The sequence below is a fragment of the Coptis chinensis genome, chromosome 9, assembly GCF_015680905.1.
Source record: "Coptis chinensis isolate HL-2020 chromosome 9, ASM1568090v1, whole genome shotgun sequence".
NCBI lineage: Eukaryota > Viridiplantae > Streptophyta > Magnoliopsida > Ranunculales > Ranunculaceae > Coptis > Coptis chinensis.
In genome coordinates this window covers 30,829,622-30,901,710 of record NC_141464.1, presented here as the reverse complement: position 1 = coordinate 30,901,710, position 72,089 = coordinate 30,829,622, and the positions used below count along the sequence as shown (strand labels likewise).

The 72,089-nt window shown below is 37.1% G+C and overlaps 2 protein-coding genes and 2 long non-coding RNA genes across 5 annotated transcripts; 1 reads left to right on the top strand and 3 right to left on the bottom strand.

The window, feature by feature from the left end:
• Positions 1-32,824: 32,824 nt before the first annotated feature.
• On the bottom strand, positions 32,825-33,415 carry LOC147475536 (uncharacterized). Its single transcript, XM_086585440.1, has one exon. The coding sequence runs from the start codon at positions 33,413-33,415 to the stop codon at positions 32,825-32,827; it is 591 nt and encodes a 196-aa protein (XP_086441566.1).
• Positions 33,416-37,624: 4,209 nt separating this feature from the next.
• On the bottom strand, positions 37,625-38,419 carry LOC147475535 (uncharacterized). Its single transcript, XM_086585439.1, has one exon. It carries the CDS (start codon positions 38,417-38,419, stop codon positions 37,625-37,627), a length of 795 nt encoding a protein of 264 aa, XP_086441565.1.
• Positions 38,420-41,789: 3,370 nt separating this feature from the next.
• On the top strand, positions 41,790-44,845 carry LOC147475534 (uncharacterized). 2 transcript variants are annotated; one of them, XR_015209524.1, is made up of 6 exons: positions 41,790-41,913; positions 43,183-43,265; positions 43,612-43,712; positions 43,822-43,955; positions 44,468-44,556; positions 44,654-44,845. It is a non-coding gene; the product is annotated as an uncharacterized LOC147475534 (long non-coding RNA). The 2 variants fall into 2 exon arrangements; XR_015209523.1 differs by having other exon boundaries at positions 44,468-44,845.
• Positions 44,846-52,719: 7,874 nt separating this feature from the next.
• LOC147475533 (uncharacterized) lies at positions 52,720-55,010 on the bottom strand. The gene is made up of 2 exons (XR_015209403.1): positions 54,656-55,010; positions 52,720-52,986 (listed from the first exon to the last, which is right to left on the bottom strand). It is a non-coding gene; the product is annotated as an uncharacterized LOC147475533 (long non-coding RNA).
• Between the last annotated feature and the right edge of the window lie 17,079 nt (positions 55,011-72,089).

The following is a 72,089-nucleotide window of genomic DNA, read 5'->3' as shown; positions in this document are numbered from 1 at the left end:
AAGAATCCTTTACGGAAGCATGGAGCAGATTTACTGATTTGTTTCTTGAATGTCCCCATCATCAACTCGACACCACTGTATTAGTCTGGTCATTTTTTAATGGTCTCTCTAACCATCAAAAGGATACATTAGATATCATGAACGGTGGTTATTTCATGGACAAAGGTACTACTGAAGCATACACTTTTCTCGAGAAACATGCCTTACGAAACACCCATTGGGGTAACACTGATTCTTCCAGATCTTCTAAAGACATTCCTACCAAAGTGATATCTATGTGTGAGGTCAAACCCAATCCATAATTAAAAACTCTGATCGAGTCCCTAACCAAAAAGGTCGATGCTCTTTCTATTCAAGTGAATGATCAAAAACCGAAACAAGTCATGGCCGCCAACGCTGCACCATGTCTTCTTTGTTTAAGTCCTGAACACTCTGATATTTATTGTCCTTTGGCATATGAGTGCCCTCCCCAACCATCTGAAGAGGCTTGTGCGTTCAATATCCCTAATGCACCTTGGCGACAACATCCGAATTTGGCTTGGTGTACCCCTGCCTAACAGCCAGCTCCTCCAGGTTTCAACAACCCTCTTGTACGGCCACCCACGAACTACAATTCCTACCATCAAGGGAATCCTCCACAATTTCTGCAAGGGCAAAGTCAGTTTCCCAACACCACAAATATTGGGTACCAAAACAACCGCATCCTTCTCCCCGCTAATCCAGGTTATGGCTACCAAAATCAACCCGTAAATAATAACCGTGAATTTGTCCCTACTGCTCCACTGGTACAATCCACTGCCGATAAAATAGCTGAAACTTTCCTGAATTACATTAATCAACAGTCTCAAATCCTAGCATCTATCCAACAGTCTCTTCAGCTGTTAGCACAGGATAAAAGTCAAAAGGGCGTGTTTCCTGGCCAAGCAATTCCAAACCCTAAGTCCACAAACACTGCTTTTGAACTCACAAATGTAGAAGGATCTAGTAATCCCAGCTAGGGTGAGGTGAATGACATCACCACTCTTTATTCTGGCCGAACCATCGACAATCACATACGTATGCCAGACATTCAACCGACGGCAGCCGCGGCTGACATCCTTCCAACTCCTACCTCGCAACCTATAGCGGACGAAGTTGTTCCTTCCAAATCTACAAACACGTCCCTGGGGAAAGACACCATGGATCCAGATGCGAAATTCCGCCCAAAAGCTCTGTTCCTTCCCCGTTTGGCAAAGAACAAACCTGATGAACATTTTGGTGAGATCCGAGAAGCATTCAAAAATTTGACCATAAACCTACTTTTTCTCAATGCACATAAGCATTTGCCCAAGAATGCCAAATTTTTGAAGGACATGTGCACCAACAAACGACAAACGAATGTTCCTCAACAAGCGTTCCTCAATAAGCAGTTTCCCTATATTACTGCTACCAATGGTGTGGTTAAATACAAGGACCCAGGTCGACCAACTATACCATGCACGTTGGGCGACAAGTATACCGCTACCACACTTTTAGACCTAAGTGCAAGTGTTAACTTACTTCCTTACTACTTATTTAAGCAGTTATGTCATCATGAATTAAAACCTACCAGCATGACCCTGCAACTCGTGGATCGCTCCATCAAGTATCCAAAGGGCATTTGATAAAGCGTAAAATGATAGTTTTACCTACGAATAAGTTACGAGACTCAAACGCAAGTAAAACTAAAAATAAATTCGTGTCTAATTATTAAAGTTTTCTACTCTCGATGCTATCGCAATAGAGTTGGAGCAGAGAATTCTTTAGAAGTAACGTTTCCTAAGATTATCGGTCTATCATAGTCAATGAGAGTTTGGACGAAATTACACTACGATGGAAATTATACTAACAAGATATGATAATTCGACTACGGAATACTAAACTTGACTATATGATAAGGAATTAGGGGGGATTGATTCCACTTTAACTCGACTTAATTTATTAATGAAGAATCGTCGTAATCTGAATTGAATTACTTTCGCATAACAATTGGTTCTTCCTAATCCCTAGTTGTTCATAGTAACCTCTATCAACTAACATCTAGCATGTGAAACAATCAAACCTATTCTCATGGTGAACTAATTGTTTTCTAGAATAGAATGGAAAATCACAACTATTCTACGCTTAACAAAAATCAAGCTTTATCAAGGCTTCTTCAACCCCCTCTAATGGAGGTTTAGCCTAGAATCATTATGCTATCATTAATATATAAATTTGAGCAAGATATGATATAAAGATTATAACTTTGCTTATTTGAACTAAATGGAAATCTACTCAAGCAAGATTTAATTGAAACTAATAATGATAAATAGTTAAATCTATGAATTGCAACTACAATGATTTAATGAAATGAAACTATATTATGAAGAACTAACTAACTTTATTAATCTAATGAAGAAATAACAATTGATTCAAATACTAAATTAAAAACAAGGTAAATGAAAACTAATTAATTAAATGGAGACTAAATCTAGATCTAAACTATTATCTAATGGCTACTTGCTACCTAAAAACTAAGATGCTTCAAAGTTAAGTCTTGTGTGTTCCAATGGAGGAGACCAGATCCACATTTTTGTGCATGGGCTGGAAAATCGAGCCCAAAATCCAATTTTTTCAGTCCACATAGGCCTTTTCACCTAGATTTGATTTTCATAGACTTTTTGTCCATTTATGTTCCTCTGATTGGATCAAGGCTTCAACCATTGGAAAGCTGATTCCAAGCCGGTCGTTTTGACATAAGGTAGGTCTAATTCGAGGTCTGAGCCCAAAGATACGGTCTTCGGAAGTTCTACTGACTTTTATGTGCTGTTTCTGCCCGCGTTGACTTTGACTTCTCAGCTTTGACCTTGCTTTACAAAAGCTTTTTCTCATTGAATCTTGGCCTTTAATCACAGAACTTCTTATCAACCAACCCTTGCTCTTTTATCTTGCCGAAGTGGCACATTTCTGCACATAATTGACTTCAATGCCTGAAATACATAAAAGCACGTAATCAGCATTAACTCTTATTTATTACTCGCATAATTAGTCTAAAAGTATTATTGGTAAGGGGTAAAAACTACAGTTTTGGGCTCTTATCAAACCACCCCCAAACAACATTTTGCTTGTCCTCAAGCAAATATGAGAAATTAGAATAAGTGACCAAAAATGGAGTTCTAACTAGTCTCGTTTCGCCGAGTGCGATTGCATTGACCATATGCAACAAGGCTTTAAACCACTAGGAATTCCCTAGTGGACGAGTTATAGCCTCGTGAGACTTCTAGATTATTCAGAGCATAGAGAAAGAAAGCAATACCAATATTCATAAGTGTATAACATAACTTTTTATTTCTATTTTTGAAATTTTTGAATTTTTACTAGAAAACAAGTGCATACTGTACATATCTATATTCTAACAGATTCCTTAATTACACGTGTTTCTATGCCCCCCCCCCCCCAAAACAAGAAGCATGCTTTGTCCTCAAAGTATATAAATAAAAAGGGTAGAGAAATACCATAGAAACGCATGAAATTCTGGAACATCTGCAAAACAAGGTTAAAACATACTAATATAGAAAAAGAAAAACAGACGCAACTCTATATGAGTTCCACCCGTTATGGGGTTAACAATAATTAAATTGCATGGGACATAAGCAGACACTAACTGATATAAAAACTTACTTTAACTCCCGTGTTTAAGCATCATCCTCATCCTCTTCAATAAAGAAATGAGGTTCCTTCGCATCGTGACACGCCATGGTGATTTCCCAGGCTTCACGCCATTTATCATCTACAATCGCTAACTTGTTTAGTGCCACTTGGTCGGATGGGGTGTAGGGGGCAACCATATGAGGTTGTATCCTTCACCTTGGCCAAGTCATTGCACGGAAAGATCGAATAATACAATTGGTGGGTCTCACAATGTCGACCCCAACCCAATCCGTGAAGCGAGCACAAAAAATAGGGAAGAAACATAGCATAATATGGCAAACTAAAACAGGCATAAGAAGGTACTTATACTTCATGCTATGGGCTCGGGCTAAACTAGACATGAGGGTCTGGGGAATATCATAGAGTGTATGTCCCCCAGCTAAAGTAAGAAAAATATCACAAGTTTCGTCATTCGCAGAAGAATAACGCTATTCCCTCTAATGTTTAGCATGATCCAAAACATAACAGTGCCCACGTTCGTAGACAGGCTACCAAGGCCGACGTTATATTCCCCTTGGTCCTCTATCCTAAAGATTCCTACCTCGTAATGCTCATGCAAATCCTCATAGTTATACATGTACATATTATCTACCAAATAGGCCCATGAGTCTTGTATTTCAGCGGGCATAGCAAGTCCAAGAACAAAAGCTAGCAAGAACCTGGAAATTTCCATCGATTCATCCCCAATGGTGATGGAGAACACTTGTTCTCCATCTGGTCTATCAAAGAACTTACAATTATCATAAAAATAAGATGTAAGTGCGGGAGAATAAAGTTCATCAGCTCTTACCATTAGCGGTTCCCAGCCTACGTGTATGATCATTTCGCGAAACCACGCACCATATGTGTCACTTTGGAACAAGTCTTCAAAAGGCTGTTCTGGTATTATACGAGGGTATGTCATCACAAAACTACTCTTTAGAACAGCTGCAAATGATCCTGGAACAACCCACAAAAAATCATAATTTTTCGTGCCTACGGAGGATAGGGCGCGGGGTGCGCTCAACCTATATGCCTGGGTAGGGCGCGGGTCACGCTTAAGTGAATTTCGAGTTACAATGTTTTGGGTGCGGGGCACGCTCACTTTTAGTCTTGGTAGGGCGCGGGTCACGCTCAGGGGAAATTCTCTTTACAGTGTTTTGAAAGAAGGTCAAGTCGAAGCCTTGGTATCTAAAGCTGCTTGAGTCTTTGAAGTGAAGAAGAAAAAAAAGGAAAAATTGGGAGTGAAAGGTGAGAGATGAAAGTGAGATATGTGGGTTTTGTGTGGAGAATGAAGGAAGTTTATATATGGTTTGGGTTTCCAAAACGAATCGGCAAGTTGCCAAAAAGCTTTAAGGCAATTGCTGGAAACAAATATTTCCAAATCCGAAAACGGAAACAACCCATATTCTTTATTCCAAAACAAACCTAATATCTTTTAGGTTGAATTTAGGATAGTAATTGCCTAACTCATTGAGATTTCATCCTACCACAACATCTAATCATAGGCATGCCAATATCGGCAATATTCCCAACAATCACCGCAAAACTACTACTAATATTATGGATCATATAAAAATCATGCTAGAAGAAATAATACCACCCCCAAACAATTCGGGAAGGTGGGATTAACACAAAAATCAACGCATTATTTGAAAAGAACCACATTAAATTAAAATCGAAATTCAAATTAAGATTAACTACTGAATTCAAATTTAGATATTGAATTCAACCACTTAACATCCAAACTAATAAAAACAATAAAACAACTAAATAACATCGAACAACAAATTTTTCTAAACAACTAGCCACGTGATGAAGATGGACCCTGAGATGGAGAAGAAGAATGCGATGCGTTCTTGGGTTGTACTGTTGACTTGGGCCCAAGCCCAATTCGATTTTCATATTTTTCTAATTTTTCCGCGCAACTTCAAACTAAAATTCCCGATTCATTACCGGTCTGATTTTTGCGAATGAGATATGGAAATGAACAGGAGAGAATTTTCAATCTAATGATCCATACCACATTCTAATCTAACTGTGGATGACATATAGAAAGGTTCTAAATGCCTCGAAATGCATGAATGACGTAAGTTATGCGTACGAATGAAATCTAAATTCATAGATAATGTCACCCCGAATCAAAATACGATTAAACGACCTAAGTAACAAAAATGGAAAGTTCAGCAATCAAGGATGGAAAACCAACACCCCACCCCCCAAACAAATTTTTGGCAACGATGATTAGGAAATTTGTTTTAAACGTGGGTCTTTTAAAGTCAGATTCCCGAGACTTCCTAGATTACTATTTTATGGTTTTAATATTTATTTCTTTTTATGAATATGAATTAATATAAGCTAAAATGAAAAGCAATAAAGACATAATTCACACTATAGAGGAACATGACTCAAAAATTGAGAAAACATGCAAGAGTGGAAAACGTGAATTATATTAAACATGGACTTAGCATCCAGTACTTACAGCCACACACTCCATAGGAAGGGCCCGGTTACCTGAATGGTGCACTTATCAATATATGGAAGTGAAATGTAGCACACCGAAGAATAAAATGAGTATTTTATAGTCAGATACTCAAGACTTTATCTAACACATATGTATATAATGAACATGTAGTTTACCATATATCAATAACCGAAATAGTTGTGGATCGTTCCATAAATAATAATCACAGGAAACACACCCAAACACAATCAAACACCATGATTGCCTAAAGCGTGGGCTAGCAGGATGAGAGTGAATACTGATGAATCTAGAACCTAACCTAGCATGCAAAGTCTTCTTTTTCCTCCAACGAAACGGTGGCCAAGTGAATGAGTGTGAAAAAATAGATGGTTGTGGAAGATATGGTGGATATGGATGAATTTTAGAAGTAAGGAATTGAAAAAATGAGAATGTGGGTTTAGCATAAAACTCATTTGTGGCATGAGTTAGTATTATCACACAACTGAAAATGAAAGTGTCAGGTGGCTCTTTAAGTAGTATTTTCTTAACAAGAGAGTTTAGAAAAGCATGAAGCACAGGAGAAACAAGAGGATCAAGTGCGAATTCTAGGTTCCTTTGAAAGGGTGGAAGGAAGGGAATCGAGGCAGATGGTGCGCAAGGTAGTTCTTGATAGGGTGATTCATCACCTTCTCTAAGAAACTCGTTGAATTTCTCATCTAGCTTGGTCACATCCACATTACTATAGTATTCCTCTGTATCTTTGAGAAAGTCATCAATCTCATCCTCATCCATAAGATGGGTATCAACTAGTGTAGGGACGAAAACGTCGGAGTCTAAACTTCCAAAGGAAAGAAATTTGGGCATCTAATTATCAGGAAACGTGTTGTCAAAATAATCTCGAGCGAAGCTCTCGATCATGCTAACCTCTCCATCAACAGTCGTATCTGGGTACTATTGAATCATCTTAAAAACATTTACCTTAACAGAAAGATGGCCAAAGGATAAGGACATCGAACCATCGCGGCAGTTTATGAGCACGTTGGTAGTAGCCAAGAAGGGACGTCCTAAAATGATAGGAATAGAGTCGTTAGCGATTTCTGTGTCGAGGATAACGAAGTTGGCTGGGTAGTAAAAATTTTGAACTTTAATAGAACATTTTCAACCACACCCTTAGGATACTTAATAGAACGATCCGCTAATTGCAACATCATTTTCGTTGGTTGCATCTCTTGTAGACCGGTTTGTTTATATAAATAATAAGGGTGTAAGTTAACACTCGCCCCCAGGTCTAATAGAGCAGTTGTCATGTGATTATCCCCCAAGGTGCATTATCTTAGGGATCGACCGAGTGGTCCTTGTACTTAACGATTCCATTATTTTCAGATAGAGTTGGGAACTGTTCAGTTAAAAAGGTGTCTTTAGAAATATTTGTCTCGCGCCTAGTAGTGCACAACTCTTTAAGAAACTTAGCATGGTGAGGTAACTTTTTTATCGCTTTAAGAAAAGGAAGGTTTATCATTAGATTTTTGAAAACTTTCCTAATCTCATCGAAATTCGTATCCTTGGTTAACATTGCTAATCTCTGAGGAAACGGTGGTTTCTCTCTATATTTAGTATAAGGGTCAACAGGATGTTTAACCTTGGCCTTTTGTTTCTTAGGTTGTGGTTTAACTGGTACCTCTACAGGGGTAGGATCTTCAGTTTCCGGTTCGGTATCTAGTATAATATTAGGTGTAGGGACCACTGTTAAGGTAACCACAGGCATACTTACGGCGTTATCAACCACTCTGCCAAAACGGAGAGTGGTGATAACATTTAACTCACCTACGTTTCCATTTTCATTACTAGTATTATCGATTACTGCAAAGGCTGTGTTTGGTGTTTTTGGATTTGGTAACGCTTGACCTGGAAACACGCCTTATGGTTGGGCTTCTCTTGGGCTAACTATTGGGTTAAATGATTAATGGATTGTAAAACTTGTTGGTTAGATTAAGCCATGGATTGGAAAAGTTGTTGGATAAGCTGTATGAAGGCATCAAGACGATCCAGTTGTGTAGGTGTAGTGGTCACAGGTGGTCTGACTGGAACTATCTCACGTTGATTATTAACAAGTGGGTTGTGATAGTTATTATTAACCGGAGCGATACCTCTATTAGCATTATAATTATTATTGTTATAATTATTATAATTACCTTGTCCTTGTCCTTGTCTCTGGGGAGCTTGGTTGTAATTGGGTACTGGCCTAACATTTTGATTATTATACCCTGGAGGTGTAACTTGTTGATTATTTCGCCAACCAAAATTGGGGTTTTGTCGCCAAGGTGCGTTAGGTTCACTACTAATGGAATAAACATTGTCCAGATGTGCAGATGGATGTTCATAGACTAGAGGACAATAGGAGTCGGGATGCCCAGGACTCAAATAGAAATTATAGGGAATAGAGTTGACATTCATGACAGGGGTAGGCTTTTGATGAATAGAAATAGCTTCAACCTTTTTATTGAGGGATTAAATTAGAGCTTTAAGCTCAGGATCAGATTTAACCTCAAACATACTGGTAGTCTTAACTGTCGAAGAAGAACTAGCGGAACGGGGGATATCGGCACTACCCCCCCTGTTATTATTATGCTTTGTTTGATCTTCTAGAAACTTATAAGCCTCTGAGGCTCCTTTACTGAGGAAACTACCCCGTTCATTATGTCAAGCACCTCTTTGTGGTGGTGTAACAGTCTCTTGAAAAAGGCACGAACTAACGTGTCTTTCACGAGGTTATGGTGTGGACACTCTATAAGAAGATCGGTGAAACGATTCCAAGCCTCTAAAAATGATTCATAAGGATTCTGTCGAAAGAAATGAATCTTGAAAAGCATTTCATCTATCTTCAATGGTGGGTAAAAATGTTCCATAAATAGTTGAACAAGTTTGGCCCATGAGTCCACAGAATTAGGCACTTGGGCAGTTAACAAAGACGCCGCCTTATCGGCTACGGTGAAAGGAAACACCCTCAGTTTAATTTATTCAGCACCAACCGTAAGATGGTGGAATGTAGTAAGGACTTGGTCAATCCTACGCATGTGCTGATAAGGTTTTTCATGGTCTAACCCAAGAAAAATGGGTAACAAATTAAAATATACTTGGGGGGATTCGGAAATCCCCCACTGGGTCTGATAGAACGATGCAAGATTTTGGGCTATTGTTCAAGGCTTTGTAAAAGTCGGAGAGAGGAGACTCTTTTTCTTCAGCCATTATTTCAGGTGTTGTGTGTGGTATATTAGCTAGAGGTGTAGTGAGTGGTATAATAGAAAGGCATGTTTGTTGACGTTGCCGGTTGATTACGTTAGGCGTTTTTCTTCGACCTGACCTTAATCTCATGCAAGGCAAAGACTAATCTTAACTAAACACGACAACACTCAAAACAATCCTGACATGCTAGTATGAACCTCTAACAGGAGATGCGAGGTGTGGAAAGAAGAAGTACCTGAAAGCCTCCTTGCTTCGCTTATGAATAACGTCTTGTTTACGTGATCTCAGTGTATATAACAAGTTAGAAACACTGAATAACTTGAAGAAATGGAAGTTTGAACTAACCTGCGGAAATCGGGAGTTTTCAGAAGAGGGCGCAGGTCGCGCTCAAGTGAACTCGAGTTACAGTGATTTGGGTGCGGGTGACGCTCCACTGAGGCGCAGGCGCGCTCTGGTATTCACTTATGTCTAGTGATTTGGGCCCGGGTGGCGCTCAAATTTAGCCTACCAAGGGCGCGGTCGCGCTCCGTGTAATCCTGCGAGGAAAATTTCAGTTCTGAAATGGACAACCACAGTTAGAAGCAAACAAGGGTGGGTGGGTTTAATGGGACTTTGGAAAGACTAATTATGCGAACGAAAACAATTCTAAAGGGAACTAAGATGGCAGCGACGCCATTTGATAAAGCGTAAAATGATAGTTTTACCTACGAATAAGTTACGAGACTCAAACGCAAGTAAAACTAAAACTAAATTCGTGTCTAATTATCAAAGTTTTCTACTCTTTATGCTATCGTAATAGAGTTGGAGTAGAGATTTCGTTCCACTCCTAGTTCTTTAGAATTAACGTTTCATAAGATTATCGTGTAGGAACTATTATTTTCAGAACGAATATTTCTACAAACCGCGAGAACCATGCACAGCGGAATTAATGGGTTCTCACGATTTTGGATTAGAGATCATACCTTTTAGAATCGGCTAAAATATAATCTCTAAGAATCAAAGCTTTATCAAATCCGAAATCAACCCCTTGATCTTCTGTTGTATTCCTTTAGAACAGATTGGACGTTGTGTGGGCAACGATCTACCAATCCTTTTCTTTCTCACAAAGCTAGATCCAATTTTGGATCTATCTTTCCTTGCCTCTTTTTCTAATCCAGTGAATAGTGAAATAGGTTAATTTTGGCCAAGAGAAAGAGTATTCTATTTATAGGCTACAACAGGGACCATGAGGAGAAATTAGGGTTGGGCCTCCTGACGGGCTTGGGCTTCCCATGTTCGCCCAGAACACACGGCCCAAGTCTGTCAACAAATGGCTTATTCCACTAAAGGTCATTATTTCACTACCGTCCTAATCCCAAATTATGTGTCAGCGTTTATGGGCTCCATATTATATGCTCGTTGATCACCCCGTGTTTAAGATATCGAATGTCCGTTGATTAAGTCAAGTTACTGACAACTACATTAATCAACTTCTTATGTCCTTGAGTAGTACCACTCAACCTCATTATCATGTCGGAATAAATCCACCTGCAGGGTTTACATGACAATTTTTTTGAGCTCCTCATGGGGACATCATCAACCCGACTTCTTGCGGGACACGGATTCCTTCTATAATCAACAGCACACCTTACATACAATGTCATTACCCAATCCATCGAGTTTGTTGATTCACAAATGAATCTCACGCATTGATGATTTAAAGCAATGTACAATGCATGTAAGTGCCCGTTATTATATCCGGATTAGGAGGACAAACATCCATAATAACAGAGGCATTTGTTCTCTTATATAGTCAGTATAATGAGAAACAACCTCACTTGGTCCTGTTCAATACACACAAAGTGTACTAGTGTAATCCTATAGTCAAGATAGACTAATACCAGATTATAGTACAACCGTACTAATGGTTTGTCCAAATCCATCTAGGTTGTGAACGGTTACTTATACTCTATAAGGTACTGATGATATGATCTTCTGTGTGTTCACACCATATCATCTACAACATAAAGTATTAGACACATGCATATAACTAATAACATATATAATATGCATAACATTTGCCCATATGATTCTCATTAAAAAAAAAGAATTAGAGTTAATACAAAAGTAATGCTTTTAGTATATAACCCTATCATATTGGTCTATCAAAGTCAATGAGAGTATGTACGGAATTATACTACGATGGAAATTATACTAACAAGATATGATAATTCGACTACGGAATACTAAACTTGACTATATGGTAAGGAATTAGGGGGGATTGATTCCACCTTAACTCGACTTAATTTACTAACGAAGAATCGTCGTAATCCGAATTGAACTGCTTTCGCATAACAATTGGTTTTTCCTAATCCCTAATTGTTCATGGTAATCTCTACCAACTAACATCTAGCATGTGAAACAATCAAACCCATTCTCATGGTGAACTAATTGTTTTATAGAATGGAATGGAAAATCACGACTATTCTACGCTTAACAAAAATCAAACTTCATCAAGGCTTCTTCAACCCCCTATAATGGAGGTTTAGCCTAGAATCATTATGCAATCATTAATATATAAATTTAAGCAAGACATGATATAAAGATTATAACTTTGCTTATTTGAACTAAATGGAAATCTACTCATGCAAGATTTAATTGAAACTAATAATGATAAATAACTAAATCTATGAATTGAAACTACAATGATTTAATGAAATGAAACTATATTATGAAGAACTAACTAACTTTATTAATCTAATGAAGAAATAACAATTGATTAAAATACTAAATTAAAAACAAGATAAATTAAAACTAATTAATTAAATGGAGACTAAATCTAGATCTAAACTATTCTCTAATGGCTACTTGCTACCTAAAAACTAAAATGCTTCAGAGTTAAGTCTTGTGTGTTCCAATGGAGGAGGCCAGATGGACATTTTCGTGCATGGGCTGAGGAGCCATCTTTTGGGCCGGTAAAGCGAGCCCAAAACCCAATTTCTTCAGTCCATATAGGCCTTTTCAGTTGGATTTGATTTCTATAGACTTTTCATCCACTTATGCTCCTCTGATTGCATCAAGGTTTGTACTATTGGAAAGCTGATTCCAAGCTGGTCGTTTTAACATAAGGTAGGCCCAATTCCGAGGTCTGAGCCCAAAGATACGGTCTTCGGAAGTTCTACTGACTTTTGTGTGTTGTTTCTGCCCGCGCTGACTTTGACTTTTCAGCTTTGACCGGGATTTACAAAGGTTTTTTCTCCTTAAATCTTGGCCTTTAATCACAGAACTTCTTAGCAACCAACCCTTGCTCATTTATCTCGCCAAAGTGACACATTTCTGCACATAATTGACTTCAATACCTGAAATACATAAAATCACGTAATCAACATTAACTCTTATTTATTACTCGCATAATTAGTCTAAAAGTATTATTATTAAGGGGTTAAAACTACAGTTTTGGGCTCATATCAGCATCATAGAAAACGTCCTTGTCAAGGTCCAAATTTTTTACTACCCAGTCAATTTTGTCATTCTAGATATGGAAGTTGCCTGTGATTCCATTCCTATCATTTTAAGACGTCCATTTCTCGCAACTGCTAACACTCTCATAAATTGTCAAGATGGTTCAATGACAATGTCTTTCGGGAACCTTTCTGTTGAAGTAAATGTGTTCAACCTAATGAAACAACTTCCCGATCCTGACATTGAGGGTGAGATTAGCATGGTTGATAATCTGGCACAAGAATATTTCACAAACTCTTTTCCACCAGACGAGGTACACCAGTTTATTTCTTTTGATAATCTAAAATTTGACGATGACTCGTACGTTAATGTTGTTCATGCAATATTAGAGTCAGTACCACTATTTGATCCTACTGCTGCGTTACCAACCGATTCAGAAGAAACTGACTCGCTCTTTTCCATTGAAAAGGCGACCCCTCACGAATGCTTAATCCCCAATCCTCCAACTCCGGATTTAAAACCTCTACCCTTTGATTTGAAGTACGTGCATCTCGATCCCGATGGTAGTCACCCTATAATAATTTCTTCCCATTTGACTACTGACGAAGAAGCCCGTTTGATTCATGTCATTCGTGAACACCACTCTTCTATTGGTTGGTCCTTAGATGATATCAAAGGAATAGACCCTAGTGTATGCACACATCGCATACATCTAGATGACGGCATAAAGACACCACGGGAATCGCAACGTCGCCTTAACCCCGCCATGAAGGAGGTGGTGAGGGAGGAAGTTTTATGCTTACTTGATGTAGGTATCATATACCCTATCTCTGATAGTGTTTCAGTTAGTCCTGTCCACGTTGTTCCAAAGAAGTCCAGCATTACAGTTGTGTGCAATGAAAATAATGAATGCATCTCCACTCACGTCCCAGTGAAATAGAGAGTTTGCATTGACTATCGCAAACTTAATGTCATCACACGTAAATATCACTTCTCTCTTCCATTCGTTGACCAGATGCTTGAACGTTTAGTCGGATATGCTTACTACTATTTTCTTGACGGCTATTCCGGCTACTTCCAAATTTTCATCGATCCAGCTGATCAAGAGAAGACAACTTTCACATGTCTATTTGGCACCTTTGCATACAAACGAATGCCTTTTGGTCTTTGCAATGCCCCTGGTACTTTCTAACGCTGCATGCTTCACATTTTTAGTGATATGGTGGAACGTTATATGGAAGTCTTCATAGACGACTACCTATCCAAACTTTCTAAAGTGTTAACGCATTGTGAAGAGAAAAATCTGGTACTTAATTAAGAGAAGTGTCATTTCATGGTGACCAAAGGAATTGTTCTAGGTCATATTGTCTCGAAAGACGAGATAGAGGTTTATAAAGCTAAAATTGTTAAAATTGCTTCTCTACCTATCCCCCAACAGTTCATGATATCCGTGCCTTTTTAGGCCACACTGGATTTTACAGGCAATTCATTCAGGATTTTTCTAAAGTTGCTTGACCCTTAACCAATCTCCTGCTTAAGGATGCGGTCTTCGACTTCAATTTCAATTGCAAACAAGCTTTTGAAACTCTAAAAACCGCTCTGACTACCGCTCCTATCATTCAACCCCCTGATTGGTATCAACCATTCGAACTGATGTGTGACGCTAGAGACTTTGCTATTGGCATTGTACTAGGGCAACCACGTGATGACAAACCCGTTGTCATTTACTATGCTAGTAAAACTCTTAATGATGTTCAACGTAATTACACGACAACTAAGAAAGAGTTCCTAGTTGTTGTTTATGCTTTGGATAAGTTTCGTCCTTACCTGGTAGGATCTTCAACCATCGTATATACTGGCCATGCCGCACTTCGGTACCTACTCGCGAAAAAGGACGCAAAATAGTGATTGTTCCGCTAGATCCTTCTCTTGCAAGAATTCACCCTAGAAATCAAAGATAAGAAAGGAACCGAAAATGTCGTGGCCAACCATTTATCAAGGTTGGTTGGTGACAATGATAGTGATTCTGATGCCATCTATGATTCCTTCCTAGACGTACATTTGTACTCCATTTTCTCCTCTCCATGGTATGCGGATATCGTTAACTACCTAGTTACTGAGGAAGTTCCTTCCTCTTAGTCATGCCCTGATCGTAAAAAGTTCTTATCCACTGTAAAATATTATTTTTGGGATGACCCCTACCTCTTTAAGTATTGTTCCAACCAACTCATTCGCCGCTGCATTCTCGACTGGGAACACACCGACGTGTTATCCTTTTGCCATGAACAATTTTGTGGTGGTCATTTCAGTGGAAAGAAAACGGCAGCCAAAATTTTGCAATGTGATTTTTACTGGCCTACCCTTTTTCGCGATGCACACAAATATTACAAAGCTTGCATTCGTTGTCAGCACTTGGGTCACATTACCCAACGCAATATGATGCCCCTAAATCCTATTTTAATTGTGAAAATTGTTGATGTTTGGGGCATTGATTTTATGGGACCCTTCCCTATTTCTCAAGATTTTCTCTACATTCTAGTCACTGTGGACTATGTGTCCAAATGGATTGAGGCACTCGCATGTCGCTCCAATGACCATAGGACTGTCATGAAATTTGTGAAAGAAAATATTTTCTCTCGTTATGGTGTTCCCAAAGCTATCATCGGTGATGGGGGTACACATTTTTATAATAATTTTTTTGGGTTTTTAATGAAGAAATATGGAGTTACTCACAAAGTTGCTACTCCGTATCAGCCACTGACAAGCGGCCAAGTGGAAGTCTCCAACAGAGAGATAAAGTCCATTCTAGAAAAAACTGTTAATCCCTTAAGAAAAGGTTGGTCTCTCCTCTTATCGGATGCCTTGTGGGCATACTGAACGACCTTTAAGACACCTATAGGGATGTCTCCTTACCGTATCGTTTTTGAAAAACCTTGTCATCTGCCGGTTGAACTTGAGCATCGTGCCCTTTGGGCCATCAAAAGCCTCAATTACAATATCAACACGGTAGGCGAGAAGTAAAAACTGTAATTAAATGAGCTTGAGGAGATTCAGAGTGATGCTTATGATCTCTTGAAATCCTACAAAGCTAATATGAAAAGAGTGCACGACAAGCACATTTTGCGTAAAGATTTCAAAGTTGGCCAAAACATTTTACTGTACAACTCCAAATTACACATTTTTCTTGGTAAATTGAAAACACGATGGTCTGGTCCTTTTATTGTGTCAGTTGTGACCTATTATGGAGCAATCTCTTTGCTTAATCCACAAGATAACAACGAATTTCAAGTTAATGGACAACGCCTCAAACATTACCACGTGTTATGCTCCCCAACTGTTAAACAGACTCTTCTTTAGGATCCAGTCTACATAGACTAGATGTTTGACATACTCAATCTTGTTTCTCTATAGAGGGTACGTCCTTTTGGTAGCCAGGCCATCTTCTATTTTATGATCTCAAAAGTACTTTGAAGTGTGTGGTTGCAAGCGCCGGAGCCGTAGTCCATAAAAACTCTACTTCAGAACTGAGTATAAATGTCTTCTACAACGCGAGCAAACGTTCCTACTGGTAAACGATGGGTTCCAAAAATTTCTCCTCCTTCTTTCTCCACTCTTTTCTACTCTCTTCCTGCCCACATTCAAATTGTCATTTGGACAAAGTCTCACACATTTCGAAATGGACAAGGTCGCAGTACTTTTGCTCATCGACGATGTGCACGCAGAATGGGGTGGTGTATGCATTGTCAAACCCCTAATTGCCTTGGTCTTCAGCCACTTGGTGAAAATATTAATTATAACATATACAGTTGTTTGACACCAGTATCTCGAGATCAACTTTGCCAGGTTGTTTCTCCCACGGGTTGGGATTCGTCTTAAGGATCTGACGTTAAAAGACTCGATTCATCTTGAGGATTTGATGTTAAAAGACTCACCGTGTAGATATGTATATTATGTTGTCTTTTAAAATTCCCCTTGCATTAAGCTATGCACAAAAAGATTTGTGTTCAACTTCGGATGTTGCCTACTTAGGATGCTCACGGGCAATGGATTCCACCAGGCCAACCCCTAGAATTGGTTACTATGAGTTCCCTTTAGGGCAGTTTGAGGAGCCGTATGTAATAAGGGCAATATTAATAGACCGTAGTGCGCACGGTCCAAGATGGTACCGTCCTGCCCCTAACCCCATAATATATAAAGGTGAAGCCACAGTTTGACTGGATTTGGGTTCGCTCTAAGAGCCGACATGACAGTTGCCTAAGAATTCAGATAGTGAGTTTTCTGGACATCCATTGTTGCTCACATTAATCTCCCTTGTATAGAAATAAAACCTTATAAAAAAAACTATTGTTTATAAATAAAACATCCCTCCTTCTTTTCAAAATTTCTTTTGGTCTCTAAGAATGACTCATATAATTGGATGGCATTTTTTGTGCCGATCATTTCGGTAGCTCATTTATCCAATTCGGAGTCCGAACGAGTCATGTGTGCGCGTTTATATTTTTTTAGGCTCTATTTGGGCTTTAGTCTTGAATTGGGCTTGGAAAAAAAATTTGGGCCCAACCAAATCTCGTTATTCTTGGCCCATGTATAAAGCGAGACAACCCTCCCACGCGTCACCATTTCCTCTTTTCTTCTTCCCCAAAATCCGGATCTCATTCCCTCCCGTTTCAGTCTCGGATGAGACACCTCCAAGCTAAAATCAAGTCTCGCGCGCGACCACCACAGCTTAGAAAAGATTTCCTTTCCGTCAGCAACTTCCAATTCTTCCCCTCATCTCAAATCAATAACCATCCTCTTTCTGCGATCACCAATGGCCGGAAACAGGCGAATTTCAGTGGAAAAAGTTTTTGGATTACTATTTGAAAGTGGAATGTTTGCGCCATTTTTTGATACGGAAATACACTCTAGAGGATGGGAGTATTTGTTGTATGCCAATGGTGGGGTGTATTCAACAGATTTGGTGTTGAAGTTTTACAACAATGGTGACTTTAATGGCGACCATTTTTAGGTCACCATCGACAGAGTGCGCCACCAAGTCACACCCGCTTTGATCTCCGGGATCACGGGCATACCTGTTGTCGACCACGTGCTGACTCAGCAGTGTATCCACAGACTTATGACCTCATGCTTGACACGCTGATCGAGGGTGATTATAATATGGTGGGTAAATGTGCGTATCAACGCTCGGTGCGACGGAACCAGCTGGCCGTGACTCAATGGCTGGGACAGAATGTCATTGGTACCTTGAAGCCATCGGACATCAACAAGACATTTCTCCACCTACTCTGGGTTCTCCAGGAGTGCAAGGGTAACTTCTGCATTGTCACCTTTCTTTTCGATATCATTACGCATGCCACACTCAGGTCAGCCCCTCTTGCCGCTCTTTTAACACAAGTTATGATTAATTTGGGTTTCCTGTCTGTGACCCCGTTAGTCCCTATGCTACCATATGCGAATATGCATGTTTTCAAGAAGTGCATACTGTCCCCATAGGAACCCACCGCACGCATGGCAGCTGAACACAATCACGTGGTCCAAATCACCCGCCCCCTCCACCTTTCTTTGATGAGGCTACTATGAGCCAGATGAACCATCCTATGGATCATTACGCGCCATGAACAGTGGCATGAGAGACATGTATACTCGCCATATATCGATGGAACATACCATGGGCGAGTTCACGGAGGATATGACCACTCACCACGAGTTGCTGATAGACACCATGGGAGAATTTCAGCAAGAAATGCACACTTCTATGAATACATTTCAGGTTAATATGACTACTCGCCAGAATCAGTTCCAGCGAATGCTCATGGCAAACCAGCACCAGTTTCAGGACTAGGTGATGTAGACTTTAGGCGATATCCAGGAGCATTTTAATTTTCTCGCCTAGTATGTCTTATATTTCCTACCTTTTCCAAAAAATTTTGCCTTGTCATATATTATATTAGATCCTATATATTTCCACGTTTAAAAAAAAAAAACGATCAGAAAAAGGCTCCATTTCCTTTCTATAAATAGGAAGTTCACCACATCCTTCACATTCACTCATTTCATCTTCTTCTCTCTACATTTTTTTCTTTCATTCCAATTACATTTTTGTTACGTTCTTACCAAATTTGAGCTTCATGGATGCACTAAAAAAGTTTGAGCAGAGGCAAATTGAATATGTTACTCAAGTCTTCATGCTTGTTTGTTTTATTATCGTAATGTTGTTAATATGCCATTTTTTTTTGTAGGTAAGCCTATTTTAAATGAGATCAGTAACTCTTTGATGCTGGCGGGATTCGAGCCCCAGACCTCTGGTATCATCACCCAAAGGTTTTACCAACTTTGCTAGTTTGTTAATATGGCATATAGTCCTATCTAATATTTAGATTTGTATTTTTTTCCGTTATCATTATTGTTTATTTTCACATCCCTGTATGTTGTTACAAATTAATGTAAGATCTTATCTACGTGCTCTCTTGATTTATGAATATACATGTTAGTCAAACTACCCTGTGCAACCTTCTCTTATATATTCCATCTCTTCCCACATCTAATTCACAGCATCAGGGATTTGATTTTCAACTATCTTTTGGGCAAGCACCTCAGCAGAATTATTTTAGGAAATACACGTGGTCTAACTACCCTATGACACCTCGATCCAAATTTTCTAAGCTTTCAGATTGGTACCTATATATAGCAAGGCTAGACACCTCTCCAATCCAGTCTTCCCTTTTTCACTAACTTTTCTTTACCACTCCATTCCTTCCATCTTCAATGGCCCTCAATCGAATTTTTGTGCTAGAGCAAAATTTTATGGAAAATTTCCAAAATGGTCTTTTTCATCCATTTTTTGACACAGAAATTTTATGTCGAGGATGGTTCCCTCTATTACATCATAAGCAAGGATTTTATTCCAGAGAATTGGTCCTGCTATTCTATACACAGGGTTATTTCCAAAACGGGCAATTCTTTGTCCGTGCAAACGGATGCGAGTGCGAATTGACTCCGGAAATCATCTTCGTGGTCCTTCAAATTCCCATAACAAACCCTGGGGTACATCTTCAGGATTCACCGTTTGACAATTTAAGGCATCTAATGTTTGCAACTATCCTTCACGGTGAATATAACCGGAAAAACTGCATTGTGTATCAGTGATCCTTGCAAAGGAACCAATTATCTGTGATCCAATGGCTAGCTCATAATGTGCTTAGCACATCCAAGACTTCCGAAATAACAAAACCCCTCCTCCATCTACTGGGTCTTGCAGACTAAATGCAATGATTTTTTGCATAATTAAATTTCTCTGGAACACAATCGCACGTGCAAGGAAAAAGTCAGCTCCTTTGCCAACCATTGTGACACTTATCTTGATGCGTTGGGGTTTTCCTATTACTGCTCCTAATACACCTCTCAGAACATATAACATTCTCACCATTCACTCAGTTTGTATGAATGGGTTTTGGACTCCAGGCATTTCAAAGAACCATGCCGGTGCAGAAACTAGCGAAGCTTGTTCCCCTGTTGACATTTTCACTGAAAATGCAATACACAACGTATTTAATCCTATGGAAGGCCTTTGTTTAATTTACCAAGGACTAATGACATTATACATACTTCAGAACATCATCATCACCAGTCTTCTTGAGTTTCACAACCTTCGGGCAATACAAGATGAGGAACAAGCATAATTCTTGCACAACCACAACCAGTTCTTGGCAAATCACACTCTCATAATGGAGAACCACGCCGAGATTTACCAGACACAGAGCGCCCTGTTGCAACGGGCTGTTGCACGGATTGACTTCATCGAGAATCTTATTAATGGAATTCTCCCACCTACGGATCCTCGCCATTACTTGGGCCATACCCCAAATTAGATTTTGCAAATTTATGTTCTTTGTTATTTTCTTTTTAGTTTTTAGTATAATGCAATTTTCCTATTGTAATAAATGTCATTTGTTTTTACTTAGTCATTTCCATCGTATTCTAATTTTTGGGTTCATCTTTGTCTACAGGTGGTATCTTTCATCACACATCTTCTACAATGGCACCTCCAAAGATTATCGATGAACAATCATTTCATGCTTTGCTGAATTCTCCTGCATATGGACATCTTTTCCGAGACTTTACCACGCAAGTTGGTTGGACTTCCTTCATTCTGCACCCTGAGTAGACATATATACTCTCTAGGTTTGGCAACTTATTTTTATGATCATATGAGGGATCCACCTACTGCACATGGTTTCTTTTTGAACGGATTTGCAATCCGTATTGGTAACACCAGACATCTCTTTTACGAGCCAACAAATGCTATGGCTTTAAACCTTCTTTACAATCAACCAATTCCCCCCATTCACTACATCATACAAAACAACTTTAATAACTACTTTTGGGAAAATTTTGCCGGCCTCTATGGCGATGGCCTAACCCAAGTCATTGAACATCATGGGGGATTGGCATTTTTCCACTACCACCGAAGCAGCTTGCAGGACTTTCCATGCTCTGGCCCAGCAACATACCTCTTTCGACATCATGAACCTAGTAATTGAGAACCTGAAAAGGGCTCGGCTTTTTCGACAGCATTATATCACCTTCCCAGTTACTGCATGTCGGATAATGAGGACATTCTTTCCAGAGTTTTTGGCCACTTTTCAAGACTGGGTAAGAGTAGATTCTATGTGTCCAGCAAACAGGATAATTCATTCTTTGAGATTTTGGGTCTGGCATCGACGCTCTTCAAGGTACTTGAGGTACGTCCGTTGCTTCCCAAAAGACAAGGACATGATAACGCATTTGGACACTTCTAGAAAGAGAAAGTGGAGCGAAGTCTGGCAGACTGTGATTAACTAGCGCGACACAAATGAATGGCATTTCGATAAAGATGAAGCGAGAATGGACATACCCCCAATTCATAATTGGGGCAATGTAAGTTGATGTACATATTTGTTTTATGTTTTGATGTGAAAAATAAATAACGTAATAGTGTGCTTTTACTTTTGTGTTGTATAATATATATTGTGTTACCATAATTTTCTGTGGAAGATGTTAGCTATATTTTTGCTCAAGCCTTTCAGGTATATTCTTTCTTCCTCTTGACATTTTGAGGACACAGCGTCCGACTGTTTGGGGGTGGTGAGAATCTTTCGCAAAAAAATTAAGCATTTATAGGTTGTATATAGTTTTATTTTCTGTCTAAATAAGTGTATTTAGTGACAAAGTCTTGTTTCTTTTTCGGTGATAAAAAATATCTAGAAATCTCACCCTAGCATTAGAATTAGGATTTGTTCTTAGAAACTTAAGTTAATACGTATGCAATAGTTTTTACATCTTTTCATGAGCATTCATGCACTGACTATCATTAAATGTACATAGCAATAAGTTTCTGGGACCCACGGTTAGACAACTTAATTTTCATATCCTGTAAGAATATAACCAAAAAGCCTCAAAATGTGTGATATGTGAGTAATGACACAGAGGAGTAGTTTTTCCAAATAGAGAAGTTCACACGTCTACTTACTTTATCACTACCGGAATCTTAGGCGAGAATTTAGGCCTTCTTTGAATCGATATAGCCAGAAATTCACACCTGTAAAAAAATTTACCGCTAGTCGCTCCATTGAACCTTTCATTAACCCTTTCTATTTCACCAAAAATTCATTACCCATATATTAACCACATATAAATAAGCCTACCTAGATAATGAGTATAAGAAATAGGATGAAGTGTGGAAAAATGAAGAGAAAAACTTGTCACAAATCAAAATCAGTTACCTGCTTCAGAAAAAAAGAAAAAGAAAAATAGAAATATGTTTCCAAAAATCAAAAGAAATATCAAAGTTAGAATTTTCTCCAAAATCAAATAAAAAAGGAATACAAAAGCTTAAAGCTAAGTCTAGAAACTCATGTTAGAAGTAGGAAAGAAAAGAAAGATTTCTTTGGTGTAAATATCTTGAAGACCTTATTCTCTCATACGTATCATTTTTTATTTTTCCATTCCATTTTCTTCTACACTACCACCTAAGCCCCATAACACCTAATAAAGACCTCTAGTTCAATTAGGAATAGGATGGTGTGATAATAAGTAGTAGATGTGAATTTTTGACCTCGGCTCCTCTAACTGTCATTGAGTATGTGAGGAAACGTGTGCCCACTGTACACTGGAGTTAGCAAAACTTGAGTGGAAAAATAAAAGAGAAATTGTGTTTCGACACATTCCTGCGAGAACCTACTTAAGGACCCTATCCAAAGGATCTAGAAACGGCCCTGCTAGTACATTTAGTAGTAAAGATCATTGCATGCATGCTCATATGTAGATGTTTTGATTATTATATGTATAGTAACTTAAATTTCAAAAGAATCAATCTTTGTTTCCCCTGCTAGTAAGATGTATAGATATATGCGATTAATTAAGGAAACAAGCCTTTGTTACTGAGTCGTTGTAATATAAATGAAGTTTGTGAGTATCTTCTCTGGAAAACTCACACGAGGCTATAACTGGTCCACTAGGAAATTCCTAGTGGTTTAAGGCCTTGTTGCATACGGTAAATACAACCGCACTCTGCGAAATGAGACTTTGTTTAGGATAGCACATTTTTGGCCACTTATCATTTTAATGTCTCTTCTTTGCATGAGGGCAATCAAAGTGCTGTTTGGGGGTGGTGTGATAAGCACCCAAAACTGTAATACTAAACCCCGTAGAGACATAGTATTTTGGTTAATTATGTGTTTAATAATCATGAAATAATTATATTTTCATACTTTTGTAGGTTTCTACAATTAACGTGAATATGATATTAAAACATGCATCAAAGTACGGGAATACTGTGCATACTTGAAGTTTTCACAATCAGCCCCAATGTAGCCCAACAAAGCCTGACTAGAGCCGAAGTTTCCAAAGGGACAAAACCAGTGCAGAACGGGTCCATGTGTAAAGAAGCAGCAAACTTCCAACGCTCACATCTTTCAAACCTGGACGCCAATTTTGGCTAGTGAACTGCAAGAGCAACAAGGGCGACGAACTCTACGCAAAGACAGAAAGTTATAAAAATTCCAAAATCGGCACCCCCACTAGACACAGCACGTGGACCTACTCTGCGAGCCCAAAAGGCATGACTAGTCAGCATAGGCAGGTGGCAAGTGATGGTCACTTGTGTGAGACACCTTGCACACAAGAAAAGATGAAACAAATCAATGTATGAATTGATTTAACAAAATGACAAAAAACCAAATTAAAGCAAGATAAGACAAACTTTGTAATACAAAGTTTGGATTGTTGCAAATTGATTGAAGACAAAAACAATTAAATAGGTGAAGGTCTTACGTGAAGGGGCCATATATATATATATATATATATATATATATATATATATATATATATATATATATATATATATATATATATATGGATATGGGGATGGAGACTTTAGTTTTTTTGGAGGAGGTTAGCTTTATATTCTTGTTTCATTTTCCAGTACGTAGCTTTTCCCTTTCTAGTAGCTTTCCAAGCTTCAAGTATTGTAAGATCTTTTTACTTAATCAAAGTCATTTCCTTTTAAGTTAAATTCATGTTCTTTATCTACTTGTTTATTATATACAATAAGATAATTTAATCGTCCATCATGACCATGAGCTAAAACCCTCCCAAGGGGGAGGGTTAATGACGCTCATGTTCTGATCCGGTTGACACTTTAAATGTTCTAGTATCACTACTTAGGAATTAGGTGTAGATTATGCATCAGGTCCCAAAATGATTGAGACTGGCCAAATTTGGACTACTGACACCCCATAAGAGTCTCGCGCGAGACTTGGATTACATTAAGTCCAGTCTCGTGCGAGACCCTATGATGTCCGCCAGCACTCTGCTTTGTCCAACTGAGGTAGAATCAAGCCAGGAGCTGAAATGATATTCCAGAGATGGAATATTAGTGCAACTCTTTATGCTAGTGTGATGAGCTCAGAGATGAGTGCATTTCACTAGGGATCGATACTTGACGCTATTTTGGGTTTGTCTATGAACATGAGACGGATTAGAGCTGTAGTGATATGGTTATCTAAAAATTGGAAACTGATTTGCATGAGTATAGTTAACTATTTTCCTGTTTCTCTATCCTTGTTATTTTACATCGAAATCATCGTCATTATTTTACGTTACTTGCATTGCCATTGATTTATCTAAACCTAAAAAATAACCTAAAATCCTACTCACTAAAAGTTGTATATCCAGTTGTGAACCTTGTCTAGCCCTAAGGTATGGATGATCCTTTACTCGACCTATCCTACCAACCCACGTGAGTAAGGTAACTTGACTAATCGGACGTTTACGGACTTTGGACTTCTGACTTAAAAGAATCTAAACCCAAATTTACCGCTTATCACCCATAGAGGAGAATTGGGGATTAATTTAGCTTCTAGTTTGGGTCGGTAGATAATTATGGCTTAAGGACAAATCGAGTTGACCACTGCTGAAAGAAGATATTACCCTCATTTAAGTTTTTATCAGTTAATTCAAAATCCCACGTGACTTTTCAATTTTGTTTTTGACCCTCAACACACTCACATTTTATGTTAGGACTAGCATGAGAAATTTCATTTATTTTATGTTGTACACATGCATAGTGGTGTTGCATATTTGTTGGACACATGTATACTAGTTTGTGCATGTCTGGTAGTAGTGTTTGCATGTTTGTTGTACACATACATAATGGTGTGTGCATGTGTGGTATACACATGCATAGTAGTGTCTACATGTGTGTTATGCACATGTATAGTAGTGTTTGCATGTGTGTTATACACATGCATAATGATGTTTGCATATGTGCTATACACATGCATTTTAGTGTGTGCATGTTTATATACACATGCAGTGTATATCATACATACATAGTGGTGTTTGCATGTTTGTTGTACACATGCATACTGGTGTGTGCATGTATGATAGTAATGTTTGCATGTTTGTTGCACACATGTATAATGGTGTGTGCATGTGTGGTATCCACATGCATAGTATTGTTTACTTGTTTGTTATGCACATATGTAGTAGTGTTTGAATGTGTGTTATACAATTTCATAATGATGTTACACATGCATAATGGTGTTTGCATGTTGATATACACATGCAGTGCATATCATATATATGTATAGTGTTGTTTGCATGTTTGTTGTATACATGCATACTGGTGTGTGCATGTGTGGTAGTAGTGTTTACATGTTTGTTGCACACATGCATAATGGTGTGTGCATATGTGGTATACACATGTATAGTAGTGTTTGCATGTGTGTTATACATATGCATAATGGTGTGTGCATGTTGGTATACACATACAATGCATATCGTACATGTATAGTGGTGTTTGCATGTATATCAGAGAAGGTCATAATTGGTATTAATAAAAAAAATAACTTGCTGACGTCAGCCCGAAAATGTCCTTATAGTGAAATTATTAATGATAGATGTTGATGTTAGACCGTTTTTGTCCTAAAATCGTAATTATTGGTTAACTAGGCCTAAAACTGAAATTATTAGTCAATTTATGTGTTTGGGCCTAAATTTATGGGGAGGTTTTAGGAGAGAGGAGTCCACGGTTGAAATGGGGAAGTTGTCATTCCAAAAAAAATATATATAATAAAAAATTGGTTTAAAGTAAAGGTGGGAGTTTTGTATTACACGACCCGCTAACCCGACACGAATCGGCCACGAAATTATCAGGTTCGAGTTAGGAAAAAAGTTTTTTGGGTCATTTAAGGGTTGACCCGCTGAACTCGTCAAATAATTGGGTTTGGTTAGGGTCACATATGTTAACCCGAGTAACCCGTTAGTAGACCCGATTAGTTCTCGGGTATAATGGGTCGGGTCATCAACCTGTGACCTTTATAACCTGTTCTAATATAAGTTTCATTATTTTTTAAAATCTCATTATCCTAACAACCTAAAATAAACGACTAAAAAGAGAAGGATTAGCCATCATATTGATTCATTCTATAAATATATGTTTTGTTATTCAATTTACATTGATATGTAATTGAATTATGGATGGTTTTTGAGAATTAATACATATATATTTTTTTGATAAATAAAATCGTGAAATACTAAATATTTTGCATACAGGTTGTTTGTGAATCGATCCGAAATTGATCTAAAATCTCATCTATCATCCTAACTACCTAAAATAAACGACTAAAAGGAGAAGATTTAGCTATCATATTGATTCATTCGATAAAGATATGTTTCATTATTCAATTTTCATTAATATGTAATTAAATTATGATTAGTTTTTGAGAATTAATACATATTTTTTCATATATATTGTTTTGATAAATAAAATCGTGAAATACTAAATATTTTGCATACAGGTTGTTTGTGAATCCGATCCGCACTGAAATTGACCCGCTGGCTTAGCGGCTCACCCGTTATATAGGCGGGTTGGGTTTGGATTTGACAAACTCGACATGATTAGTAATTGGGTCCGGTTTGGGTTTGCTCTCCTAACACGTGACCCGAATATGACACGACCCATTGCCATCCCTAGTTTAAAGCAAGGTCCTATTAAATATTTAAATGTGCTCACTGCCCCATCTCAAGTTGAAGTTGAAGTTGAAGGTATTTTTCCTAAATGAAAATTAGGAGTAGCGCATGAAAATTAAACGCATGGGGAAATTAATTAATTTTGTAAAGCCAGCCCTCTTCTTCTGTTCTTCTTCCTTAAACACACCCCTTCCCAACAGTTTCAGCAGTATTCTTGACAGAATAGCAAAGCCTCCTTGATCCTGGTTCGCCAATCTCTTTCTTCTCTCCTCAGTTATTATTACTTATCCACATACAGTTTGTTCATAATTTTCCCTCTTTAAGAATCCGAGAATTTCAACAGTGATTTTTATATGTTGATTATTTTAAAATAGGCTTAAATATAGAAATATGCAACGTACTTAGGTCCTATTAACACTTGTATCAATATAGAATTTTTTTTCAGAAACATATCAATGTATTATGCTCGATTTCACAAAAATAGCAATCTGTTAGCATCCGTCAGTTAAGTGATGATGTGTCCATTTATTTTCAATTTTCTTTTTTTGTATTTTCCACCCGGCATAATATTAGGACGTGATGTGGCGAAAAAAATACACCTAATATAATGGGTGAGATTGATAATTCTTAAGACCCAAAAAGAATAAGGACCCAGCCCCCAAAAATGACAGAACCCGACCCATGAAACAAAATATTATAACCCGGCCCAACAATCTAACCCAAATTCTTATACTAAGCAACGACCGGGTGTATAGGATCACCCTCGCCCTCATCTTCTTCCCCAACCATCGAACCAGCAAACCCTAAAATCAAAAAACTTTTTTTGATCATGAGTTCAAATGCTTCGAACTGGTTGTTCTTAACAGCAAGGTGAACTCAACACAATACATAGCCAGGTTCCTAGTTTTAGCGTGAAGATTGGACCATAAATCTTTGCTAAACGGGCGAAATGAGGGTTAAGATCAGGTTCAAGAAATGGGAGGTATCTAACCAATGGCAAACCTCGAGGTCCCGGTGGCAAAGGTGGTACCCCATTTCTATGTTTTTTTGTTTTCCACTTACAGAGTGTAATCAAAAGTAGGATTGTAGAGAGGGTGAATGCCACTATACTATATTCATCCAACCATGAGCAAGACTCTGATCTCATGACTGGAACTCAGAATTAGAAGATTATGCCTTATTTGCTTACTGCTCTAGTGCTCTTACAGTATTGATATGTATTTATATTTTATAAGAGCTATAAGTTTGTTGATTTGTCAATATAATATAAGGTAGTTACATGGAAATGTAAGCAGTGGATGTGCGTGTCACAGCAGTTTAAATTAGAAAATTGGAAAGGTGTATGACTTTGAAGAATGTGGTGGATGACTTTGAAGAATGTGGTGGATGACTTTGAAGAATGTGGACAATGAGGAATCACCTTCAGTTCACACATTATTCGTCACACTTCATTGTGAACCATAAAGGAAAAGGTGGAAGGTTTATGCAAAAAAAAATGGAATAAGAATTTTTTTTAGTAAATGGGTGAAAGAGATGATGAAAATGGATTATATGGGTCATTTTCGGCTAAGGTGGTAGAAATGCTGAGGTGGTATGCCGAGTGGAAAATACAAATAAAACGAAATTGGGAAAAAACGGACACATCATCACTTAACTGACGGATGCTAACAGATTGCTATTTTTGTGAAATCGAGCATAGTACATTGATACGTTTGTGAAAAAAAAATTCTATGTTGATACAAGTGTTAATAGGACCTAAGTACATTGCATATTAATTTCTGTATTTAATCCTTTAAAATATGTTGGCTGTGAGTTGTGACGAAGTTGTTTCCTTTTTTGTTTTGGAATTTTCATGGTTTTTGGTACTATTTCGATTTGTTATATTGGTTCCGATTTTGAAACTCAACTTACATTGTCAAAACCCAGTTTCTCAATGCGTAGGTATGATTACATTAAATAACCGGAATAACTCACATGAAACGACCCTCCTAAGTCCTAACTCTACACTATCAGGGTCAGTCACTTTCCACTTTTCTAGGATAGCCCGACATTTCTACCAGGTACCTCACTCTCACTTTCTTCAACATTTATTTGGATCATTTTGATCCACTTACAATGGTGCACTATCTGATTGGTTCGTTAACTTTTGAAAAAAAATGCATAGATCGGTAACGAACTATACATGAAATCAAACATTGGTGTATAAATTTTTTTTTTAGCAAATTTGGGTAAGGAAGTGTACCACATTTTGCAACGTTGGGTTCTGTTTCACTTCCGTCCATTTTTTTCACACGTGTCAAGTGTTTTTTCTTCTTTTTCTCTAATTGTGTGTCACTTATTTTCCTATGTGACGATCTAGTGGCAATCTGGCACGTATGAAAAAACTTGACACGTATAAAAAAATTGGACGGAAATGAAACAGAACCCAACATTGCAAAACGTGGTACACTTCATTACCCAAATTTGCTCAAAAAAAAAATTATACCCCAATGTTTGATTTCGTGTATAGTTCGTTACCCATCTATGCATTTAACCCTTAACTTTTTACAATCCCATAAAAAGTAAATACTTGAAATCCATTTACAATTGACATGATTTTGTGTGCTCACATGTCTTGCTTGAAATCTATTTTCTTTTCTCTGTTTCTTTTGGCAAATACAATGTCTTAACTTCTATTCTATGTAGTATATATATTTCAGTCCCTAGACTAATTAAGGCATGTCTATTGTCACATTGGAGAGGCACATGAAGCCATGGTCTACAATTCGATGAATAACACGAGCATATATAAGTACTCTCTCAGATGTCTTATAAGAGCAGAGAGTCTTACTTCGAACGATATGATTATGTTTGTCTACCTACAATTTATATAATTATACTTCATTTAATTGTACCCTTTGCAGATAGATAGATGGTATGTTGTCTTTAAGTGGATCTAACTGTACCCTTCGGCCCAAAGCAGTTGGAGTGATGGTAAGCATTTGTAGAAATTTTAGAAATGGGTTAAGGATAAAAGACACCCTTGAACTTGTCCTTGATTGTCATTTACACCCCCAAACTTTTTTCTAAGTGAAAAAAACCATGAAGTTGCAAGTACAAAACGCAACATTTAGTTTCATAGATAGCATTAGATGTATATGATGCCATTTTATTTTTTACGTACATGACGTCATCGATCATTTTATTTACCTTGTAATTTATTTTCCAATGTTTGGCAATAAATAAATGGATGATGTGGAAATCAATCAGTAAGTCAATTCCAACAGTCACCTGTAATTGTATAAATTGACCATCTTCTTTAGCAATTCCAACGGTCATAGCCATAAGAAAAAAGCACTAGCTACCAAATTGTTTGATTTCTATTCAATTTTATGAATAATTCAGGCATGTAATAGGTATTGTTATTAATTTTTCCTTCATTGTTTGTAAATTCTAATCAATTTTTTTTTTCCGGAATCCATTTCTTTTTTGGCAGAAATGTCACTTGCATCATATCAATGAATTACAAGGTAAATAAAATAATGGATGACATCATGTAAAAAAGAAAATGACATCATATATATCTAACGCCATTTATGAAACTAAATGTTGCGTTTGGTACTTGCAACTTCAGGGTTTTTTTCGCTTGGAAAAAAATTAGGGGTGTAAGTGACAATCGGGGTCAAGTTCAGTGGTAACTTTTGTCCTTAATCCTTTTAGAAAATGACCAACTTTGTTTATCTCACAAAAGCATGGCTAATTTTTTTCTGTAAAAATAAATTCTTATGTGTTTTTAAGCTTTAAGAATTTAAGCGCTCCCCCTTTGTTTGCGAAAATGTCAATTGTTGATATAGTTGAGAGTGTGTTTTTAGAAATGTCAATTGAAATAAATAAAGATTGCATTGCTCTCACTCTCCTCTACCAATAACTGAGTACAATTTCAGTTAGATTTATGTTATGACATTTATATATAATGACCAATGACCACATAGAATGGCCACAGAGACTCCAATGGAGGAATGACATATATATATATATATATATATATATATATATATATATATATATATATAGACTTTCCTTCGTCGACATACTAAATTGACATCGCATTCAAAAGCAGATTTTCACATTGAACTAAGGGCTGATTTTTTGGTAGAGATGACTTACCTACTATGGATAGTATCTCCACAAAAAATCAGCTCAATTGGATGTCTCTAGTCTTGTCAAAAAGGTGTTTAAATTCTGAATAGTATATATATATATATAGTAGCGAGTCCGATATATATATATATTTTAAATACCTTTTGACAAGACTAGAGACATCCAATTGAGCTGATTTTTTGTGGAGATACTATCCATAGTAGGTAAGTCATCTCTACCAAAAATCAGCCCTTAGTTCAATGTGAAAATCTGCTTTTGGAATGCGTATGTCAATTTAGTATGTCGACGTAGCGAGCCCGTATATATATATATATATATATGACTTTTACGGCGGCGGATCGATCGTATAAAGTGTGGTTATTAAGTAAACAATGGTATAAAATGCTTGCTTTTGGGAAAAATATTCCAGGGAGAGTCCAATGGAGGTGGAAGAGAGCTAGAATTAATTTACATGCATGGAAGATTACATGTGTAACCTCCTCGATCAATTTTATAACATTTTTTTACTATGTAATGGTCGAATGTTGTGAAGTTGAAAGGTTCGTAAGAATTTTAGAGGTAACCTCCCATGCTCTATTGAAGTTATATTTGGTAGTTCGGGTCTCTCACAGTAAATATTTTTCATACAAACTGTTAGATAGTGCATACCTCCTAATTAATATCAGCAAAAGGTATCAGGTTGGCAGATAAGAAGGTCTTTGTTAAACATTATTTAGAGACGATAGGAAAAAGGCAAGTACAGTTAATTACATTGTGTAACTATTTAAAAGTAGTGTGCATAATTTTCTAATCGTATAGATGTATAACACATACAATATAATAAGCACTTCATAACCAACTGTGCCGTATCGGCATGGTTTATATCTAGTATTTAATATAGGAAACCATTCTTATAAATACAGGAAACATGCGCTATTATTGGCAAGGCTGGATTCTTGCAGGACATGATAGTTTTGCAATGTTGAATTTGTGTAAGTTGTAGTTCCCAATTTACACCAAACTCATGATCTATTCACACTTTTTGGCAATGTGTTATCCGCTACCAAAAAAGCCCTAACCTAGGTCAATATTGATTGTGAATAATTGTTTACTCAGAAATAGGGTTGTTCATCTTAATATAGTTGTATAGCTGATAGCCTAAGAAGTAGCTCAAAAAATAAAAATAAGTTCGGTGTTTTAGTAAACAATAAGTTCGGTGCATGTAATAATCAAGTGAATGAAGCGATTTGTTGCATTGCTATCATGTCTATTTTGTTCTTATATGTTGTATATCTTCCATAAGTCACACTTGAAGTTAAAAAAAAATTAAGCTAGAGGCAGACCCTCACCTGTATTAATTCATTGAATCCTCCTAGAGTACATTCTATCATTGATCTCCTCATCTACAATATTTCCAGATACAACATCCAACGGAGGGGTAAAAAAAACTAACCTATCCTTATTGTTAGTATAGAGAGAAGCTAAATGGTCAGCGAGCCCATTAGTCTCCCTATATACATGAGTAAAAGAAATATCCACAAATTGAATACAAAGGTTATGAATAGATCGTACTAGATTCAGACAATGCCAAGGTGGCTCTTCTCTCTTGGTAATACTATAGATGGCATTCATCGAGTCAGAAACCACGATAAGCTTGGTAAAGCCTTGGTCAATGTTGATTATAACTCCAGTTTTAATAGCCAACAACTCTTGATTCAAAATGCACCTGTTAGAGTTACTCCCCGAATACGCCAAAACGACCTCTCTTCTCGAATTCCTTATTGCGCCTCCATAGCCGGCACCATTAGCCCCAATAGAGCCATCTGAGTTAAGCTTTAACACATCATTAGGTGGCTTGATCCAGGCAACTTGGTTAAACAACTGTGGTCTGATTTTAACCACAATACCTAATCTTTGTAACAGCTTTTGCATCGACATAGAATCTACCATCTCTTTTAGCTAAGACTGCAAGTAGAATTTCATATCCTTAAGTAGCCTTTCTTTGATCACAGTAACTGGACACGACTTGTTTTTAACCTTCTGTGATTCCTTTCAGTCCAAATATAGTTGACAGCAGCACACACATAGACCTTGTACACTTCGGCCACCATATTCCTCTTTTGACATAGTCTCAGAATACTACTCCATTCTCTGTTCACATTCCTATCATCAGCAGTAAGACCAATGTGTTGCTTAACACCTAGCCAAAGTTCTTTGGAATATTGACATTGAAAGAACAAATGCTTGGTGTTTTCCCTCTCTTGATGACACAGGCAGCACTTTGAAGAATGTAACACTTTTTTTTTAATCAACCTGTCTTGAGTAGGAATGCTCCCGAGAACATCTACCATGAAGTGAAAGAGTGTTTTGGTAACACTAGTTTACCCCAAACCAACTTGTGCCATCTTACCTTATTCAGTGATCATTTCAGTGCCATGTACGTTGAGTTTGATGTGAATCTGCTCAATGGAGACGAAGTCCAAATGAGTGTATTCTCATGTAATTGATCTTCTATAGGTGTATTATAGATAGATTCCTTAAAAGCATTATCTAAGATCAGTTCAATATTTTGATTCCATACACCTTGAGATATCAGCACCTCGACTTTTGTATCATCAGGGAAACTCCAAGCTTGCACAGCAGCTTGGTTGTTGAGAAGGATTCCACTATCACACCATGGATCATGCCAAAGATAAGTAGCCTTCCCATCAACTAACCTTACCTTTGAAATTTTGATTGCCTGCTTCCTAGCCTTTAAAACATGTCTCCATACCCAGGAGCAATCCTTTGGAATCGGCATTGTCCAAAACATTTTGTGCTTCATATGTTGTTGCCATACCCAATTCACCACAAGCTATTCTCTTTAGAAGCAACTTTAAAGACTAACCCAAAGTATGCAGCCCTGTTCCACCTATACATGTCAGTAATACCCAAACCTCCTTCATCTTTTGAGTGACAAATTCTTCCCCAACTCGCATGATGCATTTTGGGCTCCAAACTAGGTCCACTCCATAGAAATCTAACACAAATTTTCTCAAGTTGCTCTAACACTATTTTAGGAAGCACAAATGTTCTTGACAAGTAGATATGAAAAGAAGCAAACACCGATTGAATGAGTTGTAATCTGCTAGCATGAGAAAGTGTCCGAGCCTTCCAGCTAGTAATTCTACAAGTGATCTTCTCCACCAAAGGCTAGCATTCCCTAATGCCTAATCTTGAAGAGATGAGAGGAACTCCAAGATAGGTGATAGGTGGTGAAACAAGCTTAACACCCAGAAAAGCAGCTATAGCTGTGGATTCATCTGTATTCAAGACACCAATAAGAATGGTAGTCTTATTTCTGTTGATGCTAAGACCAGATGCTTTAGAAAATATGGTGAGCACCTCCAATATAGTAGCCACTGTGTCCATCTCTGCTTTGGCAAAAATAAGTACATCATCTGCAAAACATAAATGTGATAGTTGTGTTCTCCTACATTTAGGATGCATCTTGATACTTCTATTCTCAATACTTCTCATCATCAAGCATCCCAAAATCTCCATGACAAGAACAAATAAGTATGGTGAAAGGGGGGTCTCCCTGCCTAAGCCCCCTTTTACCTAAAAAGAACCCTTCTGCCGCGCCATTGATAAGAATGGAATAACATGGGGTAGAAATACAAGTACATATCCATTGAATAACTCTCTCAGGGAAATCGAATCTTTTCATCATACACACTATAGTCTTCCTGCTAACCATATCATATGCTTTCTTGAGATCAACTTTCATAGAACATCTAGGGGAAATCATATGCCTGCTGTAATTTCTGAGAAGCTCATGCGAAAGAAGTAGGTTATCTTGGATATTCCTACCAGGGATAAAAGGCGTTTGGAGTGGAGCAATTCTCTCCTCAATAATGGGTTTCAGTCTGTTGGTGATAATCTTAGTGATGCACCTATACACAATGTTACAACATGCTATGGGTTTATACTCCTCAACTTTTTATGGATTTTTTATCTTAGGAATAAGACAAAGGAGGATAGAGTTTACCCCTCTTGGCAGCTTGTTTGTAGAGAAGAAGTTCATAATAGCATTGATAAAATCACTCTCCACCACTTGCCAACAATCTTTGAAAAATAAGGCATTAAAGCCATTAGGACCAGGTGATTTGTTATCCCCCATGCAGAAAAGAGCACCTGTGATCTCATCCGGTGTTACATCTCTTTGAAGTTCATCTGCTACTTCCAGTGGAAGAACATCTCTTACACCCCAGAGAATAAAAAAAAAATCAGCATCAACTTCCAACTCTGTTTCAGCACCTAATACACTCTTGAAATAATCAACAATAATACCATTCACATCCTCTTGTTTATCAACTATTACCCCACTTTGATCTCGGATAGACCAAATTACATTTCTACTCCTTTCTTTTATAGAGTTGTGAAAGAATGTCGTGCATCTGTCACCCATAGTGTACCAATCACAGCTTGATTTTTGTTAAAGTTCCATCTCTTTAGCTCTAGCCAACATACCATACAATTGCATAGTTTCTCTTTCTTTGGTAGTAAGAGTTGTATCTAGAGGATTAGCCTGCATCTGTAATTGTAATTCAAACAAATTCTTCTTGACAGCATCCACCCTTGCACTGATATTAAAAAACTCTTTCTTGGACCATCCCTTAAGCCGTAACTTAAGAAGTTTCAACTTTTGCATAAGAATATACATAGGATTAGAATAAATTCTTTGATCCCATATTTCATGAAGCATAGCATCAAACTCTGGGTGATACACCCAAGCATTAAAAAATCTGAAAGGCCCTGCTTTTTTTGTGAAATTCCTCCACGAGATTAGTATAGGACTATGGTAAGATATACCATGAGGCAGGAATTCAGCTTCACTTGCAGCATGAGAACCCAACCATTGAGCATTAACAAGAGCCCTATCAATCTTACTCATAATTCTCTTAGGGCCAATAGAGTTATTACTCCATGTATAGACGAACCCTTTAGCCTTCAGGTCTAACAGTCTAGATGATTGTAAACAATCCAAAAAATCTCTTGTTTCACTTGGATGTACTGGATCACCTCAATTCTTTCATCAGCCTTTAGCACGTTATTAAAATCTCCCATCACTAACCATGCCATGGTGTTAGTATTAGGAAAACTGCTTAAATCACCCCAGAGAACAAGCCTATCACATCGTGCATTGCTAGCATAAATCACAGTAAGCAAAAAAAACTTCCGCAGTAGGCAAAAAACATACCTGACAGTGAATAAACTGGTCAATGTCCCTTATTTTTTGAACATACCAGAGGGATGCATCCCAACAGACCCATATACGACCACTAGAGCATCTAGTATAGTTGTCTAGACAACTCCAGTTTGGGAAACAAATACTACTAATACTTGCAAATTGCGCATATTTTACCTTAGTCTCTACCAAAGCCAGTAGACTCAACTTTCTCTCCATTCTAAATTTGTTCACTTCCCAACCTTTATGAGGGTCATTAATGCCCCTCACATTCCATACACTGATTGGATCCATTATTTCTTGTTCTTATATCCTTTGGGCCTACCTCTACTTCTCTTGCTAGGAACATCTGTCCACACAGCTTCTTTCTCAGGCCCCAACTCTTCTAACCTGAAAGTCTTGTTCTTAGGTTGGTTCTTACCCACAGGCTTATGAGTTGAAGTAGTAACCGTTTCATGCTCACTCTCCACTACTTGATCATCTATGAAGTGGTCTGTTTCACTGTGGCTATCTGGTTCTATACTCTTTTCAGAGTCATCTTCCATGCTGTGGTATTTCTCTTTTTCCTTAGTATATGGTTCCATAATATCAGCTGTTATTACCTCTTCTTGCTCAAATGAAGCTTGTGTAGTCATAAAAGGAACTATATCAGAAACATAATTGTTTCTAGCCACAGATATAGCTGGATCTTGACCATTTGTGTTTACCATTGAGTTGGTGATAGGACCTACAGCCACAATAGGAGCAATATCTATGTCCTCTCGACCAGCTGTACCAACATACATGACCATCGCAGTAGATACTGCTTCTATGTTTCCAAGAGAATATAGGTGCTCTTGGTTAACTGGACGTGTACTTCCTTCACCTTCCATGTCTTGAGAACGAGCAAGGTTATCTTTATGCTGCTGTCTAGGTTGCCATGTTCTGCGCTAGCCCTTGTTACACTTTTCTGATGAATATCCAAAGGCTACACATTTTGAACAGAATGATGGGATCCATGGATAATCAAATGTGACATCCACAATTCTCCCTTTTCCCAGATTAAACTTCCTATGGTCAGGGAATTTACAACTAGCATCCACCGCTATGCATACTTTCACATAATTAAGTCGAGTTCGATTTGCTGTAGCTGCATCAACACATAATGGTTTCCCCAGTCGACGTGCTACAAAGCTAATACCTTTCTCAGTCCATAAGATCTTTGGTAGATCCATTTTAACCCATACTGGCACCGTCTGAATTTCCTTCCTTTGTGAATCCAAGTCGTCAGTCCATGGTCTAATTACAAAGACTCTACCTACAACAAATATTGGGCCTTGCTCAATCACCATCTGTCGATCTTCTTCACAGCCAAACTTGAAATAAAAAAGCTCCTTATCAGCTACCATTTCAAAATTCCCTTTAACTATCCATAATTTCTGAAGCATATTCTTCACAACAAGAAAAGGAAGCCTCTTTTCTATAAAGTAACCCACTAGATAGTGTTTCCATACATTTTCTCCCTCCTCAACTATATGGTTTGGTACTTCAGAGATTCCATCCTTTCCAGTTGGTTCATAATACTCCATGTTGGTGAAAACATAATAAAACTGACTCTCAATAAACAAAGAACTCCATGATGGAGCTGCACTACTTCCAGCACCTTGAGTACTAGGGTGACGATTTGCTATCGAGCCAAGAGAACGTCCATCTAGATTCAGGGTTGGGATTCCCGGTGGTACCATGATAAGAACTATAGCCGGTCAACGGCCGAAGCCCATCGGAAAGCCTCGGTCAAGGAAACCAAAAGAGGAAACAAAAGTTGAAAAGACCTAACTACTCTTAGACTCTCACAATCGCCCACAATCGCTCCACCTCTAAATATTGTTAGAACTAAGTCACACTTGAAGTTAATAGTGTATTACTTGAGTTATAATCACTTTGCAAGATTGAAAGGTGAGTTCAATGCCCATGATTAGAAGTCACTATATTAAAATGTAAGAGCAACAAAAGAGTAGTTTGGGATTAATCCATTATACAAAAGCTCAAAAAATGTTCACGAGGACTTCAAGATCAATATATCGTGTGTATGTACAAATGTTTCCTACATGATAGATTTAATTCTGAAAACACGAGGGTACTAGATGCCACATTTGGCTATTGTTACATGTCCACGATGTATATTAAGGTGGCGTTTGGCAAAACTAAAATAACTACAACTAACTTATTCAGAAAGTTACTGAAAGTAAAAGTATGTTTGGTAAGCATTGACTTTTTAGTAAAAAAATCAAAAGTTTGTTTGGCAGCGGTAAAAAATCACAAGTCAATATCTAAATCTATTATTGCAGAGTGGGCAAAAATGCTCATATGCAATTTCAGGAGGCCACGTCAGCAGTATTTTTAAGTGGGTACACAAAGTTAATTACAAAGCAGGACAGTATTTTGATTTATTACAAATTGATACCTGCCCTGAATTTCATTGGACGCAAGGTGTTCTCGAGATACATATATTAAGAACAAACCAATTACACGCCAATCACAATTTTGATTCGTGATATAACTACGGAACATTAAAGCACACAAATTGATTCTTAAAAAGAAACCTTTCGCCTTCACCCAAAACACAAAAAAAAAAAACACAAAGTAATTAACAACCCAATAAATAAACAAAACCCCAATCTGGTTAAACACCCCAACCACACATTCTCTCTCAAAAAATAGCGATGACCTCAAATCTATCTCTGAATTCTAAAAAGGGCAAGAGATCGAAGAAGAACGGCTCAAGCTCCAATGGTTGTTTCTCTTAATTCTAAAAGTGGTCGTTGTGGTGAAGATTAGGTAATGACTTATATTTGTTTTAACCTAAAAATCCAGTTAAACATCTTAATCCAACGCCACTTTATAATGGTTGCTCTAAAGGAATTATCTCAGCTGCGCGAACCTGTCCAGAGAACACTAAGAAGAAAAATAGCGATGGCCTCAAATCTATCTCTGAATTCTAAAAAGAGAAAGAGATCAAAGAAGAACGGCTCAAACTCCAATGGTTGTTTTTCTTAATTCTAAAAGTGGTCGTTGTGGTGAAGAACAGGTGATGACTTATATTTGTTTTAAGGAATCATAGCATCTTGCTGTTAGCTTTAAATTTTTGGGAGTCATTTCCCAACTTGGATACATCGTGGCGTCAGTCAGCAAGCAGTAAACCAAATGGAATATATGCTTGCGCTTCAGATTCATCTCCTAACTCGAGTGAGTCTCCCGTGATGGCCAAGGTTGGAAATGGGTCCAAGGTTCTTTTTTGAAGATAAATGGTGCTTAGGTAGACCATAAATACGGCGAATTATATGCGGCAGTATAACAACACACTACAGTTAGTGATGTTAACTAAGAATGGGATCTGATTTGAAGAAGACCGTTTGACAATGCCAACCTTTTACAGCTTATTCACAGTCGAACAACTAATGCCAACCTTTGACAGGGGACGGTGTGTGGTGGTGATTCCTTAAAACATTCAATCCTGTGAGAATTGATAGAAGGTAAGACTCCTAAGTCCATTGAACAACTAAAGCCAACCTTGACAGTAGACGGTGTGTGGCGGTGATACCTTACCATAAGAGAATTGAAGTGTTTCAGATTGCATCACTCAAGTCCATTACAAAGTCTATTCTTCATTTGGGTCTTATTATGGGGGAAGACACTGGCCATAGATAATATTAAGAAGAGGGGTTAGGCGATTGCCAAAAGATATTTTGTCAATATAAGGATTCAGTACATGTAAGTATTCAGTACATAGTATGTTTTTAGAATATGGAGGAGGGGAGAATATGGATTTGCCTCTTCACCATGCGATCAAAACTCCTTTATTTTTCCTTGAAGAGTTAATCAGTCTTGCTTAGAGTTTTTGTTGAATTCGCAGGTTTTTCTATATTGGTATAAGTTTGGTGGTGATTTCTCTTTTATTTGATGATACTAATTCATTGTGTTGAGTTTTAAGATACCCATATTTGAATTGTGCCTGAATGTGATAGGAATCCAATCAGATCCAAATCGATCTTAGTATGGGTTTGTGCTTGAATCAAATTTTCAATAATTTTATTTTGGTTTTAGTGTGTTTTGAATTTCCTGTTGATCTTTCACAACTTTTGCAACAACTTGGTATTCGTAGTGAACTGAAAATGAAAGTGTGAAATTACAAATTATATGTTACCTTTTTCTATTTCCAATTAGTAATAGTTAACAATTTGTTTGTGTTGAATTAAATTGGGTTCTAATTGTTTTTGGTTGTGGTGATAGTGATATTTCACAACTTTTGCAACAACTTGATATTTGTAGTGAACTGAAAATGAAAGTGTGAAGCATTATTGAATTGGATTGCGCACTAAGACTATCAATATATGTCATGCTTTATAGGTGCTTGCGTGCATCACAGAAGCCACTATTTGTTCGTTTTGATCTTGAACGAAGATTTTTAATATTTGCAATCACTATTTGATGGTATTCATGTGTTTAACCGTTATTATGCCGATTTCACCATTTCCAGAGTTTTTGCTCCCAAGAAGCTCTAATAATGATCATGGATTATGCCGATTTCACCCTTTTTGTTTTTCCCATACCAATTCCTCAATTCCGCTTGACAAGGTATTACCTTTTAGTATTGTCATTCTTATATATGATTAATTCATTTATTTTAGTAGTTTGCATATTGTCAGGTTGGTCGGTGCATTTCTCTTGAAGATGCATGTGCTAATAGTGGCAGTCTGTTGTAGATATAGTGTTTCTTTTGAAGGGCATGTAATCATTGGGTAATATTGAAGCAGTAAAGTCCTTTTGAATATGAAATGTTGTCTATTTTTTGACTTTTTTTTATTTGTTTTTAGTACATGTACCACACATAATAGTTAAAGTACTTATATGTGAATGCTTGAATACCATATGGATATCTAGAGTATCTCTTGTAGCCTAAAGGAATTTTCCTTCTCCGCACTTAAAATTAAATGAACTAAATGCATGGCTTTATATTTGCTTTTGGTATTAGTTATATCTATTTTGGTTTCTATGTTACGTTTGTCGTAAATTAAGCCTTATGTTTATATTTTTTTAGTAGTTTGGTTGTCTTGCACACTATACTGATGTATCTTGAAATGGATCCTTAGCTCAATAGAAGAGCACTTGATGATGGTTCAATAAAAAACATCTCAAGACGTGGAGTATCGCTATTCAACACTTCAATTATTGGTATCTGGTAAGTATAGTCGGTATCATCAACATTTTTATTTCTATATCCTCTTGAACTTATATGAGACAAAACTAGAAATCCATTATATCGAACAACCTCTTACGTTGTTTAAGATTCGGGATAAACCCCCTGTTGTTGTTGTTGTTGTTTCTGCAAGACATATGATTAACGGACTCCATGCATTCGATTGTTAAGGAAATTTGTTTTTTTCCTTTAGAAAAGCTTGAATTGATAGTTTAAAAATCAAAGGGCATAGAAAACCACAAATATTTAGTTTGAAGGGGTTGCTGAGGAGTTGCTCTTCATAGATCATTAAACAATTGTCATTATCTCTTATGACTTATAGGGTGTCCTGCCTCACATGACTTATAGTGTCACCTGTGTTTTTTTTTTTTTTTTTTGGGCCAAGACTTATTTGTTATAGTGCGATCTTGCATGTTTAGGTGTTACTATTTTGATGAATTCTAGTTCTCAAGAAAACATGTATACATTATAATCCAATATTTTTATGTGTTTGTTAGCCATGAGCATAAGCCTGCTAGGGTCTACATTGATAATATAGGTTTTTTTTATCCATTATGAAAGTAAGTGGTAAGTTGGCAGCACCCATATCCTTGTCTTTTTTAATATTGAGAAACCTCATATTCATTTTTATTTATATTTCTTTGTTAACACTATTTGATCCATGACAACTAATATATTGACCACTCGCCTATGAATATTTTGTCTAGCTTTTGCATGCATGGATAGTTGGTGGGATTTATGTGGAGAGTGCCTACCACCTAGGCAGGAAAAATTAATGTATTCTTTTAGTGTGCATCATTATAGGTAATGACAACTTTAGGCACAATTGTTTTGGGGTTTTTGTACTTTCAGTTGATAAACCTCATATTCATTTTTATTTATATTTCTTTGTTGACACTGTTTGATCAATGACAACTAATATACTGACCACTCGCCTATGAATATTTCCTCTAGCTTTTGCATGCATGGATAGTTGGTGGGATTTATGTGGAGAGTGCCTACTGCCTAGGCATGAAAAATTAATGTATTCTTTTAGTGTGCATCATTATAAGGTATCATTATAGGTAATGACAACTTTAGCCACAATTGTTTTGGGGGGGTTTGTACTTTCAGTTGATAAGTAGGCTCTACAATTATTATTATAAAAAAAACAACTAACACTTAATAGATTGAACTGATACAGTGATACTTACTTTTTAATAGTTTACATACACAATATACCTATATAAATATATTTTCTCTCCTTTATAGGTTTCTAAAACCAAGTTGCAATACCATTTAAGGCAGTTGAGATCAAGAATCAAGGCCAAACTACTTTCCAGTAATGATATATGGTGAGTCGAATTTTTGTATTTTCATCACAAGTTTTTATTATTCAGTTAAATTGTTAAATTAGGTTGAAAGAAATTGGTACAGGGTCTGTCAGAGGAAAAACAAATCTCAGGGTCCCTTTTTGCCTATATTTTTTTTAAGTGGTTCTTTGTCGAATTGACATACCATTTGGGCTAAAATTAGTAACTTTCTTTTGATGGAGCAATAACTCTTAGTTTTGATATACTATTGTAATTTGAAAATCAACCGTAGTTATTTTGATTTTTCGGTATTAGTACCAGGGTTAAGACTGTTAATAAATGACAGAACAGGTGATAAATAAGTCCAGATTTTTTTCTTTTGAATCAGGAGCTAACTACTAAGTTGTACAATGAGAGACAATGGTTTCAAATGTAATGTATGAAGATATAGGGTAGGTTCATATAGTCAAGATTTTGAAAGTTATTGAGGTACGTACATAAAGTTTTAATATTTTGGATGGATCTGAGATCAATCTTCCTTTTCTTTTTCTTTTTTTAATGTATATGACGTTGACTGTGTGAGTTATTTTTATTTTAGGGGGGTATTACATGTGCATAAGTGTGTAGAATTGTCAAGCCCGTAAACAAATTGAAAGAGCTTGGGATAAAGCTACAACGTTGATCATCACATACAAAGGAGAGCACCATCATCCTAACGCATTCAAAGAAACAGTAAGTCTCTAACATCTTTGAATTGTCTTAATTTGCTTATTAATTTTATACGATAGTTAAAAATTTTCATGTTCATTCGATCATGCTGAAATTTTAGCCTAGCTTGATAAAATTTAGAATATGCTTCATATATTCAATTTCTTCTCTATCAATGTATAAAGGTTGATTTCTTAGCTTGCTTTGGAGTGATGATTCAATTCATGCCTTGAAGCCAACAATTGGTACTCAACCTCCTACTCTTTTGTTATGGTTGGTGCATGAATGTAGCAAGCTATTGAACTTAGAGTCATATTAGCAAAGTAGTCGTGGGAAGCTATGGATTTATGTTAGAGTACATGCTTAGCTCAGTGAATTTGAGTTGTTGGTTAAGGAAGCTATTTGAATATTCGATTGAGAAACAAAATAGATGATAAAGATACATATATTTTTTTTTTCATCTTATTTTTTTTTTTTTTTAAGTTTAGTGTATTTAATGAATTTTTTCAAATGCTTTTTACCCTGTGGTTTAGCAGACATAGGTTTGGTTACAAAAAGAAAAGAGAAAAGAAGACAGGAGCTATACTGAAGAACAAAGATGAGTATAAATTGTGCTTCTTAAACGGTACGATCAAGTGCTAGAAAGGGACATTTCCTAAGCTTGATTTCTAAGTTATAATTACTGCAGGGTTGTTTACTAAGAGATGATGATAGCATTGCAGGTCCTAATAGATTGAATGTCAAGTATTGAGATAGGATGGTGCATATAATGATACCACTCTAAAGAAAAATCTGAAGGCAAAGAATGAAACATAACCATGAATATGTAATGGTGCAGACATGATTTATCATTGCTAATTGCTAATGCATTTTATTATTGTTACCATACAATACTTTTAATAAATTATGTTGTTATTATATTTAACGTGTGTGCTTGCATTTGAATGGGCACAATACATTATTGGTGTACTATAATATCGAGCTATACACTAAACTACACATACAGTTCTTTAGATTTTCAATATTAATAGTGAGTCATGGTAATACAATAGGCTTATTAAATATTCTCAAGGTCAGATTAACATAGAATGAGATATGCCTAACATGTGCCACTTCATTCAGCCTGCAATAAGCCTAATTATGTTACTATTACAAGAGTCCAAGCATTGCAGGACTTCAAGATGTATATATTTGTATCCACTGATATGTATATTTATTTGTATCAATGAGATTTCTGACTAAGGGGTTGTTTGTTTTTTTTGAATTCAGCATTCAGAGCCTCTTAAACTTAAGTTTTAAGCATTCAGAGGCTCAAAACTTGTTTGTTTTTTTTAAGTAGTTTAAGCATTAAGTGGTACTTTTAGCATTAAGCATTCAAAGACCAAAATTTCTTGAATCTTTCAATTCTAATACTTGAAACAAAAAAGTCCCTTCTTGCCCTTTCTTAAGAACCCAATCTTAAGAACCCATCTACTTTCCTACCTTGACTTTTATGGTTTCAAAATAGGTTCTTCAAAATTTGATGTTGGCGTCATGGGTTTTTTCATTTTTTTTGGGTGAATGATATCCACTTTGTTAAAAATAGAATTACATATATATATTCTGAAAATAAACAAAATATGAAAATAAACCGTTAAAATATATTTGTGAAAGCATATTTTAAATAAATTTATTTATCATTTATTTTTTTCGATAATCCATCTCTTCTCCTCAAATATAATATATATTTTGTTTGTTTAAAATAGATAGCATGAGTAAAATTGTCCGAATGATTTATATTCAAATTCTTCAGAGCTGTGTTATTCTAAAACAAACATGTTTTTAGAATTCAAAGAATCAAACATTTAGCATTGAGGAGGATGAGCCATTCAAAGATTCAAAGATTCATAGGCTTAAAAACAAACGACCCCTAAGATGCGAAAGTATTTACTATCAATGTAACAATCCCGGCATGGCCGGGCAAAATGGCTAGTTAATGGTTAGTTTGGATTGTAATGAGAAAAAGTTGGGTAGTCAAAAAGTCATTTTTCTGCTTTGCTGGAAATTAAATAATTTCAGTAAGATATTGAGTCAAATTTGATAATTTATCCGAAACAGAGTACGAGGAAACCAAATTTATGCATCTCCATTGGATTTGTTCAAAGTTACCAGAAAAAGAAAAAAACATACATAAAAACAAAAAAACAAAAAAAAAAAAGAAAAAAAGAAAAAGAAAAAGAAATTACACTTAATAGCTTAATTGGACTCCATAGGCAATCGATAGTACATGGCCATGCTCCTACATATCTCATCTCTCATTGCCCCATTTCTCGCCGTCTTTATTATGCACTTCGTCTTTGTTGTGTGCCTCCGCTTGTGCTTCCGTTTCTGCTTGCACTTCCACTTGTACTTGCTTGATTTGTTTGAACACCATCCTCGTCATCAATAATCCATCATCCCCATAGTGTTTAAACATGTCATCTTGTAGTATGTTGTCTAATAAAGTTATGTAGCGCGCATGCAGCTATGACAATATTCCTTTGCATGTGAAGGCCGGCTATAAGGTGGCATGAGTATTAATATGGGGAAACAAGCTTTAAGTACCCCAAAGGATGTTCCTCAATGACGAATGTGAATGTTTTAATTTCTCTTTTGCTGTTTTGGGTAATCGATCACGTCCTCTGTAATCATTTAGAAGGTAGCGCTCTCCTTTATAGGGTGCCAAAAACCCAGGTCTATTGGCATAACCAGAATCAACTACATAGTATTTTCCTGTTACCAACAGATATTGGAATTAGACATCAAGATGTATAGAATATATATTACAACTAAATAATAATATGTAATGTAAAATTCCACCACCATATACGTGCCATTAGGATTATACACTTTATCTACCTCCAAAGTAAATAAGGCATATATTTACACCTAGTGGCTCTTCCAATGGTAGGTGGAAGAAAATGTCTAAAAACAGATAGCGACGGACTTAAATTGTTGTTGTTTATTTAAAAATAAAGAAGAGTAACAGACTTGGCCCGTCGCAATACTATTAAATAAATATTGAAACGTGTATTCAAGTGACGTATGTGATTTTCATTTTCACTTAAACCCATAGTGACGGACCGGATTCATGGCAAATCCATTAAATAATCTTGAGACGTGATTTAGGCTATATTACCTATAGTTTAGCACCCCCATTAGATAGAGTTTTTTGACACTTGGGGTGTAAACTTATCACTCTATACGGTTTACACCCCAATTAAAAATGCTATTACAAAATTTAACTTCCCGGTGTGGGAACTTTAAAAATGCTCATTCGACAAATCCTCCGCAAACACTCGAGCATCATTTGTTGTTCCTTCCCACCCAGCTAATACAAAAGTGAAACACGTTGAAATCACAAGCACACCACATTTTGAGTGGGAATGGCCTCCTTTCTCGAAATGGTGTTTGTTTCTTGCCTGAAGGTACTGCTGCACTCACATGGGTTCCATCAATTGCCCCTATGCAATTCTAAAAACAAAAAATAAAAAATAAAAGAAAAAAATCTAATAAAGTAGGAAGTAGCTAATTGTTTATGTACATACCTGAAACCATGGAAAATACTTGTCTTCCTTGCTCAATAAGGATGGGGTGTGTTGAAGCTGGGGGGACAAATAACTTCTTTAGAGAATCCACAAATTGCTTTCAAGACTTTGCCGAAATGACGAGAAATCATTTTGTTAGAATGTTGAAATTTGTCTGCAGTATTTCTGTTGCTATGGTTTTGCTCAATTATGTACAAGAAAATACATAATTGTTCTTCAACACTTACATAACGAGTGTCTCTTAGTAGTCCCTGACTCTCAAAGCATCATATAGATCATACAAAACAGGCTTTCCCATATGAAACAGATCTTTGCATCTGTCATTATGTCCAATCAAGACACGATACACATATTCACTCCCACCAAAAGGATCATCTTTGTATGTATATGGTTGCTTGCAGAACTGCGCCTGGATATAGTTATCCACAGCCTCCATAATTGCCATTTCAGCAATTTCAAATTCTTTATCACTGTTATTACTTGATGAGGAATTGTCACTACTGATAAATTAGAGAGAGATATATTTGAGAATATTTACTTGATTGATTTCTAAGGAGATTACAATTGTTTATATAGATATTACAAGTTCTAAATAGAGAACTAAAACTAAAACAGTCGGTTCTAAAGAATACACGAGGCGCGGGGTGCGCTCGGGTTGAGCATTGGACGAGTGCAGGTCGCGCTATATCTACTGGACTCTCATCAAGGCATGGGCGCAAGTCGCGCTCTATCAAGCTTTGGTTGAGCGCAGGTCGCGCTCTTCACTATGACGTGAAGAACAACTTCTAATACTCCCCCTCAAGTTGGAGAGTGAATATCAAGAACTCCCAACTTGCGAATTAATCTCAGAAAGGTGTCATTGTCGAGAGGTTTAGTGAAGGCGTCAGCCACCTGATCTGAAGATGGAATGAACGTAGGAGATAGTAACTTGGCCTGTATCTTGTCGCGTAAGAAATAACAGTCCAATTCGATGTGCTTCGTTTGTTCATGAAAAACTAGATTTTGAGAGAGATGAAGGGCGGCTTGATTGTCACAGAACATGTTCATCGGAGAAAGATGAGAGATGCCTAAGTCAGAGAGAAGATACTTCAACCATTGAAGTTCACATGCCAGGGTAGCCATGGAACGATATTCGGCTTCAGCAGAAGAACGAGATACAGTGCTCTGTTTCTTCGTTTTCCAGGAGATAGGGCTAAAACCAAGAAAAGTGCAATAACCACTAGTAGAACAACGAGTGACAAGGCAGCCAGCCCAATCAGAGTCACAAAAACTAGAGATATGTAAATAACTATTAGCGGATAAGAGAATCCCTTTGTTGATCTAACCTTTAAGGTAGCGAGTATAAGATGAGCAGCATCTAGATGTGGAGTTCGTGGGGACTACATGAAACGGCTGAGATAATTAACAGAATAAGTGATATCTGGACGTGTAACTGTGAGATATAAGAGATGCCTAATCAAGCGACGATAGATAGTAGGATCCTGAAGTAATGTGTCATCATCAATATGGAGGTTGATGTTTTGTTCCATAGGAAACTCATAAATACGACAACCAGTGGTACCACAATCATACAGAATGTCCAAAAAACATTTGCGCTATGTAAGAAATAATCCTTCTTTGGAATGAGCAACCTCGATACCTAAGAAATATTTTAGACGTCCCAAGTCTTTGATATAGAATTTTGCTTCTAAAAATTTCTTTAAGTTCTGAATGAGAGATGGATTGTTGCTTGTGATCAGAATGTCATCCACATATACAAGGACAAATGTAGAATCAGAACCACAAATATTAGTGAATAGAGAATAATCAGACTTAGACTGAGTGAAACCGGCAGTGATAAGAGTGGTATATAGTTTGGCAAACCATTGCCGAAAAGCCTGCTTGAGTCCATATAAGGACTTATTGGGGCGACATATCTTGTGCTCCCCCTGTTTGGCAAATCCAGAAGGTAATGTCATATAAATAGTTTCATCCAAATCACCTTGGAGAAAGACATTGTGGACATCCAGCTGATGAAGAGTCCAATGTCTGATAGCATCAATGGAGAGAAGTAATCGAATAGTGACTAATTTTGCAACGGGTGCAAAAGTGTCATGATAGTCTTGGCCTTCAATCTGATTGTAACCCTTGGCAACAAGATGAGCTTTGTAACGTTCAATAGAACCATCTAAATGATATTTAATCTTGAAAACCCATTTACAACCAATAGGCTTATGATGAGAGGATGACTGAACAAAAACCCATGTGTTATTTTGTTCCAAAGCTGCAATTTTAGTAGCCATAGCAGCTCTCTATTCTGGAATTTTGACAGCTTGAGAAAATGATGTAGGAACAACTGAAGAAGACACTTTAGACAAAAAAGCTTTATGACAAGTAGAAAATTTAATGTCAGAAACATAGAAAGCCATAGGGTATTGAGTGGAAGACCATGTTACCTTAGTGTCCGATTGGAGGATGTTAGCCGAACGAGGGACTGTAGGTGCCTTGGTGAGAGTAGGACAGTGATAATCTTTGATGAGGAGTGGTAGGGGTTGTCGCACTCTAGTAGATATAGGTGAGGTAGGAGGATTGAGGTGTAATAGCTGAGGGTTTTCCAAAAGTGCGGGTGACGGAGCTGTAGGAGTGGGAAGATTGTCAGGAAGAAGAGAGCGTGGGTTGCACTTGATTTGGGATGGAGCAGGGTGCAGGCGTGCTTCGTCCATTGGAATTACATGAGATGATTGAATGTCGAAGGTTTCATTGTTTGGGATGGGTAAGGGATAAATGGGCAGATGTGATGGGGAGGGGGAAGATAAATGTTGATAGGGGAATACAGTCTTATGGAAAATCACATCACGGGAAGTATACATTTTCTTGGAAGATAAATCATAAATGCGATAGCCTTTTTGAGCATAAGGATAACCAATGAAGATGCCAGGTTTCCTGCGGTGATCAAACTTATTTTTAATGGAAGTGTTATGAGCAAAACATAAATAACCAAAAACACAAATATGGGCAAGAGTGGGAGGTGTTGTAAATAGAAGCTGATGAGGTGATTTGTCATTTAACAAGGTGCTAGGGATTTTGTTAATGAGATAGCCTGCAGTGAGAATGCTTTCACCCTAGAAGGATAATGGGAGATGAGCTTGAAAACGTAATGCTCGTGTAACGTTGAGTAAATGACGATGCTTTCTTTCAATAATGGCGTTTTGTTGGGGAGTAGCAACACAACTACATTGGTGGATTACTACATTCAGATCCATTGTTAGATCGAAGGACTTGGATTTCATGAAAATAGCCATCAATGTTGCTATGGCCAGATATGAGTGAATGTATTGTATAATGAAATTGAGTATGAACCATGGCAAAAAAGGATTGTAAATGCAAGGCAGTTTCAAATTTGACAGTCATAAGATAAATTCATGTAGCACGACTAAAACCATCAACAATAGTTAAAAAAAATGAGCATTGGAATATGATGGTAAATGAAAAAGACCCCAAATGTCACAATGAATTATTTGGAAAGGTCTAATAGTTTTTATTGAACTATGAGAAAAAGATAAACGTGTTTGCTTAGCTGGCAGACATATATTGCAAGTAGCATTATTAGAACTAGAAATGAAAGGAAACTGCTTAGCTAAAATCTGCGAAGGCGTGGAAGAGAGATATCCTAAGCGATAATGTCATAAATTATTGGTGGTAGAGTTGTGGGATGAGCAAACAGAAGCTAGTTGGAGATGGTAGAGTCCCCCATTAAGCCGTCCCAATCCAATCTTCTTCTTCGATAACTGGTCTTGGAAAAGACAAGAATCATTAGTGAAAGTGACAGAGATAGGGTGAGATTTGACTAGTTCACTAATGGAAAGCAAGTTAAAATGAAAGGTGGGAACAAACAAAACATTGTCAAGACGCAATAGAGGAGAGAGAATAACACTACCCATGAGTAAATTAAATGGTCTGTGCCATCCGGAAGTTTAAGAGTAGAATGTGTTAAACAAACATGATAATGAGAAAACAGATGTAATGACGAACAGACATGATTGGTAGCACCAGAGTCAATGATCCATATGAATTTAGAAAAACACGATAGAGATATACCTGTCAGATTTGCTTGTGAAGTGGTACTACCTGAATCAAGCAAACTGAGAAGTTGGTGGTATTGTTCATTGGAGAAAACAGGAGAAATGGAGCCTATAACAACCGAATTGGCTTGAGCAGGCTTGGATGGATAACCGTGCAGTTTGTAACATATACCAATATGATGTCCAATGCAGTTACAGTGGTTGCAGAAAGGACGAGCGCGTGCGCGCTCTGGTTGCCCTATATCGGAGGGCGCGTGCGCTTTTCGCTGAGGTGAACCATTGTTATGCTGCGGAGGTTTAGATGGGCCTGATTTCGAAGAAGAAGCCCAGTTGGTCTTCTGAAAGTGAGTACTCAAGACAGCAGCGTCTGGAGCAGAAGAAAAAGAGAGTGCATGAATCTCTTGTTGCTTCTCCTCTTGTCGGATTAAAGAATAAATCTTGGACATACGAGAAAAAGGATCCATCAAGAGAATTTGACTGTGGATGGATTAAAAACGAGCATCTAGGCCTTGCATGAATTTCATAGAACGACCGTCTTCAACCTCTTTGGCAAAAATAGATGCATGACCACAAGTACAAACAGGCATAGTAGATAAAGAATTTAATTCATCCCAAAAAGATTTAAGCAAAGTGAAATAAACAGATACCGGACGATTGTCTTGCTTGAGAAGAGTGACGGAATCCTTCAGTTGAAAAACCTTGGGTGCATTAGTTTGTGAAAAACGATCACCTAGATCTGTCTAGATTTCGGATGCAGATTCGGCATAGAGGATGCTGCCATGGATATCTGGAGTAACAGAATTGAGAATCCATGAAGCAACAATGTCATCACATCATGACCACTTGGATTTTTCTTTGGGAGTGCTGGGAGAAGTTAAATACAGAGCCATCGACAAAACCAAACTTATTCTTTGCTCGAATGGTTCTAGAGATAGACCGTAACTAACTCGGATAATTGTCCCCTGATAACAGAAGAGATACGAGGATAGTCGTGGGGCTATCTGAGTGGTAGACAAAGAAAGGATCATCAGAATCTAGAGGAGAGTCATTATTGGGAGTGGAGGCGTCGGCCATTGAGAATTGAGAAGAGACAGAAGCTGATAGAGGTTAAGGTTTTGATCAATATTAGGTTGATACCATGATAAATTAGAGAGAGAGATATTTGAGAATATTTACTTGATTGATTTCTAAAGAGATTACAATTGTTTATATAAAGATTACAAGTTCTAAATAGAGAACTAAAACTAAAACAGTCGGTTCTAAAGAATACACGAGGCGCGGGGAGCGCTCGGGTTGAGCATTGGACGAGTGCAGGTCGCGTTATATGTACTGGACTCTCGTCAAGGCATGGGCACAGGTCGCACTCTTCACTATGACGTGAAGAACAACTTCTAATAACTACTTTCACTTTCGGAACTCATAGTCAATCTGTCAATAAAATTAGTGAAAGATTAGTATAGTTGGTAGTTAAGTGTTCTGTATTGAGTACTCAAAAAAAAAATGATGACAACGAGTACCATATAAGCCTAAACCGTAGCCTATGTAAAATAAAACATTGTTGTTTGAGCTATAATAAAAAACCACTTTAAACAACTTAGCAGATGAAGGTATGATACTAAATGTAACCAAACACCAAGAACAAATAGAAATTGTTAATGTAGAATGGTAAAAAAATAGGGCAGCAACACTATTAATTCCAAATATGAACCTTATCACATTAAAGTAGTCAAGTGAAGATATGCAGGTCTAATAACACCTAATAAAGTCTAATAAAGCCTAATAAAGCAGTTCTATCTATCTTAAAACACCACGCTCAATGCTTTGCAGCCACCACTTTCGTTTCTCATTTGACATGAGCACAAATGATTCCCTCCAACCTTCTTATTGAAGCAACTTTATAGCACACATGTAGGTATCCCCGTCCCCCCCTAGCTGATCTAGAAGCTCCATGCAATCTTTAATGGTGTACTTTTGAGCAATTCATTCCTAGTTTGGGAATCTGTAGCCATCAATTTAACTGCTGAAGATAGTTCAGATGCCTTGCTACTTTGATTATGAGGCACATTGATTGGAATTGGAAGCTTAGGACATTTGTGACGAGGATCTCCATCATTTTTATCTTGCTCACCGGTCCTCGTTGAATGTGTGGATGTTCCAACCATAGGGCCGGTGGAAGGAACTTGGGTGGCTGGAACACTTCTAGTCAAGTCATCATTGCAGTCATCGTCTTCATCATCTGATGAGGAGTTGAAGTCATGATCCTGTGATACTTGGAGATGCCCAGTTGCAATGGTGTCGCCAAAGATGATACCCAAAATTTTGTATTCAGGACATCCTTGCGTGCAGATGAACCTCTTCATCCTTGAATTGTTATGTCATAAGTCATAACAAAGACTTGAGTTTTGTATCTTACACCTAAAATGGTAAAAGTTACTACAAAAGGTTAAATGATTACCTTCAGATATGTTTCCCACCAGTCATTATTTGCATCCACTGTCTTCAGAATAATCCAGTATTTTCCTCTACAAGCCTCTTAAAGTCCTTGAACCTTTCCTTTAAGTTATTCACCTAGTTTTTGAAAGACTTTTTGCTACATTTTAGATGAAATCTCAGGTAGTATTCCTTTCTCATACTCGCCCATTCGTCCTTCGGAGAACACACATGCAGATCTATGATCCCCACGCGCGTTTACCCTTTCGCCCATTTGATCTGTGAAATATGTCTCTTGCACTAAAGTCCATTGCACTGGTGTTTCATTAGCAAGTTCAAATGGTGGCAACGGAGTTTGATTTGCCATCTACTTGTATGGAATAAAAACACGCACCAACAATGAGCAAATAAGTTTTATTAAATTTTCGCCTAATATCAAGTGTTTAGTGCTTATAATGGCATGAGATAAAACAAGAGATGGAAATGCACAAATAACAAGAACATTGACTTTCTCAAAGAATACATCTGAATATTGACTCCACATAGGAAAAACATAATAACAAAAGAATACTAATGCATTCTACTGATTGTTGTTGACCTAGAACTATATCATCTAAACAAATAAATTAATTCATTTAATTGTATTAGTCAAGAAAAAAATACGTACAATGAGAAAAGAAAATCGTCTTGAAAGCTTTCGTCGACACCGAAACCGCTCATATTTATTCCAATCAACTCTCCCTCACAGAGATGATTATCAAACACTTCTAAAACTTCATTAAATCGGATAAACACTACTATATGCTGCAAAGGTGTTTATTTGTGAGGATATTGTACTAATGGAGTTTTATAAGAAGAAGATGGGCGGTTGAAACAAGTAAATGGGAACTGGAGAAGGTTAAAGAAATAAAGAGTGATGAGGAAAAGGCGGGAAGGTTGAGATAGATGAGGGAAAGTGCGAAGTTTGAGAAGATTCCTTTTTCTTTTTTTGTTCAAAGTTGAAAGCAAAATAAATTTTCGGCGGAAGTGATGAGCAAAATAAATGTTTTATTTCGTCTGTAAAAACCGAAAAAACGCCGCGGGACGGAATGAAACGTGTGGTCCGAAGTTTAAAAGAAAAGTCAACACGGCGGGATTCCGTAGTAAAAAAAAAAAACGGGAAATTTAAAAAACAGGAGCCTAAACTCTCAAGGACAAAAAAGTCGAAAAAGTAACTCTCAAAGACACCTTTTTATTTTTGTAACTCACAAAGACCGGGTAAATGAAAGGTCAAATATACTCTTGACTCTAAATAAAAAACGGATCGGGTAGATAAAATGTGTAAGTATACCCCTGACGCAAAATAATTAACGTCCCGGCCCAGACGAAACAACCCAGTGTATTGGGTATGAACATTCAATGTTCAGTCTTTGGGTATGAACAATGATTGGGTATGAACATTTAATGCTCATAATCCTTTGGGTATGAACATTGAATGTCCATACATGAACATTCAATGTCCATAGTCCTTGGGTATAAACATTGATTAGGTATGAACATTCAGTGTTTATAGTCTTTGGGTATGAACATTCAATGTTCATAGATTGTGTATGAACATTGATTGGGTATGAACATTCAATGTTCATAGTCCTTTGGGTATGAACATTTGATGTTCATAGTCCTTGATCCTTTGGGTATGAACATTCAATGTTCATAGTCTTTGGATATGAACATTGATTAGGTATGAACATTGAATGTTCATAGTCCTTTTGGTATTAACATTCAATGTTCATAGTCCTTTGGGTATAAACATTGAATGTTCATACATCAATATCTTGTATAAAGTACATTCACCTATTTGGATATGAACAATAATTATTCATACACCAGCAGAAGATATGAATACTCATTATTCATAGTAAAATGACAGAAATAGTAAAATCGGAAAATATTTATTTTAAATCCGGGCCATTTGTCCTTGAGGGTTATTTTCACGGAAGGGTATAACTGGCATTTTAAAAAATGTAAAAAGGCGGGGCCAACTTATTTTGTCCTTGAGGGTTACTAATTTTGAAATAGTGGGTTCGTGAGTTACTTTTCCCCAAAATTTGTCCTTGTGAGTTACTCACAAAAAACCGTGTCCTCTAGACTTCATTTTCCCTAAAATTGGGCCTTGGGACCAATTTCTTGTTTCAAAAGAACATACAAGACGGAATAAAAGGTTCCGTACGAAGCTCACAACTCAGCAACAATCTCAGTAGCAAGTGCTACCCTCATTGTCACCCTTGCATTGGGCAAGAGTTTTTCGCTCCACAAGGGTGACAAGTCCCTATTTCCACTCATAGTGACTTGCATTGGGAATACTCTAATAAGCTTCCAACATTTTACTTTTTTTTCTAGTGAGGAATGCTAGCGAGCCCATCTTTTATTGATAGGTTTGGGCCAAGCCACTAGAAGACATAAACTATAGACCTTAATACCACTGTAACTTGTTTTGATATATCTTCGTAGTATTAAACTACACACAATAAATTCTCTGCTCTCATTTTCCAAAACTCATTTCAACGAATAATAATAACACATAATCAAGAATTAACCTCTTAAAATACTTAACTTATGTTTGCTTCCGATTCAAGTGATCTCAAGAATTCTACAAAGTTTGTTTGTTTGGTTTTTTTTCCCCTTAACTCAAACATTCCAATTTGGAGCCTGATGATAGTACTTTTGGTAGTTTCATGTTTTTGATTTCTAAACCTTAACGGTACCATTCATCAATATTACCTTACTCACGAGCTTCGTGTGTATAATTCAAGTAAGGTGTTCGTCCAAACCTTAAGACAGACATTTTATCACAACTGAAATATGTTTTCAAAGGAAACTAGTGAGAAGGATTTTTCAGATAGATTTATATTTCTTAAAGACGAGTTACTATGCAAGTTGTATCTAAACATTACAAGTTTTGCTTTCTTAAATGAGAAAGAGAGAGAAAAATAGGTAGATGGTTAATCTTACTCATGCAAAGTCTAGCTACACAACTTTTAAAAAACCTGATCACTACCCTCTCTAATCCTGTTTTGCGTTCATAGACAAACCCGAAAACGGACTGAGTATCGATCCCTAGCGAGATGTACTTCTCTCTAAGTCCATCTTGCTAGCATAAGGAGTTGAACTAATATTTCATCTTTGAAATATTCCTTCAACTCCTGGTTTCATTTTACACCAGTCGGTCAAATCTAAGGGTTTGTATTCACCAGACGGTCACGTGCTCTGATCAGCTCCCAAATGTGCGTTTTATTACCCTTATATTACTGTATTACAACCCTTCTTACGCATAACTAAAAGACAACTCATATCTTTTATTGTCTTTTTCAGGTTACAGAGCAATTCTGACCACTTATCATAAAAGTTACGTCTTAGCATCAAAATGAGCCTTATTTATGCTTATTATGAAGACTCGAAGCTGTTATGAAAAAATGCTGAAAAAGTCAAAGTCAAAAGTCAAGGACTCCAAACAAGAGAGCTGAAAGTCAAGTCCTTAACTAAAAAAACCAGAGATAGATGTCCTTAACACAAAAGAAGGCTTAACTTTCTCTAAAACCTAGTTTGATCAAGAAGGAATCAAAAAGCAAAAGGAAAAAGCAAAAAGGAAAAACATAAAGCAAACTTGGTGAGGTGTCTCAAATGTAGAGGGGGAGGGCAAATCAGTCTTTTATAAAATTAGGGGTATAAGAACTCAAAAGTAGGAGGAGAGAATGCACCTATACTTATTCTAGTATCATGTAGGATTTTATTTTCAAGCCATTTTACATTCAAGTTATTTACTTTTTGTTCTTCATTTCAATCAAGTTATTTCTTTTAATATTTGTGCTTTCAATCAATCTTTCAATCAACAAAGTCTTTTCTAATGTTCTTCAATACAACTAGAGTTAGCAAAATAAGTCCTAAAGCTAAGAAACCTACCTTTTCTCCTTCAAGACTCCTTTTCATCCAAGTTCTAAACAATTTATGGTGAACCTCACATCAATACTTTTTGAAGTACTCAACACTAGATGTACTTGGAACAAGGATGTTTGGTTGAGCATCTAAGGTGGGAAGTATCACTCTCACCCTTTCATTTTTTGTTTTTCTAATTTTCGTTGATATATTTCGTTATTTTTCATTATTGACCTACTGCTTTGTAAATTTAGGTTCGAGATCCACATGTTAGAGAAAAGTTGAAGCTGTTGTTGGAAGAAGAATGGACTTGGTCAAAACCGACTGGGCGACCGCCCAGCCACCTCACCACAATGTTGTTTCGATTTTTCACAGTTCATTCATTTTCAGTGTGTACTGTGAAACTCGGCTTTTGTAATAAAGTAGTATAAATTAGTGGACTTTGTTGTAATCGATATAGATAAAAAGAAAAGAAAAAAAAACTGAAAAAATAGAAAAAAATGAGTTTTTGATTAGTTATTTAGATTGATATGAGTGGAACACTTGATTGAAGTTGTGCAACTTACCAAGAGTTAGAGTTTTCATTGCCTTAGGAAGTTCGAGTGTGCGAGGTGAGTTGTGAATCATACGCTCACGCATTTTGAATCAACATGGTAATCAACACTCTAATTATGTTTAGCTCTAGTTAATCTAGATAATCTATCTAATCTAGTTAATATATTAGATTAATATTAGTGTTAGTTTATTTTTATGTTTTGGGCCATTGAAGGCAAAGTGTTTAATTATCAAAAACCTAGATTGTGGGTATTTTAAGTGGACTTTTTTTGTAACCTAAAATAGGGAACACTAGAGCAATTGGGCCTGATTCTCAGATCATCGTCAAACCAACGTCGCCTTCTCCTCAAGCAGCGTGTAAGCACTGCTTGAGTGATAAATTCTAAACCTCCTCGAAGCCCATTTAAGAGGATATCTTGTGTGTTCAAACATGCTTACATGATTGTTTGAATTTTAATTTCCGCACTGCAATTTATATTCACGCATAAGGCTAAACTCGAGCCACATAACAATCATTAGGAAGTCATTCCCCAATGTAGATAAATCGGACGTTGCTTGATTCTTGAAGCCCTAGACCAAATAAATAAATTAAAATCAAACAACTAGAGCCTAAAGTAGTCACACTCCTCTATAGAAGGACAAAAATATAGCCACAAGGATTTAGAGTAATCAGTTACCAGATTCCAGTGGACCAACTATCTTCCTCACTCCCCTCCCTCAGATTCATCATGAATGAGATTCTTGGTAGCACACCACTTGGTGAAGTGATTGCCTACTCTTCTGAGCCGTATAGTAGAGCTATCCTAGTCTCACGCGTAATTGTTCCTTTGAACATGCCATAGTAAATTATAGACCAAGTAAAGTTTGCAAAACTCCAAACTTGCAAAAATGAATTTCGATTGTTTGAGCATACCTTACATCGTTTGCGTATGTTAGGATAATTTTTCTTTCTTGCTAAAAGTGCATGATACCGTGTTCAAGCACTACAAGTATTAGTGAGAATAAAACTTACTCACGTAGGAGAGCACATCGTCCTAGACAATCTCCAATTTTTCGTCTTCCACCTACTAAGAAGGACGACGAAGTAGTGCAAGCTGAAGAGCCTCTCTCCAACTTCTACACACCGTTGCAAGATGGGCCTCCATTTTGTATACGACTCACACCGCTCACGAGCGATTTTCGCATTCCACTAAACATGTTCAATCTTCTACCCATCTTCCACGACTTTGAACACGAGTTACCGTACAAACATCTACGCTAAATACATGAAGTATGCAATACTTTCCACCATTCGGGTGTCACCGACGATCAATGTAAGTGAAGCTACGAGTCTTTCCTTTCACTCTAGCTAGCTGGTAAGAGTCACACATGGCCTCTTTCTCAGAAGCTCGATTCTTTCGATACATGGGAAAATGTTATGTTCTCCTTCATGAAGAAGTACTTTCTGCCTAAGAAAACAGAAGAGATAAGAAGTAAGATACAGTTCTTCAGACAGAGTCCGAGTAAGACATTTTCTGAAGCATGGGATAGATTCTTTGACCTACACCATTCATGTCCTCACCATAAACTAGAAAAATCCACTCTTGTCCAATGTTTCTTCGGAGGTCTTCTCCAAGAACACAAAGTAACCCTCTACATCATGAGTAATGGTAATTTTTTGGATATAGGTGCAACCAAAGATTTAACCTTTCTTGAAAACCAAGTTGAAAAGAGTACCCATTGGGGCGATATAAACAATTCTATAACAGCTCAACCTAGTACATCTAAGGCTAGTGGTATTTTTTAGGTGAAATCCGATCCTGAAATTAGAACTTTAATTGAAATCCTCACAAGAAAGATAGATGCCCTTACAACTAAACAAAAAGACGAAACCCCTCATCCCATCATGAACATAAATACCTCACCATGTAATTTCTGTTTAAGCTTAAATCATATAGATGCCACTTGTCATTTGATCACAAACCTATCACCACTTCAACCAGAAGAAGTATGTGCTTTCAATGTAACAAATGCACCTAGGAGACAAGATCCAAACTTCGCATGGACTAATAATCCACAAACCCAACAACTTCCAGGTTTCAATAAAACACCAAATACATTCAGAGGACAAGGTACCTATAACAATTAGAACAGAGCATTGGTTCCATCCCATTTTAACCAGAACTACCAAAACCTACCTGTCAACAACCAAAGAGACCTAGTTCCGATTACACCAACAACTAGTGTCCACACAGATAAGCCCACTGAGATAATGCTATCTGTCATGCAACAACAAACTCAAATCCTAGCATCCATGCAACAATCTCTAAACTTGTTAGCCCAAGACAAAACCCAAAAAGGTGTGTTCCCAAGTCAAGCTATTCCAAACCCTAAAATAACAAACACAGCCTTTGAAGCAAAAAGCGAGGTGAACGAAGCTGAAGTGCTAAAAATTCTTTTATGATCATTATATCTACGAGGATTAATCCTCTTTTCCACGATATATTCCTTCCTCATTCCATTCCACCTTTTGCTTTAAAGGAATACACCAATAAGGTAACCGGACACTCCACTTGGAGTGTGTGGTTGTAAGTTCCGGAGTCTTAGTCCACGTATATCTCGCATATTCTTTGTAAAACATTTTTACTCGTCATTTGAGTAAGTGTGAACCTGTGGAGCGAGTACACAAATTTTCTTTTCTTTATTTTATATTTCTTTTTGAAAACAATTGTTTTCTCTATTATATTAATGTTAGATTCTCAATACATCAATAGTCATATGATTTTTCAAAAACAAAACGGGCAATGGATTCTACATAGACCAACCCCTAGAACAACACAATCTAAGGGCGGTTTGAGATCAGTTTTGCTTATTAAGGGTCGCCTATATCACCGAACTATTCGCCCTGGTCAGGACACTCCATGTCTTGTGCAGTAAATCCCCCAACTCGTGTAGGTGAAGCTCTGTCTGTCTAGATTGGGTTCGCCCCAGAACCGACATGAAAGTTGCCTGAGATTATCTGTTATGGTTTGTTTTCTAGAAAAAATATTAGCGTTTAGAATCACAGCTTTTGAAGTACGAGTTTCTTAACACATCTCTCCATAGTTTTCAAAACTAGAAGATATAAAAATGAAAATTATATGCCCCGGAGTAACCGAAATGATATCGGATTCACATATAACTTTATCTTCTTGTCAAAATTTCTATATGGTTAGAGAATAATAATAATAAAAAAAAGATGAGGCGTCTCCAAACAAGAATTAAACAAATAGAGTAACCCAAAGTAATACTATTCTATATTTAATTCTATCTTTTGCCTCCACCTCTTTATTTGTCTCGAGAATTTGACGTTAAAATACTCAAACTTGTATAATTTTTCAAAATTTTTTCCTTTCTTTTCAAAATCTTCCCCCCTTCTCAATCTCTCTATTTCTAAAAACTTGCAAAATTTTTCAAAAAAAATGTCTTTTGTTACGAACACAAACCCTCCACCTAGCAAGACTAAATAGATAAGTTTCAATGATCGTGTGCAAACACTTCCTAGAGAACTTCAACTAAAAATATGGACACATATACCGAAAATCATTCCTGGTTTAGGTAAGAGTTCATACACATGTAAGAGTAGGGATGTCCATCTTGGCCGAAACCAGAAACCCGCCCAAAACCCGAACAAAATACTCGCACCGAACCCTGCTCAAACCCGACAAAACCCGAACCCGAACCCAAACGAAAATACATAGGGTAGGGTTTGGTCACACTCTATAAACCCGAACTGATAATTTAGCCCTAAACCCGTTAAAAGGGCTAAAAAACCTGAAATCGAACCCGGACCGAAATTGAACCCCAAATCCGGTTTTAATTGCATACTACTAATCTCATATAAAAGAATGAGTTAGATAAATATTTAGATTATGATCTCATTCATCTTTACAATGATGAGTTATTTAATATATTAGATTATGAAAAAATTTATGTTGGGATTTTCTATTTTTTCAATAATTGCACGTGATCATGTGTCTATAGTTCATTCCTAGTCCATATATTTTTAAATCATATCAAATAGTTATATCCGAGTATAGGTGATAATTACTTCCAAGTTCATTAGAAGTTTTATTTTGTTTGAAGGATTGGTGGATAGTCAAAGAAAGAATAAAATGTAGATATATATTTCAAATAAAATTTTTTATTGTCTTCTTTCTTCATTTATACCGGGCTTTATCCTACCCAAAACCCGAACCCGAGCTCGATGGGTACCCGAAATATAGGGTTAGGGTAGGGTTTGGTCACACTTCTCAACAAAATGCCCGACTCCAAACCCAACCCATTGAAAACCAGTCCAGGTTTAGGTAACCCAATACCTGTTCAAAAACCCAAAAGTCGGGTTTGGGCCGGGTCGGGTACCCATTTGGACATCCCGACATAAGAGAAAAGCTATGAGAGAAGGCTGGTGCTCGAACTGTGAAACACCAACTTGCCCCAGTCTTCAACCTCATAGTGAAAATTCAGTTTTCAAAGTTTCATGTCCCTGCCACCTGCTCACCGAGCACAACTAAAAAGAGTAATCTAACCATCTGGTTGGGATTAACTCAAGTTTTCAAAAATTTCAAAAGTCTTGGGAATCTGACTTAAAATGACCCACCTTTTTAAATTTTCAGTTCATATTTAAAAATCCAAAAAATTAATTAAATTTTTTCTTCTTTTGTTTGTATATATTTCCCTACAATTCCTTTTCGTTTCTTTCCATCATCTATTTTTCATCCACCATTGGATGTGAGTGTACCTTATATTTTTGCTTGGAATTTTCGATGCTGATCGTTTTGGTACCACACGGGTCAAGATCGGACGTGCAATGAAGCGCGGATCGGCTTTTGAAGTTGGCAAGGCACTAAGGACATGATCGGAATTACCTGATTTCATTTGGGCTTGGGCCAAAAATTTCAAAACAACTTATAAGGCACGTGCAAGGTACGTGCCATCAAACCTTTATAAGCCTCACGACCGCCCGACCGACCTCATCTTCCCTAAAATTTTCCAACCTTAGCCGCACCTATACACACCACCACTTCAATTGTTTACAGCCTGCTCCATTTTCAGCCCCCATTCCAACCAAAAACCCCGACTTTATCAATTCCTACTCTAAATGGCTCAAGTTCTAAAAATCGTGCCGGAGTAAAATTTTGAACCCATCTTCAATTCCATCTATTTGAAGTACACTTCAAGGCTGAGATTAGAAGAAGAGGATGAGAGTCTTTAGTTTTGTTGAAAGGTGCACATTATTCTCCTTCTCTCACTCTTTCATTTTATAACCACATGTAGCGAGGGGAGGATGACCGCATCATGGTTGTCAAGGATGGCCGCACGCTCGAGCTCACTAAGGAGGTGGTGAGTGAGGTTCTGGGGATTCCTCTGAAGGTCTATACGCAGACGGAACAGTCCCTAGACAACAAGACCATCAATCTGATGATGGCAGAAATGCTTCTGGAGGGGGTAAAAAACCCCAAGTCATACTGCGCATTTCAGAGTTCGCTACGAAGGAATCTGTTGGCGGTATCTCAATGGACAGCCTACAAATTGATAGGCTCAGCCAAGCCTTCTAATATTGGTAAGACCATGCTCTACATCTTGTGGATTCTTCAGGAGTAGAAGAACAACTTATGCATCGCCACCTTTGTTTGGGAGCAACTCTGCAAACCTAGGAGGTCCACTACCCCTCTACCAGTGCTGGTCACTAGGATCATGTAGCACTAGGGGTTTTAGGCTACAGACGCTCTCATGGAGGTCAAGGTCGCTACCACAGGTCTTATCTATGCCAGTTGCATCCAGAAATTCTAGCATCTATCTGCCACCAGAGCCTCCGAGCAAGCACGCCCTACCGAAAAAGTGGACTACTTCGCTGAAGGTGCCACTTGACAGTTCACTCAGCCCATGGATGGAATTCACTTCCTCCATGGAGGCCAGAGGATTTTGCACCAGCACATCCACCAGCTCAGGCAAACACAAGGAGTCAATATAGTGGCACAATAGAACCTTAGAGAGGAGTAACAGTCTTTCCAACAGGAGCAGTGACGTTTCCATCATAGTGTCATTAGAACATTGTAAAACATTAGAGATGCACTCCTGAGTAGTGATAGACATGCTAGGACCTGACGTCAAGGAGAAGGATCTTTTCAATGTCGTGACGAGTCATACATGGATTCTGACTAGGCAGCTCCCTAGTGTCCAAATATATAGTTTATAGTTTATGTTTTATTTTCTTTTCAGCATTTCTACATAATTATAACTAGTAGTGTAATCTTAATATTGTCTGCTTGTTTTGTTTTCTTGTGAAATTTGGAAGGTAATACAAATACATCATGCCAAAATTTTCCATATTTATTTTTCATCTCTGCATTTGCATACATTTTCAAAAAATACAAAAACCCAAAAAAACAAAAAAAATTCATTGTAGAATAATTATCCCTAATACAATAAACCATGTATTTCTCATTCTATATCAAATAACCCACGCCCCAAACTTATTTGGGGGTGGCGTATTTTCATCATGAAGAACAAAATACAGGTGTATCGCCGTTTTCGCTCATGTTTTTATAGTAATTTCTTTCCTTATCTCTTCATACTTTGAAGACTAAGTATATTACTATTTGAGGGTGGTATAGTAATATTTTGCAAAAACTAGGCATTTTCTATATTAGATATAATAGTATATTTCTTCCTTTCAAAAAAAAAAATTCAAAAAATACCAAAAATATTTTTCTGTTTAGTATTAAAAGTCTTGTTTCCTTTTTCTATGATGAATAAAAAGTTTAGAAGTCTTATTATAGCAATAGAGTAAGGATTTGTTCTTCGAACTTAGACTAATATACGTACAATAGTTTCTGCATCTTTTCATGAATGGCATGCATAAGCATTTGATTGTATATAGCAGTGAGTTTCTGAGACCAAGGTTAGAACAATTAAGTTATATATCCTGTGAGAATCTAGCCAAAAGCCTCATCTGAATGATTATTGAGTGACGACACAAAGGATGTCCGGATAGAAAGACCACACGTCCACTTGCTTGATCACCACGCCATATCCTAGGAGAGAATTTAGGCTATTTTGGATTGATATAGCCAAATAAATGTTAAAAACCCAAAAAAATAGTTTTCCTCTAGTTACCCCTTTTTGAGCCTTCACCAATTTCTAAACGCCTTTTTATTCTTCACCATAAATTCCTGACCCATTACCACACACAATAAAAAGGTTACCCAACTGACGAGTTGAGAATTGGATGGATATCAGAAAAAGAGAAGAGAAGACCTTGTACAAAAATAGATCAGTTTGTTGCTTCGAAAATAAAAGAAAGAGAAGAAAAGAAAGACCTATCAGAAATCGAATGTCCCAAAAGTTCAAAATAAAATAGGAGACGATATCATAAGCAAAAGAAAATTTAGAACTCATAAATTTCAAAATCATATACAGTCATAAAGCCAAAGAGCAAAACAAGGTTCTTCTCTAGTTACAAGTATCTTGAATATCCAATTTCTCAACTTATCAGATTTTAGTTTTTTCATTCCTTTTTATTTCTAAACCATCACCCAAGCCCCATAACTCCTAATAAAAGACCTTTAGTTCAATTAGGAATAGGATGGTGTGATAGTAAGCGACAAGTATGATCAATCAATCCTGGTTTCCTTTGGACATCATTCGTGTATGTGAGGAATATAAATACCAGCTGCATTTGAGAGAATGAAACTTGAGTGAATCTATCAGAGAGTTTGTGTTTTAACACATCCCTGTGAGAACCCACCTTAAGGACGCTCTCCAAAAGTTTCAGAAACGACTATGCTTTTGCATTTCATTGTTTATGTTTTGCGCATTTATCTTTAGATGATTAAATTACTGTATATATGTTACTCTAAGTTCAAAGGAGCTTGTCCTTATTCTCCGCTAATGAGATGTATAGACTTCTGAGAATAAATAAGAAAACATGACCTTTTGTACTAGATAGAAGAAGTTTGTGAGTATCTTCACTGGAAAACTCTCATGAGGCTTAAAGCTTGTCCACTAGGGAATTCCTAGTGGTTTAAGGTCTTGTTATATATGGTCAATGAAATCGCACTCCGCAAAACGAGATTAATATAATTAATAATAAATCACTCATTTGTGATCTTAGTTTTTTCTCTCATCTTTGCTTGAGGACAAGAAAAATGCTATTTAGGGGTGGTGATTAGCTCCCAAATGTGTGTTTTCTTACTCTTACATTACTGCATTACAGCCCTTCTTACACATAATGAAAAGAAAACTCATAGCTTTTATTGCCTTTTTCAGGTTACAGAGCAATTCAGACCACTTATAATAAAAGTTGTGTCTTAGTACCAAAAGGAGCCTTATTTACGTTTATTATAAAGACTCGAAGCTGCTATGAAAAAGTGCTAAAAAGTCAAAGTCACAGGTAAAGTCAAAGGTCAAAGGTGAAAGACTCCAAACCAGAGAGGTGAAAGTCAAGTCCTTAACTCAAAAGACTAGAGATGGATGTCCTTGACACAAAAGAAGGCTTTTTCTAAAACCTATCTTGATTAAGAAAAAATCAAAAAGCAAAAGCAAAAAACAAAAAGGAAAAGCATAAAACAAACTTGGTGAGGTGTCTCATATATAGAGGGAGATGGCAAATCAGTATTTTGTAAAAGTAGGGGTATAAGAACTCAAAAGTAGGATGAGAGAATGTACCTAGACTTATTCTAGTGTCATATAGGATTTTATTTTCAAGTCATTTTACGTTTAAGTTATTTACTTTTTGTTCATCATTTCAATCAAGTTATTTCTTTCAAGTTTGTTTTTCATTTCAATCAAGTTATTTCTTTCAATGTTTGTGCTTTCAATCAATCTTTTAATCAACAAAGTCTTTTCTAATGTTCTTCAATACAACTAGAGTTAGCAAAACAAGTCCTAAAGCTAAGAAACCTACCTTTTCTCCTTCAAGACTCCTTTTCATCCAAGTTCTAAACAATTTATGGTGAACCTCACATCAGTACTTTTTGAAATACTCAACACAATACTACTTCATGCGCGATAGTCCCCACCGTCACATGGGTCGTGGACGCGACTAAATCAAGAGTTCCAGGTTGCAAACTTGGTCAATCACTGTTATTTTGTGACAGGATATAAAATGATTCATAATTTCCTAAGTAGTGATTTTGGACTCCAAAGACATAGCCTGATCCTCACATGAGCATCATTAACCCTCCCATTGGGAAGGTTTTAGCTCATGATCATGGGAGTGAAATGATATGCCAATTCGGAATATGTTAAGCTAAGAAAGATAGAAGAAGTGGAATGAAAAGAACTGGAGTTTTACTTGAAGAAAAATAGATTTTATTTAAAAGAACGAAAGTTTACACCATTAACACTATTACAAGAACACTTAAAACATTCAAGCATGTTTTTAGGGAAGGAAATCAAGTAGCAGATTATCTATCCAAGTTAAGTAGGCAAACTTGTAATGAAATTGTGTACTTTATTCCACCGTTGGATAAAAAACTTAATGATTTGATCTTGGCGGATAAAGTAGGAAAGAACTATCTGAGATGTAGCTGAGAATTTCATAGTCTCATAAATAAAAGGTTGGGGTGTCCTAAACCTCTAGTTATTTCAAAAAAAAAAAAAAAAAGAAAAAGAAAAAGAAAAAAGAACACTTAAAACTTAGCTAAACAAAATGAAAACTTCTTCTAGAATCCATGAGAGTGAATGCTAAATTAGCCCATTCCAAAAGCCATATCTTATTCTCCCGCGTGAAATCACCTTCCACCATTTACTCACATTTAATTCCATCTTATCTCCAAATCACACAAAGCCAAAACTTAACACTATTTTGCACCAAAAGTCTAGTCAATGTATTTAATAACATGTAAGGTGTCAATTTGTGCCAATAATTTGCCAATTATATCTTGACTTGCTCCATGATTGATGACTCATTCTATCTTGTGGGCCTATATAGTGGGTCCATGTGCTGTGTCTAGTGGCGGGTCGTAACATTGGCATTTTTACAACTTTCCGTCCTTGCGTAGAGCTCATTGTACTGACCGTTTTGGTAGCTCACTCGCCGAAATCAGAACCTAGGTTCAAGAGATATGGGCTCGAAGTTTGCTACTTCTCTACACGTAATCCCGTTCTGACCTGATTCTGTCCTGTCTGAGTCCTCGGGCTTTAGTCTGGCTTTGTCGAGCTTCATATGGGCCAAGTAGGAAGACTTTATGTATATATACTATTCTCATGTTTTAATGCAGGTTTAACCATTATTTTCATGGTAACTGCGAAAACCTACAAAAGTACAAAAATATAATTATTTCATGACTATTAAACACATAATTAACCAAATTTCTATGTCTCTATAGGGTTTAATAATATAGTTTTGGGTGTTTATCACACTACCCCCAAATAGCACTTTGCTTGTCCTCTAGCAATGAAGAGACATTTAACAGATAAGTGGCCAAAATATGTAGTCATAACCTAATTCTCATTTCACAGAGTGCGGGTGTATTGATCATATGTAACAAGGCCTTAAACCACTAGGAATTCCCTAGTAGATGAGTTATAGTCTTGTGAGAGTTTTCCAGAGAAGATACTCACAAACTTCATCTATACTACAACGACTCAGTAACAAAGGCTTGTTCCCTTAATTAATCTCAGATATCTATACATATCCCTAGCGGGGAACGATGATTAATTCCTTTGAAACTCAAGTTAATATGCATGCAATAATTAAAACATCTACATATGAACATGTATATAGTGAACTTTACATTGAAATGTACAAGAAAGGCCATTTCTAAATCATTTGGAGAGCATCCCTAAATAGGAGGTATGTGTCGAAACACAAATTTGCTCATAATTTTTCCACTCAGATTTTGCTAACTCCAATGTGTAGTGGTCCACGTTTCCTCACATGTCAATGACAATCTGAGGAGCCGAGGTTGATCAATCACGTCTACTACTTATAATCACACCATCCTACTCCTAATTGAGCTAGAGGTCTTTATTAGGTATTATGGGGCTTAGGTGGCGGTGTAGAAAAAAATGGAAATAGAAAATAAAAAATGACAAGAATGAGAGAATAAGGTCTTCAAGATATTTACACTAGAGAAATCATTCTTTTCTTTTCCTGCTTCTACACGAGTTTCCATACTTTGCTCTTTTAAGCTTTTGGGCTCATTTTGATTTGATTTTGGAGAGTTCTAACTTTGATTTTTTTTATTTTGACTTTTGGGAAACATAATTCTATTTTTCTTTCTGAAGTAAGTAACTGATTTTTATTTGGGACAAGTCTTTCTCTTTATTTTTCCACATTTCATCCAATTTCTCATACTCATCATTTAGGTGGTTTTATTTTATTTTGGGTTAGTAGATGGGTAAGGAATTTTTGGTGAAAGTTAAAGGTTTAGTGGGGCAACTAGCGATAAAATTTGTAACAGGTATGAATTTTTGGCTGTGTTGATCGAAAGAAAACCTAAATTCTCGCCTAGGGTTTAAATGGTGATCAAGTAAGTAGAAACATGATTTTCTCTATTCGGAAAAACTACCCCTCTGTATCATTACTCATAATTTACACATATCGAGGCATTTTGGTTAGATTCTCACATAATTAGTACTTAAGTAGTCTAACCGTGGGTTCCAGAAACTTACTGCTATGTACAATCAATGATACTTAGTGCTTAAATGCTCATGAAAAGATGTAAAAACTATTGCGTACGTATTATCTTAAGTTTCTTAAGAACAAATCCTAATTCGAATGCTAATGTGAGATTTCTAGATAATTTTCATCACAGAAAAAAGAAACAAGACTTTTTAACAAAGTATATTATTTAGAAAGAAAATAAAAACTATATATAATCTACAAGTTGCCTAATTTATGCTACAGGTTTAAAACACCCCCAAACAAAATGATGTTTAGTCCTCAAAGTATCAAGAGATAAAAAAAGAAATTACTTGAGAACCGTGAGCAAAATTAGGGTTGGACATTTGCAACATAAAGTTATTCTAACAGTGTTGCACTACTCGTGTGGTAACGCACCCCACCGCTGCCCCTTTCTAGCAACACTTACTGGTTGTTACCACTGCCACCACCCCACCACCAATCCCTTACCATCACCACTATCTACCTATCACCATCCTCCCCATTTCCCCACCGATCTCGACTGTTCTCTACCCTGAATTCCAACACCATCGGGGAGCACCACCTCCACCACCGAAATCCAACACCATCTCCTCCACCGCTTATCACAGAACCACCATCTTCTATCAACAACCATCCTTTTCCCACATCCCACCACCGCCATATATATCTTGCACTGCCACCACCATCTCTTACCTTCTCCTCCACCATAACACCAAACCACCATCTTTGCCAAAAACAGACCCCGACGACCACCTTGGATAAGCATCTCTAACCGTGCCACCATCTATCCCCACCACTTCCAGTACTAGTAACCTTCAAAATCACCTAACCACCACCGCCTCCATTAGCCTTCAGCCACCTTGTCCACATTCCCACCGCCAGTACCACCACCACAATCCAACCTCCACCATAACTTCAAATTCATTAGGTCATTAGGGTCCTTCCACCTTCAGCAACACCACAAAACACTCGATTAACATACACCACATCCTTTAAGCAAACCCAATCAGATTACCAGGAAAAAAAAAGTTTTAGGCTTTGGGTATTGTTCGATGTGTTGTGGAATTTACTAAACTGTAGACGAGATTCGGTTTTGGATGATTTTGGGTTTGTTTGACGGGTTTGAGATTTGTTTGTATTGGGTTTTGTGTTTTGTTCAACGAGTTTTGGGGTTTGGTATTTGTTTGTTGTGGAGTTTGGTATTTGTATGTCCAGGGATTTGTTTGTTTTAGGATTTGTTGAGTTATTGTCGGGTTTTGGCTATGAGAAGCAAGAAAGATCTCGCCCTCTCAGTTACTTCTTTGGGGTTTCTTACCCCACCCCGTAAGAAACATGTTCGTTGTCCTTTTCGGGATCGTCATGGATGCACTAATGGGGTGATCGGTAATGGGTTTAGTGTTCCCTATATTTTCACACATTTCGATAAAGAACACTTGGATTGCCAGTTGAGTATTGAAAGGGTATGAAATGAAATTAAGGATGATCGTGAACTGTATTTGTCACTAGAAAACTCTTTAAAGTCATTAGATAAATGGATAGGTGGCATTTGTATTTGCATTCACGCACTTGGTATACCCTGTCGTCATCTAGATGATACCATAAAACCACTTGCTTTGATGGAGAGTGGAGAACTCACATGTGTCATTGTGGGCATACCACAGCCTCCGCCTAAGCCCAACACTACGGATCTTACACTCATGACACACAGGGGTAACGGTGATACCCCTAATCTGATTGGTGGTGCTTCGTATCTTGATGAGATGTTACTTGATAGTGCATTTTGTATACCTTTTTATAATGTGAAAAGTATACCACGTGCTTGTCGTTTGGCTTTTTTTGGTGCACTAAAATTTGCTCTCTAGGATATTACAGCTGACCCTGGTTCAGTTATGCCTTGGGTTCGTCTCCTCCTTCTGCCGTACTACACTCTGCAAGTTTTTCAACCACATAATCATCAGGAACGTCATTCTGGTACTAGAAAATACCTTCAACAGAAACAGAT

What these genes read in the sequence shown, in the direction of transcription:
- LOC147475536 (XM_086585440.1), bottom strand. Translation starts at nt 33,415, where the DNA reads ATGGTAGATTCTATGTCGATGCAAAAGCTGTTACAAAGATTAGGTATT.
- LOC147475535 (XM_086585439.1), bottom strand. Translation starts at nt 38,419, where the DNA reads ATGGTACCACCGGGAATCCCAACCCTGAATCTAGATGGACGTTCTCTT.